This window comes from Eleutherodactylus coqui, chromosome 3 (genome assembly GCF_035609145.1).
Source record: "Eleutherodactylus coqui strain aEleCoq1 chromosome 3, aEleCoq1.hap1, whole genome shotgun sequence".
Lineage (NCBI taxonomy): Eukaryota > Metazoa > Chordata > Amphibia > Anura > Eleutherodactylidae > Eleutherodactylus > Eleutherodactylus coqui.
In genome coordinates, this window is record NC_089839.1 from 250,854,343 (window position 1) to 250,926,431 (window position 72,089).

General features: G+C 43.7%; 1 protein-coding gene across 2 annotated transcripts; it reads left to right on the plus strand.

The window, feature by feature from the left end:
* Nucleotides 1-2,890: 2,890 nt before the first annotated feature.
* On the plus strand, nucleotides 2,891-42,554 carry LOC136621638 (flavin-containing monooxygenase 5-like). 2 transcript variants are annotated; one of them, XM_066597275.1, is made up of 9 exons: nucleotides 2,891-2,937; nucleotides 14,549-14,689; nucleotides 14,787-14,975; nucleotides 20,376-20,538; nucleotides 24,542-24,684; nucleotides 26,190-26,389; nucleotides 31,565-31,914; nucleotides 38,084-38,156; nucleotides 41,191-42,554. In XM_066597275.1, the coding sequence occupies exons 2-9, from the start codon at nucleotides 14,558-14,560 to the stop codon at nucleotides 41,522-41,524; spliced, it is 1,584 nt and encodes a 527-aa protein (XP_066453372.1). In that variant the 5' UTR covers nucleotides 2,891-2,937; nucleotides 14,549-14,557; the 3' UTR covers nucleotides 41,525-42,554. The 2 variants fall into 2 exon arrangements, with proteins under 2 accessions (XP_066453372.1, XP_066453370.1); XM_066597273.1 differs by lacking the exon at nucleotides 2,891-2,937 and adding an exon at nucleotides 2,996-3,065.
* The last annotated feature ends 29,535 nt before the right edge of the window (nucleotides 42,555-72,089 follow it).

Sequence of the window (72,089 nt, forward strand, 5' to 3'; positions counted from 1 at the left end):
CTGTCTTTGTAGGAGACTGCCATATACATATCGGGACTTAGCCCCACCCCTGTCCCACCTCCTTTCATTGCAAATAGTGCAGAGGGGTGGAGAGGAGGCAGAGAGGGGGCGGGAGCTCAGTTCCTACTCCTAGCTCTTTCATCCCCCCCCCCTGCAGACGAGGACAACATATATCGACTCGGCGTGAAAACCGAGCCGATATACGTTCGTGGGAATGCAGCCTTAGCCGATATACGTCATCCTCATCTGCAGGGGGGGGGGGATGGAAAAGCCAGGAGCAGGAAGTGAGCTCCCGCCCCCTCTCTGATCCTCTGCACTTTATGCAACGAAAGGAGCCGGGATGGGGGCGGGGCTAAGTTCAGTGAATTAGCCCCGCCCTGTCCCGCCTCTCCCCATTGCAAATAGTGCAGAGGGGCGGAGAGGAGGCAGAGAGGGGGCGGGAGCTCAATTCCTGCTCCTGGCTTTTCCATCCTCCCCCCCTGCAGAGGAGAACGACGTATATTCGCTCGGCGTGAAAACCGAGCCGATATACTTTCGTGGGAATGCAGCCCACAAGGTAGACCTTGTCTGACTAGATCTTATCACTCTATAGGAACTGGTCAATTCCAGAGTTTGATAACATCATTGATGCAAAGCTTGGAGCATATGGCATATGACTTAAGGCCCATTTAGACACAACAATTATCGCTCAAAAATTGATCAAAGCCAACTTGTGAGCGATAATCGTTGGGTCTAACTGCATTGACATTGTGCAGTTTTCGTTAATCCATCGCTCATCGTTGTCTTTCAGTGTTCTGAAAGACAATGATGAGTCTTATCAGGGATTCACAGCGGGATACAGCTGATACTATTGTTTCAGCTGTATCCCACTCCCTGATGGCAGGCAGGGTATGAAGAACGCTGCTGTATGGGCTATCTTTTCCGGCTGACCAATTTTACACGCCGGAAAATTGCCCATTTGAATGGATGCATTGAAATCCAATGTTTCAGATGGTCACGATATTTGGACGGCGTTTTATCGTGGCAAAATAGCTCATGTGAATGAGGCCTCACTGTCCCCTACACAGTAATAATACCCTCTTCATGCTCCTTTATGACTAAGGCCCCCTTCACACAATCTTATGCATATTTGCACTTATCTGAGCACTGTGTATTTGCGGATTGAACAATGCTTTTTTACACATACGTTGGCATGCTTTACTGTACTTTTTCCATGCGAAAGGCATGTTCACACGCACCGATTTAAATGGCATTAGTCTAATTAGTTCCAGATGTGTTCTTTTTCAGTTAAATTACATAGCATATGAAGCATCTCCTTGCAAATCGAGCGCCTGTTTGCAGAGATGAGCGAGCATACTCGTCCGAGCTTGATGCTCATTCGAGTATTAGGGTGCTCAAGATGCTCGTTACTCGAGACGAGCACCACGTGGTACTCGTCTCGATTAAACAAGCACTGACCATTGAATTCAATGGAGCCGGCAATACAGCCCGCTCCATTGAAAGCAATGGGCTGCCGGCGATCTCAGGATGAATTTTCGGGAAGGGCTTAAAAATATAAGCCCTTACCTGAAAATCATCTTAAAATGTGTAAAAATTAAAAAGAAAAATGTCAGCATAAAGATCGCTCTCCTCTGCCACAGCTGTAACAGCTGTGGCAGAGAAGAACGATGTTAGCCCATTGAATTCAATGGAGCCGGCAATACATTTTTTTTTTATTTTTACACATTTTAGGATGATTTTCAGGTAAGGGCTTATATTTTTAAGCCCTTCCCGAAAATTCATCCCGCGCTCACCGGCAGCCCATTGCTTTCAATGGAGCCGGCTGTATTGCTGGCTCCATTGAATTCAATGGGCTAACATCGTTCTTCTCTGCCACAGCTGTTACAGCTGTGGCAGAGGAGAACGATCTTTATGCTGACAGTGTGGGGGGGGGGGGGGGGAGGCACTCTTGCCGCTATTGTGGCTTAATAGTGGGACCTGGGAACTTGAGATGCAGCCCAACATGTAGCCCCTCGCCTGCCCTATTCGTTTCTGTATCGTTCCCATCACTTTCGTGAATTTCCTAGATTTTCACAAATGAAAACCTTAGCGAGCATCGGCGATATACAAAAATGCTCGGGTCGCCCATTGACTTTAATGGGGCTCGTTACTCGAAACGAACCCTCGAGCATTGCGGGAAGTTCGACTCGAGTAACGAGCACTCGAGCATTTTGGTGCTCGCTCATCTCTACACACCACCCATTGACTTCCATGACTCATGCTGTATTTTTTTTTTTTTTTGCGCAACCGAAATATATAGTAAAAATACACGCACATGATCAAACCCATTGAAATCAATGTTTTCCATTCTCTACGTATTGCGCACGTAAATTTTGAGTGCACAAATATGTCTGCGTGAATCTAACCTAAGGGCTCAAGTAGCCTTAAATATACATCAAACAATGTGACCCTGTCTTTCATTTGGATTTGAATTGTATCTGGATTCCTAATAAAACCTTTTGTTTTCTGGTCGCTAGACCGTCCTGTTTGTATTTGGGTTATTTTTTGCAAATATGTAAAGTATAATGTGACCTTCTGTAATCAGGTCCTATTCAATTTAATGGGATCCAAGTTGACAATTTAGGCATCTGAACCATGTTTAGCATAATGTTAATCCTGGGCCTCTAATAGTATTATTGACCTTTATTAACTGCCCATTGGATTCAAAGAGTCCAGATTTTCCTTTGCAAAGAAGCAAAGTCTGCTTTATCTGCAGTCAGCCCTTCCCTGTTATTATGTTTGCGTGATTTCTCTGTATGTGAAAAGTTGTAATTGTTCAGCAGTCAGCGCCTTCTACAGAAAAGGAAAAGAAGGAGGTCCCCTCCGCAGGGCCGCTGCTTGTGATTCGCTAATACTCCTTACATCATGGCTTTCTCGTAACAGCTTCATGGCTGGAGAGTAAGCGGACGCTTTATATAGCTACTCATTGCAAATCAGATAGTATAGGGTTAAATAAGGAAAGTCAAAGGGCCTCCATGTAGAAGCAGGAAGTGCTTGTGTGCTGCTGCTAAGACTACTGAATTCAGGCAAGTAGTAGGCATGCAGTGAATTAGCTGCTCCTTCTTCTACATGTAGTGGCTCACAGTTCATGCTCTATAGTCCGCCGGCATATTTGATACATAGTCCATATTGTACAGCAACATATTGTAGTACTGTTCATGTGTGGTGCATATATAACAAATGTAGCAGAGTGAATTTAGCTGTATACAGTATTGAATGTTACTGTGTTATTTATGTAGCGTGAAGCCTAAATATATAGTGTCTGTGTGTCAAGGTGTGACATAAACTAAAGGGACACAATTTGTTACATTGTTGCAGGCTTATATGTAAATTTCTTGGCAGTGCTACATTTGTGGATCATGTGCAATGAAGTCTAGGGTGTCACACAGATGAACTATGTGCACTATAAGAAATGAGAACTGAGCAGTGAAGCTAAAGCTGTTTTTCATTTAGATAATTTCATAAATCTCCTAATTTTTATAGCATACTAGAGGTGGGGCAGATTCTCCTCGGTATATTCACAGAGAGGGGAGTTTCATTCTCCTCCAGTATATGTGCATACAGAGGTGAGGTAGATTCTCCTCATTATGTACATACAGAGGTGAGGTAGATTCTCCTCATTATGTACATACAGAGGTGAGGTGGATTCTCCTCAGTATGTACATACAGGGGTGAGGTGGATTCTCCTCAGTATGTACATACAGGGGTGAGGTGGATTCTCCTCAGTATGTACATACAGAGGTGAGGTGGATTCTCCTCAGTATGTACATACAGGAGTGAGGTGGATTCTCCTCAGTATGTACATACAGAGGTGAGGTGGATTCTCCTCAGTATGTACATACAGAGGTGAGGTGGATTCTCCTCAGTATGTACATACAGGGGTGAGGTGGATTCTCCTCAGTATGTACATACAGGGGTGAGGTGGATTCTCCTCAGTATGTACATACAGAGGTGAGGTGGATTCTCCTCAGTATGTACATACAGGGGTGAGGTGGATTCTCCTCAGTATGTACATACAAAAGTGAGGTGGATTCTCCTCAGTATGTACATACAAAAGTGAGGTGGATTCTCCTCAGTATGTACATACAAAAGTGAGGTGGATTCTCCTCAGTATGTACATACAAAAGTGAGGTGGATTCTCCTCAGTATGTACATACAAAAGTGAGGTGGATTCTTCTCAGTATGTACATACAAAAGTGAGGTGGATTCTCCTCGGAGTATGTACCTACAAAAGTGAGGTGGATTCTCCTCGGAGTATGTACCTACAAAAGTGAGGTGGATTCTCCTCGGAGTATGTACCTACAAAAGTGAGGTGGATTCTCCTCGGAGTATGTACCTACAAAAGTGAGGTGGATTCTCCTCGGTGTATATACACAGAGAGGTGAGGTGGATTCTCCTCGGTGTATATACACAGAGAGGTGAGGTGGATTCTCCTCGGTGTATATACACAGAGAGGTGAGGTGGATTCTCCTCGGTGTATATACACATTTCTTTGTGTGTGCTAAAAAACATGGAAGCATGCTCCTATTGATTTTAATGTGCAATTAAGCCTAATCTATAAGGGTCGTAATCGTACGCGGGAAGTGGTCATTTTCTTTTCACGTGTGGCAATGCAAAGTTAAGCAAAACCATATCGCTGCTCAGTGAAAATCGCACGTTTGCAAGCGCAATATAAGGCCAAAGCTTCTTGGCCCAATATCGTGCTCATTTTTCCTTCCATTCTGCATACATTTTTTTTCACCTGGCCAAAAAAAAAAGCATAAATGTGCAGGATCTACACTTAATTTTTTTTTTGTTTTGCTTTTCAACCAAAATTAAATACCGCATTTAAAAAAATGCATGTAGTTTTTAACAATCCATGCTTTTTTTCTAAACAGCATACACTTTTGGAAAATCCACATACTCTTTTTGAGCAATTTTTAATTGCAGTTAAAAACCACAACAAAATATGCCATGTGACTCAAAATATGACAATTGACTGATGCACATTATGCCAGAAAAGTGTTTTACATGCAAGTCCGCATTTATCATGTGTTTTAAGAGACTTTTGGACAGTTTTCCAACTTTCCAGAAAAGCGTGTGTGGCCTGAATTATGCCAAATTTAGCTGCAATTTTTGGCATAAACTAAGCCAATTAATAGGTGGTCTAAACTTGGACTAGACCGTCTTAAAATTTGACAGATTTACTATACTTTGATAAACTAGCGCATTTTAAGACTGTCTAGTCTGAGTTTGCCCTGTCTAATTTACAGAGAGGATTAGTAAATAAGCCTCCATTTGTGAACGCAAGCTAAACTGACCTGCAGTACGGATTTTAAATCTGCAGTGTGTTAATTTATGTTTCAGTCTTGATTTCACCTATTTAATGGGAGACCTCACATTGCGTGCACCTAGCCGCCGGTCCTATTGAAAACAATGGGTGCTGCAATATGAGCGCACGCAGCAAGATAGAGCACACTGCGATTTGTTTCCCACATAGCATCGCGGTGCCATGCAGGAAAACATCACTCATGTATATGACCCCAATTCAAAAGAATTGGGTCCATATTTGTGCCTCTCGCAACGCAGAAATCTTGCACAATTTTCTCATCCATGTGAAGCTGGCCTAACGTATTTGTACAGAATTTTGATCATGCAGATTTTATGTGCCCATTGCGCAAATGCAGGCATCTTTTCGTTTACATCTGTGTGAGACCGGGCTGAAAAAACACATCAAAGTCTGCATCAAAATTTACATTACAAGATGATTTTGGTACAAACCCGCTGCAGAAATATACTACACATGAATGTAGTGTAAGGATGTCTTTGAAAATGAGAAACATCTTCAGGTTCTGAAGGTCAAAGCTGGTTGAATCTTATATTCCTATCTCAGCAGTAACTTGCTGGGATGTTTCCTTATGCCACAACCACCGGGTCTGGATAATGGAAAGAGACGAGGAGGCTGTTCTACACTGGTTTAGTAACTCCCATAGAAGTGAACGGGAGTTAAGGAAACTGGAGCTGCGGAAATAACGTAGATTGTTGTTCTATGCAGAGTTATGGAAACATTGTAGTTTGTTGTCTTAGGCCTTTTTCGTAAAACCTTGTCTTCTATGGGAATTATGAAGTATCATGGAACATCCAATTTGTCTGTTTCTATACTCCTGATCACCCTGGCCACTACATATAAGTGGGATGATGGTCGGAGAGGGACATTCTAGAAATAGAAGCACGTCCCGTCCCTGAGACCCACACTTATCAAACTATTTTGGTATAGCCTGTGGTTATACAGTATAGATGGGCAGGTCACTAATAAACTTTTGAACATGCTGTTTTTGTATAATGTTCAAAAAGCATTAGGGCGCTTTCACAATGGCGATAAAATCGTGCGATTATCATGCGATGTGAGAGTGAGTGAAAGTGCAGAATTATGAAAACAATTATTTTCAATGTTTTCCTTTCTATGTGATGATGTGAGAGGAAAAAATCTCAGCGTGTCCTTTCTTTCTGCATTTTATGTTTGTTTTTTTTTTTTTGTTTTTTTATCTCCCAAGTTTCCCTATGAAGCCTCCCTTTTATTGTATGGAAAAGCCACGATTTTTGTGCGATGCAAAATCACGGTAGTGATGTTTTTGTGAGAAAAAGCAGTGCTGACGCTCAAATATCGCGCGGAATAAAGCTGCAATTTTCTCACTGCGACATCGCGATCGCCAGTGTGAAGGTCCCTTAACCCCTTGAGTGGCAGGTTTCCTACCACCCAGTCGTGCCCACCAGGGCAGGTTTTTTAAAATGGTCTAATCATTGAATTTCAACTAATTTTGCAGTTGCGTCTCAAGAGCCATAACTTTTTCATTTTTCCATTGACATGGCCATATAAGGGCTTGTTTTTTGCGGGACAAGTTGTGATTTTTTAAACAGGGGGGAGGAAAAAAAGAAATGGGGAAAAAAGAAAAAAAGGGGCCATGTCATTAAGGGGTTAAATAATGTATTAACTTCCTTCTCTGAGTCATTACGACGCATGGATACCACATGTGTGATTATATTTTTGATTTTTTACAAAGTAAAGGGAGACAAGTGTTTTTATAATTTTTTTTACTTTTTTTTTTCTTTTTTTTTTTTCTTTTTCTTTTTTTCTTTTGTCCCTTTAGGGGACTTCCACAGGGACCCATCAGGACCCCTGATCACATTCCGGGGGTCCGATGGTGACAGCCCTTTACATGCTGCAGTCACATAGACTGCAGCATGTAAAGGGTTAACACAGCAGAGAGCGGAGGTTTTCTCTGATCTCTGCTGTAAGAGCTAGTACCTAGCTGTCCTCTGACAGCTAACAACCAGCTCTCCCTGCCACAGAGACCATCGGCTTGCTTCTGACAAGCCGATGGTCTCTATGGCAACCTGTAAACAAACCAGTGCAGGAGATTGCCGACATGTCGGCAATATCCTCTGCTGGTTTTTCAAAGCCCTTGCTTTGTTCTCTGTGGGACTGTGCAGGCAGAGCACACTGTCACAGCTTGTGGCATTGTGCTCTGCAGCTCCCATAGTGATACATAGCCCGGAAATCTTCCGGGCTATGTCACTATGAGCAGTGGAGCTCGTCCCGGAAAATTTCCGGGCGTGCCACTCAAGGGGTTAAAAGGTTTTTCTATAAACACCACATTGTGAAGGAGGTTTCCATGGATCCCGTGAGTCCATAATCGATCCATCATTAGAAAGATATAGTCACGTGGAGTATGGAGGCCGGAGGGATCCTGAGTGTGACCAAATACCAGCTATGTTTCGGGGGACCGCTCACTTTCTGAAGCATGTGCAGATATATAAAAAGGGCATATTCCAAAGTTTAATGGTGTCCTACCAATCTTCACTGTATGGATGTCATTAGCAATGCGAGATCCTATTTGTCACGTTTTCTGTAGATGTGGAGGTGTCGTCCCATACGCCTTTTATTGGCTGCTGTGGATATGCTATAAACGTTTTAGCGCCTGTTCACACTGGTATCTGCTAGAGATGAGCGAACGTACTTGTTCGAGCTTGATGCTCGTTCGAGTATTAGCGTGTTCGAGATGCTCGTTATTCGAAAGGAGCACCACGCGATGTTCGAGTTACTTTCACTTTCATCTCTGAGACGTTAGCGCGCTTTTCTGGCCAATAGAAAGACAGGGAAGGCATTACAACTTCCCCCTGTGACGTTCAAGCCCTATACCACCCCCCTGCAGTGAGTGGCTGGCGAGATCAGGTGTCACCCGAGTATATAAATCGGCCCCTCCCGCGGCTCGCCACAGATGCATTCAGACATAGCTCAGGGAAAGTGCTGCTGATGCTGGAGCTGCTATAGGGAGAGTGTTAGGAGTTATTGTAGGCTTCAAGAACCCCAACGGTCCTTCTTAGGGCCACATCTGACCGTGTGCAGTACTGTTGAGGCTGCTTTTTGCAGTGTTGCACTTTTTTTTTTTTCTTTTTTGTATATCTGCCGTGCAGCGCATTGCGTCCACAGCATTGCGTCCTGCAGTAATTTTACATAGTCCAGGGCCAGTAGTGGTGAGGCAGGGACAGAAGACATATACAGTGTATATAGGCAGTGGGCTTTTCCAAAAACATTTGGGGAAAAAAAATCTATTTGGGCTGCCTGTGACCGTCCTCAGTGTACTGGGTCTCTGCTGGGGGTAGTTGTGCTAATTCATACGCAGCCAGCTAAGTGTTACAGCAGGCTTGCGCAAAATTCTTTCCTGGCTCTGTGTTGCCTGTTACATCACCGCTGTATTCCTGTCCACAGTGAAACAGTCTGCAGTAATTTTACATAGTCCAGGGCCAGTAGTGGTGAGGCAGGGACAGAAGACATATACAGTGTATATAGGCAGTGGGCTTTTCCAAAAACATTTGGGGAAAAAAATCTATTTGGGCTGCCTGTGACCGTCCTCAGTGTACTGGGTCTCTGCTGGGGGTAGTTGTCTTAATTCATACGCAGCCAGCTAAGTGTTACAGCAGGCTTGCGCAAAATTCTTTCCTGGCTCTGCTGTGCGTTCCGTAAGCGAAGTCAGCCTCCAACCACGAGCCAATAAGCGGCACATTTAATTACAGCGTTCTGTTTCTGCACTGCTGGTAATACAGCATGCTGAGGGGTAGGGGTAGGCCTAGAGGACATGGACGCGGGCGAGGACGCGGAGGCCCAAGTCAGGGTGTGGGCACAGGCCGAGCCAGTGCGGTAGCCAGGGGTAGAGGCAGGGCCAGACCGCGCTACCAGGTTCCCAGTCGCCACTACTTTTCCCGATGTGCCATCCCAGCCCTGCACGACCACGTCTCCCGCAACATTGTACGCACCCTCACCAACGCGGTTACTGCCAAGGTCCACTTAACAACGGACACGTGGACAAGCACAGGCGGGCAGGGCCACTATATCTCCCTGACGGCACATTGGGTGAATTTAGTGGAGGCTGGGACCGAGTCAGAGCCTGGGACCGCTCACGTCCTACCCACCCCCAGAATTGCGGGCCCCAGCTCGGTGCTGGTATCTGCGGCGGTGTATGCTTCCTCCACTAAACCACCCTCCTCCTCCTCCTCCTCCAACGCAACCTCTGTCTCGCAATCAAGATATGTCAGCAGCAGCAGCACGTCGCCAGCAGTCGCTGTCGCGCGGCGTGGCAGCACAGCGGTGGGCAAGCGTCAGCAGGCCGTGCTGAAACTACTCAGCTTAGGAGAGAAGAGGCACACGGCCCACGAACTGCTGCAGGGTCTGACAGAGCAGACCGACCGCTGGCTTTCGCCGCTGAGCCTCCAACCGGGCATGGTCGTGTGTGACAACGGCCGTAACCTGGTGGCGGCTCTGCAGCTCGGCAGCCTCACGCACGTGCCATGCCTGGCCCATGTCTTTAATTTGGTGGTTCAGCGCTTTCTGAAAAGCTACCCCCACTTGTCAGACCTGCTCGGAAAGGTGCGCCGGGTCAGCGCATATTTCCGCAAGTCCAAGACGGACGCTGCCACCCTGCAACATCGGTTTAATCTGCCAGTGCACCAACTGCTGTGCGACGTGCCCACACGGTGGAACTCTACGCTCCACATGTTGACCAGACTCTATGAGCAGCGTAGAGCTATAGTGGAATACCAACTCCAACATGGGCGGCGTAGTGGGAGTCAGCCTCCTCAATTCTTTACAGAAGAGTGGGCCTGGTTGGCAGCCATCTGCCAGGTCCTTGGAAACTTTGAGGAGTCTACCCAGATGGTGAGCGGGGATGCTGCAATCATTAGCGTCACCATTCCTCTGCTATGCCTCTTGAGAAGTTCCCTGCAAAGCATAAAGCAGACGCTTTGCGCTCGGAAACGGAGGCGGGGGAAGACAGTATGTCGCTGGATAGTCAGAGCACCCTCATGTCTATATCTCAGCGCGTTGAGGAGGAGGAGGAGGAGCATGAGGAGGATGAGGAGGAGGGGGAAGAGACAGCTTGGCTCAATGCTGAGGGTACCCATGCTGCTTGCCTCAGCGCGTTGAGGAGGAGTAGAGGGAGGAGCAGGAGGATCCTGAAAGTGATCTTCCTAGTGAGGACAGCCATGTGTTGCGTACAGGTACCCTGGCACACATGGCTGACTTCATGTTAGGATGCCTTTCTCGAGACCCTCGCGTTACACGCATTCTGGCCACTACGGATTACAGGATGTACACACTGCTCGACCCACGGTATAAGGAAAACCTTTCCACTCTCATACCCGAAGAGGAAAGGGGTTCGAGAGTGATGCTATACCACAGGACCCTGGCGGACAAACTGATGGTAACATTCCCATCCGACAGCGCTAGTGGCAGAAGGCGCAGTTCTGAGGGCCAGGTAGCAGGGGAGGCGCGGAGATCAGGCAGCATGTACAGCACAGGCAGGGGAACATTCTCCAAGGCCTTTGACAGCTTTATGGCTCCCCAGCAAGACTGTGTCACTGCTCCCCAGTCAAGGCTGAGTCGGCGGGAGCACTGTAAAAGGATGGTGAGGGAGGAAGTAGCCGATCACACGACCGTCCTCCATGACGCCTCTGCCCCCTACAACTACTGGGTGTTGAAGCTGGACACGTGGCCTAAACTCGCGCTGTATGCCCTGGAGGTGCTTGCTTGTCCTGCGGCTAGCGTCTTGTCAGAGAGGGTGTTTAGTGCGGCTGGGGAATCATCACGGATAAGCGTACCCGCCTGTCAACCGACAGTGCCGACAGGCTTACACTCATCAAGATGAACAAAGCGTGGATTTCCCCAGACTTCTCTTCTCCACCAGCGGACAGCAGCGATACCTAAGCAATACGTAGGCTGCACCCGCGGATGGAAGCATCGTTGTCTATCACCATCAAAAACGTGGACCTTTTTGCTTCATCAATCTGTGTGTTCTATTCATCCTCCTCCTCCTGCTCCTCCTCCTGAAACCTCACGTAATGACGCCGAACGGGCAATTTTTCTTAGGCCCACAAGGCTCAGTCATATAATTTTTGTAAACAATTTTTATATGTTTCAATGCTCATTAAAGCGTTGCAACTTGCACCTGAACCAATTTTTATTTTAACTGGGCTGCCTCCAGGCCTAGTTACCAATTAAGCCACATTAACCAAAGCGATTAATGGGTTTCACCTGCCCTCTTGGTTGGGCATGGGCAATTTTTCTGAGGTACATTAGTACTGTCGGTACACCAATTTTTTTGGGCCCTCGCCTACAGTGTAATCCAATTAATGTTTTGCCCACCTGCATTAAAGCTGACGTTACATCAGCTGTGCTGGGCACTGCAATGGGATATATTCATGTACCGCCGGTGGCTTCCTGGCACCCACCCATGCTGTCGGTCCACACGGAGTTGTAACTGCATGTGTCCACTTCTAAAGAACCCCAGTCTGACTGGGGCATGCAGTGTGGGCCGAAGCCCACCTGCATTAAACATGACATTACCTCAGCTATGCTGGGCACTGCAATGGGATATATTTATGTATCGCCGGTGGCTTCCTGGCACCCACCCATGCTGTCGGTCCACACGGACTTCACAATAGGGAGTTGTACCTGCCTATGTCTACTTATAAAAAACCCCAGTCTGACTGGGGCATGCAGTGTGGGCCGAAGCCCACCCGCATTAAACATGACATTATTACCTCAGCTGTGCTGGGTACTGCAATGGGATATATTTATGTACCGCCGGTGGCTTCCTGGCACCCACCCATGCTGTCGGTCCACACGGAGTTGTAACTGCATGTGTCCACTTCTAAAGAACCCCAGTCTGACTGGGGCATGCAGTGTGGGCCGAAGCCCACCTGCATTAAACATGACATTACCTCAGCTATGCTGGGCACTGCAATGGGATATATTTATGTATCGCCGGTGGCTTCCTGGCACCCACCCATGCTGTCGGTCCACACGGACTTCACAATAGGGAGTTGTACCTGCCTGTGTCTACTTATAAAAAACCCCAGTCTGACTGGGGCATGCAGTGTGGGCCGAAGCCCACCTGCATTTAATCTGACGTTGGCTCTGCTGTCCAGGGCACTGCAATAGGATACATTTATGTACAGCGGGTGGGTTCCAGGGAGCCACCCATGTTGTGGGTGCACACGGAATTCCCATTGGGAGTTGTACCAGCCTGTGACTAGTGTGTGGCACATAGGTTCCCCATTGCTATGCCCACGTGTGCAGCTCCTGATGGCGGTGGCACAGGATTATATTTCTCATTGCTTCTGTACAGCATTGTGGGCTATCGCCCCGCCCCTTTTAAAGAGGGTCGCTGCCTAGCCGTGCCAACCCTCTGCAGTGTGTGCCTGCGGTTCCTCCTCATGGCAGACGCACTTATAAATAGACATTAGGGTGGCGTGGCATGAGGGCAGCTGAAGGCTGCGCAGGGACACTTTGGTGTGCGCTGTGGACACTGGGTCGTGCGGGGGGGGGGGGGGTTGGGCAGCATGTAACCCAGGAGAAGTGGCAGCGGAGTGTCATGCAGGCAGTGATTGTGCTTTGTTGGTGGTAGTGTGGTGCTTAGCTAAGGTATGCATTGCTTTCCAAAGAGGGCTTTTCAGAAGTAAAAATTGTTGGGGGGGGGGGGGGGTTGCCCTCTCTTGCTGCTATTGTGGCTTAATAGTGGGACCTGGGAACTTGAGATGCAGCCTAACATGTAGCCCCTCGCCTGCCCTATCTGTTGCTGTGTCGTTCCCATCACTTTCTTGAATTGCCCAGATTTTCACAAATGGAAACCTTAGTGAGCATCGGCGATATACAAAAATGCTCGGGTCGCCCATTGACTTCAATGGGGTTCGTTACGCGAAACGAACCCTCGAGCATCGCGAAATTTTCGTCCCGAGTAACGAACACCCGAGCATTTAGGTGCTCGCTCATCTCTAGTATCTGCACATGCGTTTCTTATATGTGAGGAAAGTACATAAAAAAAACTACTAAAATGCATTTAATTTAAGCCTATGCTTATGTGCAGTATACGTTTTGATATGCTTTGATCCATTGTGATCCATTTTTTGATGTGAAAAATGTAAATAAAGTATAAGGTCTGTTTCACACGGGCTACAAAATGGCGTGATTTTGTAGCAATATGATATCCCTACAAAACGCATGCGTTTTGTATTGATGTCGCAGCGCTACAAAATCTCGCCATTTTGTAGCCCGTGTGAAAGGGGCCTTAAAGTTGAACACTTTTTTCCCATTGATTGCAATGCTAAAAAAAAATATACGTTTCCATTCTTTCTTTGTGGAACAGAAAAGTGTAGTAGGCTTCAATCCCACATAAAATAACTAAACACAGAAATGTATGTCTTGCGAAATTTAATCAAACATATGCATTTTTTGACTGTTTAACCCACTAGAGCCTATCGGTCGATTATACGATACGTTTCCATCCAATTATTTGGGTAAAAACAGGTTTGTTCCACAGATGACAATGTGGGAGGATCTTTAGATGCTAATAGCCCCTCAGGCTGGCCCCAAACAGGCGATCGTGATTTTGCCGTGAGAAAATCACGGCAAAATCACATTTATTCACTGTGATTTGTGAGCGTCAGCGATGCTTTTTTTGGGGGAATAATCTCACATCTCATCGCTGCCGCCCACGATATAATCGCGCAATTTTTTAAACCTCATAAGCAAATGGAAATTTGGAATGTTAAAATCACATCACATCACAATGCGATAAAAAGAAGCCTCCATAGGAAGACATGGGAGATTTTTAAAAATCGCACATCGCAGAAAGATGGAGCAACCCACGATTTTTTTATCCTCTCAACATCGCATCAGTGAAAACCTCACAGATGAGAATGAAACCATTGTAAATCATTGGTTTCATATTATTCTTTTTTACTGACTATCGCACAATTATCTTGCCCATGTGGAGCCATCCTTGAGAATGGGTTGTTTTTTGTGAGTTTCTTCTGATATGCTGATTTTCCCGAATATATCTTTAATGGTCTACCTCTGATACATATCTGCACCTTCTGGACCTTCTACTCCATGCTAAATGTACTGGTATGGACTACTCAATCTAGAAAAGACTTAAAATGTTCCTCATCGTTGTTGTCCTCATTTATTTTGTAGGCCACCACTATGGGAAAGAAGGTTGCTGTGATAGGAGCTGGAGCCAGCGGTCTCGTGGCTATTAAGAGTTGTTTGGAGGAAGGTTTAGAACCCACCTGCTTTGAGAGAACTGAGGACATCGGTGGACTATGGAGATTCAATGTTAGTTATTAATGTTATTTTAGTTATTTCTAAGAGTCCTTTTCTAAAAAGAGAACATACTGTATATACATAACATCTTGATTTTTGTTTGCTTCAGGAAAGCGCTGAGGCGGGCAGAGCGAGTATTTACAAAACTGTTATTATTAACACTTCCAAGGAGATGATGTGTTACAGTGATTTCCATATTCCAGATGACTACCCGAATTATATGCACAATTCTAAGATTTTGCAGTATTTCAGACTTTACGCTGAACATTTCCAGCTAACTAAATATATACACTTTAAGGTAAGCTATGGTGCTGGTTTGAACTAATAACCTGTAGCTTTGCCACTTTATAAAGTTTTTTTGTCTCTCACAAGATTTTAACCCATTTATGACCGCCGACGGTAAGTTTTGTTTGCAACTGCCAGGGTTCTGTGCAGCAGTGATATAAATTTATGTCAGCACCCCACCAGTGACTGTGACTTCCCTCCTCAGTGGGTCAAACACCCAAAACATGGCTATCATGTAGACATGATTGGTTCAGGTCCACATGATGTCATTAGAATGATGGTCACTCGAGCCATTGATAGAACTGTCAGTGTGAGATAAGAGGAGAGCTGGGTTGAGCCTATTGTGAGACAGCACACATTAACCTTGTATTGCCATCACCTATACTATTTAGTTATTATAGGTAAGTGGAGGCAAACCTGTGGCACACAAGCCAGAAGTGGCATGCAGAGCCCTCCTTTCTAGCACGAGCGACGGCAGCTGCTCACCATGGTAGTGGATACCAACCGGGGTGCCCCGGCTCCCCTGATGGTATTCACTCAGCGGCGCTGATCCCGGTGCATACTGTGACGTCATTGTGCACCCGGGACCCTTCTCCTCTGACGTCTCCTTGGTTCCACGAAAGCAGAGGGGAGGAGGTATCTGGAAGCACGTGCGGACGTCTGCAGCAGCGCTGAGCAGAGGAGCAGTGGTGCTTCCACGAGGAGGAGGGGTTAAGTATATGGGTCTCAGGGAGCACTATTACTACTGGAGCGAATATAGGGGATACTATTAGTAATAGTGTCCCCTATATCAGCCCCAGTAGTAATAGCATTACCACTGGGGCCGCTGTGGGTGTTACTATTACTATTGGGGCCACTGTGGGGGTTCACTATTATTGCTTGGGCCACTCTGGGGGTCACTATTATTGCTAGGGGCACTGTGAGAATCACTATTACTACTGGAGCTACTGTGTGGGGTAACTATTACTACTGTGGCGGATCACTATTACTACTAGGGCCACTATGGGGCTCACTATTATTTCTGGGGCCGCTGTGGTGGTCACTATTACTGCTGGGGCTGCTGTGGGGGTCACTATTTCTGCTGAGGATACTGTGGGGGGTTACAATTACTACTGGGGCCGCTGTGGGGGACACTTACTACTGGGCCTACTGTGGGGGGGGGGGGCACTATTATTGCTGGGGCCACTGTGGGGGTCACTATTACTACTGAGACCACTGTGGGAAACACTGTTAATACTGAGGCAGCTGTAGGGGTCACTATTACTACTCGGGCTACCGTGGGAGGTCACTATTACTGCTGAGCCTGCTGTAGGGGTCACTAGTACTACTGGGGCCACTGTGGGGGACACTATTACTACTAAAACTACTGTGGGGGTCACTAATACTACTGGGGTCACTGTGGGGGACACTATTGCTACTAAGACCACTATGGGGGTCACTATTAATACTAGGGCTATTCTCGAGGTCACTATTACTACTGTGGAGATCACTATTACTACTGAGGCCACTGTGGAGGACACTATTACTACTGAAGCCATTGTGGGGGTCACTATTACTGCTGAGGCCACTGTGGGGGGCACTATTACTATTGGGCTATGTTTACTCGTGGCGGAAATGCTGCAGAATGTCCTCAGCGGAAATTTCCGTAGCATTTCCGCTTCCAAAAAGCAGTCAAAATCTGTCCTTTTTATAACAGGGAAGGGGAAATCATACGTCGAGATAAGCCCCACCCCTTGACGTGTTGGCACTTTGCGATAAGTGGGTTTTGGTTTGCAGTTTAAGGAACTCAGTCTCTAAAAGGTTCACCATCACTGCTATAGGGAATAGTATAGTGCAAGGTTCATTTTTAATATTTATCTAGATAGAAATTTCTAAGGGTATACTAACGCAGTGGGTTATACGGCAGACCTGTCGCAAAATCTGCAGCATATTTAAGTTTCAGATCCACACACAAATCCACTTTAAACCTTTGTTGCGGATTTTGACATGGTTTTTGACGGGGTTCTGTAGCTGATTTCACCATTTCAACTGAAGGGGGGACATCTGCTGAAAATCTGCATCAAAATCCACACAAATGGTGTAATACGGAATTTGGCAAGGATTTTAGTGCAGATTTTTTGCTGTCAAATCTCTGCACCAATTCTGCTACATATGAATGCACCCTTACATTAATTTATTACAACTAATCTAATCCTGAATACCTTGTTTGTAAATTTAAAATTTTAAATGAAATATAAATAAATGAAAATTAAAAACCATATACACCACAATTTTTAAGATTAATGTTAAATAGGTAAGTCTCCTAAATTGCTCAGAAATCTGAAAATTTTCAAATGTGCTATCAAAATAAATACGTGAAAATATATATCTGGTAATAGGACAATATATATGTACATATTTGACATGCTGCAGTTGAAAAAGGGTTAGTTGGTGCCGTGTTAGCTAGTAGAGCAACGTTTAATTGTTCTCATTGAGAAAAACCAAGTAATCTTGTAGATATAATACCTTTTAATGGCTAGTAAAAAAAAACATGATGTTACAGCAAGCTTTCAGGTCTTCTATCGATCCTTCCTCAGGCTAAAATGAAACTTGTTTGGATGGGGCACATACAGACACTTGATCAGTCCACTGAGTTCAGAGATATGACTGTCACATTCCTGAGCTCAGTGGACTGAATAAGTATTTATGTCTCCGCTTATCTGTTGCTGTAAGTTTTGAGTGCAAAACAGTCTCAAATTTCTGCATTTGAACATTTGTGTCCTCTCTGCATTTGTATATTATATATGTGCCCCATCAAAAGCAGTTTCATTTTAGCCTAAGGAAGGATCGATAGAAGATCTGAAAGGTTGCTGTAAGATCATGTATTTTTGTTAGCCATTAAAAGGTATCAGATCTATAAGATTCCTTGGTTTCTTTAACTGAGAACAATCGCAGTTAAAAAAAAAATATGATTTTTAAAAATTTCCCTCAACTTTGGTACTTTTAATAAATATACACAAGTCATATTGGTCTACTTTCACCACCTAAATAAAGTACAATATGTGATGAAAAACAGCTCCTCTGTTGAAGAGTCAGTGTGTTCAATGTACAAGAAGGTTTCTACTGTTCCATGTCCATTGGCACCCCACCTTGTCCATGTGCTGGTACCCCGGCTAACAGCACACATACATCCTTTTTAATTTCTGCAATGCAAGAGGTAAAATTCCCAACAGTGTCAGGATTAATTAGATGTGTAAAACCTTTAGGCTAGTTTCACATGGGCGATCACGATTTTGCTGAGAAAATCGCTGCAAAATTGCTATATATTTTTTTTTTTTTTGAGCATCAGCATTGCTTTTTTCTTTTTAGAATAATCTTGCATCACATCGCTGCCGCCCAGGAAAAGATTGTGCGATTTTAGGGCGCCCACCCACTGGCGATTTTTTTTTTTTCTTTGCGTTTTGCGTTTTTTCTCAAGAGCAATTAGAATTGAATGTACTCCTGTCCACTGGCGTTTTTTTTTGCGGTGCGTTGCGATTTTTAACATAGGAACTGTCAGTTGCATATGTGTCCTTATTTTTCTCCTAATGCACCCATGAATGTCAATGGAAATTAATGGAAAAGGCGCAAAAACGCCGCAAAAAACGCCGCGAAAAACGCTGCGTTTTTCACACACGAAAATCGCAAACGCCAGTGGGTGGGCGCCCTTATATTGCAAAAATCAATAGGGCTTTCTAATGTCAAAATTGCATCGCAAAGAGCGCTTGTTGCGATGAAATAAAAAGAAGCCTCCATAGGGAAACATGGAAAATAAAAAAAATTGCAAAAAGATAGAGCAAGTCGCGATTTTTTTTTTTTTGTTCTCTCAACATCGCATCAGTGAAAACATCACAGATGGGAAGGAAACCATTGTAAATCATTGGTTTTATAATTTGCTTTTTTTACTGACTATTGCATCAGGCAGAAAATTGCACGATTTTTCTTGCCCGTGTCAAACCACCCACAGAGTTATTCTCTGTTACGGTGACACACACCAGATTTCCAAAATTTGGACTGTTCATTAAGGCACAAACAAGCTTGGACTTGAAGGAATTTAAAAAATTCCCTGTTAGGGCGCCCACCCACTGGCGTTTTTTTACCTGCGTTTTGCGTTTTGCATTTTTCCTGCACAGGCATAGAGATAAAGTGTGCTCATGTCCACTGGCGTTTTTAAAATCGCCCCGCAAAATCGCATCGCAGCTGTCCTTACACTCTGGCTCCTTTTTTTAATCTAACTTCTCCCATGGTTTTCAATGCTCCCGGAAAAAACGCAACGCAACGCAATTCGCACGCGCCGCGTGGCGTTTTTGCAGACAACATTACTGAAGACTGTGGAAGGGCGGGCATTCTTCACAGGTGCTGTAGGGTGTGTTGGTATAGAAACGCTATGCAACGTTTTAGGATGAGACATTCTCCGCGTTTTGCGTTAAAAAAAAACGCAGCGAAAAACGTGCGAAAAACGCAAACGCGTAGATGCGAAATCGCTGCGTTTTTCACGCACTAACAACGCAAACGCCAGTGAGTGGGCACCCTTAGGGTAAAGCGGCGCATAGGAGAATTTTTCTTCTACATACTTCACATGTAAATGAACGTGTCCTGCGGACGGAAAAAATACAGTGAAATATGCCGATAACAGTGTATAAAAGCCTCGTTCAGTGCTTCTTCACATGTGGGTAGGGTGGGGTGTTAATAGACAAAGTACAGCAGAAACCTTCCTGTGCACTGAACACACTGACTCATCCACAGAGGAGCTCTTATCTGCCAAATATGGTCAGATAAGGCCAGATAAGGGATGTAAGCATGCTTTACACGTGTGTCTAAGCCAACATCCTTTTACACACTTGGCTGGACATAATGCCTGGCCCTCGGATTGGGTCAAGGGTTATAGTGTAGCTGGGATTTACATAATGTAGCAGACTACTGATAGATATTTCTAGATTACATTGTAAGATCTCTTTGGAGATAGGTACTTATACAGTCTGCAGAGACGGCTATTATGAATGCATGGGTGACTTCACACCTGCGGCAGGACTTCCGCTTTCCTACTCCGTTCGGGAGCAAGAAAGGGGAATCCCTGCGGCCAAGTGGCTCCATCTCAGGACAGAACCAAGCAGGAGGTTGCAATGCAGAAGTGAAATCGGCCTATGACATACAACATATTCTTGTAAAGATGCACGAACCATGAAAAAATGTATTTCCCCAAAATTCCAGCAGAAATTTCTTAAGGGTTGTATATAGGGTGACAGGACTGAAGAAATATGCTCTCTGAGTGCAAGGGGGTACCAGTAAGTTATTCTACCTTACAGGTTTAGACAAAGGGCCCGCAAACTGAACGTTTGTCCCAGGGAAAAGAAAAACTAAGTGCATTATTTGAAATAATCACTTTTCATTTCAGACCACTGTATGTAGCGTTAAGAAGCAACCAGACTTTGCTACAAGTGGACAATGGGAGGTTATCACTGAAAAGGATGGTAAACAGGAGTCGGCCATTTTTGATGCTGTGCTTGTTTGCAGCGGTCATCACACAGAAGCGCATCTCCCTCTGCATACATTTCCAGGTACTTCCATTATTTATTGTCATGACTATATTATATTATACATTTTATATGCTGTGTGTGGTTTGAAGGACATATCTTATACTTGTACTGTTTTTGAGTTATTTGATGATCTCATCTCCAGTCCCAGTTTGGTTTCTTTGTTTCCTTTCCTGGACTATCGTTGTGCCGTTGTGGCATGTTCCCCCTGCAGTCAAATACTGTCCTCAATGGTCTTATGCCATACATGCTAGCATCACCACTGAGCCAGTGATTGACTGCAGTGACCATGCGGCAATAGTGTACATCATCATGCTAGGAAAGTAAACAAAAGTTTATGGGGATGAGCATTCAGACTATTATTGAAGCCCTTGAAGGGCCAGCTCCAGGTCCCACTCTCTGCTGACTCATGGGGCTCCAGACAGTAGTCAAGCAGGACAATAGGATCGGGAGTACTTAGGAAGTGTTAATGTGTCAGGTGGGTGGTCGCCACTGCTCACTGTCATTGGGTGATGTCAGACTTGATTGACACTGAGCAGTGGGAACCACCCAGCTGAGACATTCACATTGAAGCAAGAACTCGTATGGGGAAACAGAGAGTAGAGGGAAAAGAGAAATATTGTTGGAGTCAACATGGCTGTGGCTAGGTGAGTATTGCTTTTTTTTTTTCAACTTCCTTGGCTGCATATTCAGCTGTGCTACATCCCGAGTGAGTGAGTTATGCATCCCCTACAAACCCCCGCGGCCTCAGTTGCTATAAAATAGGACCTGTGATGATGTCACCATCATGTGATTAGGGGTCAAGCACGTAACTCACTGACTCGAATGATGGACATTTGATGATGTCACTGTCATGCGATCAGGGGTGGGACATGTAACTCACTCAAGGACAAGTGGTCATTAGTACTTTGACTAGTATTTATTAGGAAATTACAGTATCTGTGTTTCTAGTGGCGCAATGTGCCACTTACTAATATAATATAGTGAAGGGGAATGGAGTTGTAAGCGCACGGCTGCTGTTTTAGGACCTGTGATGACGTCACTGTCATTGCACCTCGAAGGTGTTTGGCAGATAATAGATAGCCCTGCTACGCGCACGTCACGCACGCGGCCCTGCTACGCGCACGTCACGCACGCGGCCCTGCTACGAGCACGTCACGCACGCGGCCCTGCTACGAGCACGTCACGCACGCGGCCCTGCTACGAGCACGTCACGCACGCGGCCCTGCTACGAGCACGTCACGCACGCGGCCCTGCTACGAGCACGTCACGCACGCTGCCCTCCTACGCTCACGTCACACGGTGCGGTGAGGTGAGTGTGTATGTATGTGTATATGTATATATACCGGTAACAGCCGCAGCCGCATTGAAAGCAGTGCTGCATAAACCTGCATTCACGCGTGTTTATGGACGTATGTGGGTACGCTGGTTTTGTGCACACCTATGTATGCACCAGCACAAGCTTGTGTGAATGGTATAAAGGTATTTTTCCTTTGACATACTTAGCACATGACTAGCAGGTTGGTGTGACTGCTGTGCTAATAATCTTTGACCTACTTAATACGGAACGAAATCTGACCCCAGGATTTATGTGATGTTGCAACATCCAAGGAATCTACGCCAGAGATAGTGGGGACATTAGGCCTCTGAACAGACCTCAACTTGGAGATGATAAGAATTTGTGAAATAGTAATTAACTAGAGGCCCATTTACAGGAGCTCATGATCATGAACCAATGTCGGTCCAGACGTTTATTCATCTGATCATAATATACATAGTGTGTATTTCTTCCCTTTTGTACCATGTTTAATAAAGAGACCTAAGGTTTTGTTCACATTGGGGTTCGGCCTTGATTCTGAGCCTCTGTCGCTGAATTTTGTTTAAATTCCAGACAAAATAGTGCTGCAAGCAGTATTGTTTACCCCCAGAGAATGCTGGACAGCCGGATAGAAATCCGACAGATCCCATTACAGTCAGCGGGTGGTGTTTGGCGCTGGATTCCATTTTCTAGCTCCCATATTGAAGCAAGAAAATTGAACCCACTAATGTGAACAAAGCCTGAACTGTCATGAAAGCTTGCTGTGTAAGATCACCTATTTTGCTTTTGCTAGCTATTGCCTGTGGCTGCCATGAAGCACACATGTATAGAGAATGCGTGGTGTCCATACATGGCTGGTTTTGGCTGTCTTTGACAGCTGATACCCGGCAGTATCAGACAGGATCAGAAATTACCCTGATCCTGGCTGCTTAACTATTTAGATGCCACTGGCAGTAGTACAATAGCCCAACTGTGGGAGAGGGTTGTGATTTTTTGTGCTGTTCGGTTGCCATAGCAGTCTGAGGCCTTCAGTCATAGATTTTTGCCTATAAGGGCTAGGCTGTTAAAGGTAATTTATACTGTCATACTGAAGTATTGCAGTATATTGTTCATGCATTTTGATGATTGGCAGTTCAAATTCCCCAAGGGGACTAGCAAGAAAAAAAAGGAAAAATAAGTTAGTTTTTTTTAATAATTAGTAAATAAAAAAATATATTTAAAGTTTAACATCCTCCTTTTCCCAGACTTCACATCTTAAAATAAAAAAAGTTGGTAAGTCCAATTTATTAAAATATGGGCTCCTATCCACTTGTGTTTTTTTAACCCAAATGTGAATGAGACTTTCTAATGTTAAAAACGCATAGCAAGTTTGTGCTTTCCGATTTTTGTGCGATGAGTTTTTTTTTAACATTAGAAAGTCCCAATAACATTCACGTTAAAAAAGTGGGTAGGAGCCCAAACTCATTCTTTATCTTGCACGATGAACGTAATTTGAAAAAATAAATAAATAAATAACCGCAATACCAGAATTGCACATTTTTGGTCACCCCCTTCCTCTCCAAGAAAAAAATTTGAACAAAAAACAATCAAAATGTAATCCAAAATGGTACCAATAGAAGCTACAGGTCCATCAACAGAAAGTAAAAAAAAAGTATGGAAGTCAGTAGAAAGCGAGAGAAAGGCTGTTTTATTTTTTTAAAGTAGTGCACATAAATTAACTCTTTTCAATCCAATTTGTATTCTGGTTTTCCTAGGGGGCTTACTATTTTTCTGTTATACTGCGGCGCTATGTGCTGGCTAAAGCCAGTACTGCATGAGGTGACCCATTGGATAGGCTCCGATAGCAGAGCGGCTGTCAATATACAGAGAGAACCCCGATGGTTGTCTTCCAACATCGGAGCTGTACAGCCCTAAATCACAATGTCTTTAGACGTCACAGTGGATTGGAAAGGGTTAAAGGGAACCCGTCATGAACTATAAGCAGCAAAACTAAGTTACAGTGCATATAGTTTCAGGTAACGCAGATTCTGCAAAGCTGTGTCTCATACTTAGACCGTCCCCCTTTCCTGCTGTGTCCACTGACAAAGTTAGTGTGCACACCTCCCATTTATCTCAATGGTAGGTGCACACACATAGCCTTCTGAAAAGCGTCAAGCTTCTATGTGTGCACTGACTTTGGCAAGGGAAACTTGGAACAGGGTGAGTATTATATACAACTCTCCGGACTTCTTGTCATCTAAACCAGTGTTTCTCAGCTCCAGTCCTCAGGGACCCCCAACAGGTCATGTTTTCAGGATTTCCTCAGTGTTGCACAGGTGATGTAATTATTGGCGGTACCTCAGACATTGCCACAGGTGTTCTTAGTATAGGATATCCTGAAAACATGACCTGTTGGGGGTCCCTAAGGACCGGAGTTGAGAAACACTGATCTAAACTATAAGCACCATGACTTAATTTATGCTGCTTGTAGTTGATGCTTGGTTCCCTTTAAAGTCATTTCCCTTTAAAAATCTTTTTACCACAGACAAATTCTACTCATCCCGTGATAACCAAGCCCTGAGGTGTCTGTTATCAGGAAAATAAAGTCACGATGTCCTGAAAGTGGGCCAAAAAAATGAAAATGAATAAACAAAAAAGGGCTGCCGCTGGAAAGGGGTTTCATATGATAGCTACAAGACTATTAATGTGACTGAAATATCATATTTACAGGTATTGAAAAGTTTAAAGGACGTTACCTTCACAGTCGAGATTATAAAAGCCCAGTGGAATTTGAGGGGAAGAGAGTCATTGTCATTGGGATCGGAAACTCTGGTGGTGACATTGCTGTGGAACTGAGCAGGACAGCATCACAGGTTTGTCAAAGTAAAGTGCTACATGGATAATCTAGATATATTCAGTAAGGTTATTAAAATGTATACTACAATATGTCAATAAGCAGTTGTGCCTATTGCATGTTCAGTCACTCACACTATAAAGTAGCTGGAGATGAAACTGAAGATCTAGTTCTGGAGGCACCTTTAATAATAATTTCATTCAAGCGGTTTTCCAGGAATTCTAACAAGTTAAAAGGGTTTAATAAAAAAAGAATATCCACCTATCGCTACGGCTCCTCGTCTAGTGCTACAGCCCTGGTGCCGCCGCACTGAACCTGGAAGTAGCAGAAGGCGGTCATATGCCATTCATTGTGCACATGACCACTCAGCCACTCACAGGTTTCAGTGGTGAGCCTTCTATGGCCCAAGAATCTTGACTTTAAAATCACATCAAAAGCATATTGGTAGCTCTAATAAAACAGGAGCTACAGCTGTTTGAAGTAACACGAGCTCTATGTATGGAAAACTGTAATGTCCTTTTTCTGCAGAACAAAGGCCTCATATCCATGGGCGGATGGGATTCCACATGTGGGAACCCACAGCAGAATCTGCCCATGGCCGATGACTCTCCTTACCTGTGTGGGTCTACTTTTTTCAGTACTGCGGATGTGTTTGGAAGCGCCAGCGCACATGTGCAGTACAGTTTTTTTTTTGTTTTGTTTTCAAACTCCTGGTTTCCCACGGATCGAACGGCTTCCATTGACTTCATCTCTCTGCTGCTGGGAAATCCCCCCAAACCTTACAGAGATGAAGGAATCCCCAGCAATGAAGGGCGTTCCCCGGAGACTCCCTTCATCTCACTTTCTCTCCCCACTGGGGGGATATCCCTCCAGCCCCACGGAGATGAAGGGAAGCCCCGGGGAGTCCTGTCTTTCCCACAGGGACTAACAAGAGCGCACAGCTGGACATATAAAACGCACTTCTGGGTTTAGTGTCGTGACCGCAATCCCGCCCCTCTCCCTTTTTGTCCAGCTCCCATAGGAGTCTATGGAAACTCCTGCGCATCATGCACCAAAGATAGGTCAGGTCCTAGCTTTTCACGCAGCAGGGAATTTCATCTTTCTTTCTTTTTAGCTGTGAGTTTTTGGCACGACTAAAATTCGTTCATCTGAACGTTTCCATAGGATTTTTTAGGCATGTTAGTGAGCTGCACGAATTTCCCCGTGTGGAAGAGCCCCTAGTGTACAGCTCGTTACAGTCATGCTGACTTATTCATGTAAGATTTTACTGCACATTTCGAAGTAGAAATCTGATAAAACATCTTGTCAGGCCCAAGTCTACATTTGTTTAAGACAACAGCAAAGTAGTCATTGGGGATCACACGCTCTTGATGAATCTATTACACACTGCACTGGAGGATAAACCGTTGCTCCAATCTCATGATGTACTGTTGTTAATACATCTCTATAGTTGCATAGCTTTCCATAGCTACATAAAACCAGAAGACCTCTTCAGATATACATCAACTTTATTTTTGCTTGCAGGTGTTTCTCAGTACCAGGAGAGGATCATGGATTTTAAATCGAGTGTCGGACTATGGTTATCCTGTGGACATGTTACATCTTACCCGTTTTCTTAATACAGTGAAACATTCTATGCCCAACTTCCTCTTGAATCACGTTGCTGAGTCCAAATTAAATCAGCGCTTTGACCATGCAAATTATGGCATAAAACCAAAACACAAGTAAGCTATAGTGCACGATTCTTTATGTGAAAGTTAATTCAACTTTTTATGATTTCCACTGATATTTTCTCAACTCACTTGCTACTCAAATCCCAGCTGGGAGAAAGCTCCTAATTGGCTGCTGCTGCATGCATAATTGCACCATTGGAAATTGAAGTGGATCTGTTATCAGACTGGGCTGTCCTATTTAAAGGGGTTGTACCACAATTGTAAGTTATATGGAATAACTTGCTGATCAGTGGTGATCTCACTGCTGGGTCCTCTGTTGATCTTGAGAACTGGACTCCCTTGTTCCGCTCCGCCTGTCACTTCTTACCCCGCAGTGATATTACTGTAAATGTAGTGTTGGCCGAATATGCGCAGTCAGCACTACATTCATTTCAATGGGACTGATAGAAATAACCAAGCAGCATCAAATCATATAAGCGTAAATACAGTTGCAAGGAAAAGTAAGTGAGCCCTTTTGGAATCACTTGGATTTCTGAACTGATTAAGAATAATGTGGTCCGGTTGTTATCTAAGCCACAATTCTAGAAACCACAATCTAACTAAACTAATAACACACATACAAATGTGTGCCGTTCATGTCTTTTAGGCAATGCGACAGAGTTACAAATCGCATGTGTATAGAGGCCATGCTTCTGTGGGTTCTTCCACACAAGCAATGTTTTGTAGCCTGTGACCCTGTGAGACTACAAAATCGTGGCATTGCGATTTGCCTTTTTTTTTTTTTTTTTTTGTAGCCCATGTTTACCTATGGAGCCTTCCTATGTGTTGCATTGCACAAAAACGCGGTTTTTCGTGCAATCCGATGCAACTTTTACAGTAGGAATTCCTACAGTAAAAGCCGTAAACTAAGCACTAGCTGCTTCAAAAAATTTTTTAAAAAGGAATACATCACCCCTCCGGAGCTGTCATCTCCCCGCGTGTCTCCCCTGAAGCTCTCTGGCACTTGCTTGAAATTCTCCTACAGAGCTTTCTGGTCGAGACCTTGAAAATTCCTGCCTCCAGAAAGCTCTGCCTCGGATTGGCTGAGCATCGCGCTCGGTAACGAATCAGAGCTGGCGCTCGAAGAACCAATCATAGCCATTCAATGAATGGCTCTGATTGGTTCATCAAGCGCCAGCTCTTATTGGCTTAGCCATGGTGTTCATGAACCAATCACAGCCAGCCTTTCCTGAAGGTGAGGATTTTGATTCTCCAATCCAGGAAGGGCTGGCAGAAAATTGAAAACGAGTGCTGGGGAGCTTCAGTGGGGAAGACACACCAGAGATGACAGCGCCTCTTACAGGATGTATTTTTTGCTTTGTTTTTTTACTGCAGCAAGTCTTATTTTCAGGATAGGGCTTATGTTTCAAGCCCCCCTTCCTGAAAATCCTCGCACATGGTGCTACAAGGTCACGTGGCTTTGTAGCATATAGTGTTACGTTGCATTGACACAAAATCATGTTTTAGCCGCGAGAAACTCAGCGATATTGCACGGACCACTAATGTAATATTGCTGCAATTTTTCTTGCGTCCATATCATGTCGCCCATGTGGAATGTGACCAAAGGCCGCTTTCAAAAGGGCTGCAGAATTGAGAGACTTTGTAGCGATGCGACATTACTACAAATCGCATTTATGTGAAGCCCATGGTTTCCAATGGGTTCTTTCACATGAGAGGTTTTGTAGCCTGAAAGAACTCCTAGGAAACCATGAGCATCACATACATGCGATTTGTCGCAATGATTTTGTAGCCCGTGTGAAAAAGGCCTTTTATAGCACATTGAGTAAATGTCCACAGTGCAGAGAGAAAATGACCCTTGAATGTAATAACCTGTAGATCACCCTTTAGTAGCAATCACTTTCACTAAGCATTTCTGCAGCTATGTATAAGATTTGCATAGGATTGAGGAGGAATCTTGGACCATTTCTCCCTGCAAACGTGTTTATCAATATTCCTAAGATGTCTTGTATGCACAGCCCTTATTAAGGTCTCATGCCTACGAGCTTTGCGGGATACGCCCACGGATTTACGCAGGAGTACACTGATATAAACAACAAAATGCCTGCTGGTGATCTCGGAATTCCGTGCGGTCTAATACTATATTAATGGAGACCTCCCACTGCGAAAATCCTTGGTAGAATTCCGCAGGTGAGCATTTACTGGCAGAAAGCTATTAGATTCAATAGAACCTAATAGTTGTGGAATTCACACACGTTTTTCTGCAGCGGGAATCGCGCAGCAATTCCGTCCGTGGGCATTCCCCCAAAGTGAGAAGTATGACTTGGCCATTCAAAAACATAGAGCTGTCATATAGCATGTTGTTTGCATTGAGACATGGGTCTTACTAACTGATCTTTCTTAAGAACAGATTTGTTAGTAACTAGGCTTTTTGTGGCTTTATTTAAGGCCTGTTTCACACGGGCGATAGCGATATCGCTATGTACATGCAATTTTGTAGCATCAGTGAATCTTTTTTTAGGGAAAGATATAGCATCGCATTGGTGCTACCCGTGATTTTCTTGCGCAATAAAATCGCGCAATTTTATAGCAAGATAGTTAATAGAGCTTTCTAATGTTTAAAAATTGCATTGCACGAAAATTGCAAGTTCGTGATAAGAGATGTGATAAACAAGGAGGCTCCATAGGTAAACATGGGCTACAAAACATCGCAAGGCGCGGGCACATCTAGCAACCCACAATTTTTTATCTCGCAATGTCGCAGGCTAAAAAACATTGCTAATGTGAAGGAACTCATAGGAAAGCATGGGCTTCACATACATGCGATTAGTTGCATTGCAAGAAAATTGCGCAATTCTGTCGTCCATGTGAAACAGGCCTAATGAGCAAGGCACCTGTGAAACCCACGCTTCCAATTTCCTCTCCTTAACTGAAACACATTTGCCAATTAACTCTTAGAAAACTCATTAACACAGGGGTTCACTTACTTTTTTCTCCCTCCACTGTGGGTATTGACTCAATGTTCTCAATAGAAGACCTAAATGGCACAACTACTTGTGTGTTATTAGTTTATGTTAGATTGTGTTTGTCTATAAGTGTGGCTTAGATAAAGTTCAGACAATGTTTTATTAGTAATCCATGCAGAAATCTAGATAATTTCATAGAGATCACTTACTTTTTAGCAACTGTATCACAGAACTCAGGTTCTCTCCTCACTTTGTCATATCCTGTCATAAAACAGATACGTTCAGCCAGAGGATTCCCCTTTCCTGCCCCCATATAAAGGCCCATTTACATGACAGATAATCGCTCAAAGATCACTCAAACAACAGTTTGAGGGACAGCTTTGAGCGATTATTTTGCATAAAAAATAATTAGTATTTAAGTAGCTACTCAGCTACTTAAATACCAATTATGTATGCAAATTAAGCCTTCACTGAGCTCAGGCTAATTGCCAGAGGCTATTATCTGCAATCAGATCCCTTGTTCTCCACCGGGAAACAATGCTGTCAACACACCCACCTGGAGATCGATTGATAAAAGTGAGCTATGATTTTTAGGTTAGCTTGATTTTAACGATCAGCAAAAAGTACCCAAAATGCGGGTGCCCCCGTCCATTCACACACACCGATTATCGCTAAAACGATCGCCGATTAGTGAATTTTTAGCGATAATCGTCCAGTGTAAATGGGCCTTTAGCATAGGAACTGGACCCCAGAATGCAAATGTGAAAGCAGCCCAAGCAGCTATCCCATTCACATTCCATGGACAAGACTGATGCTATTTCTAAAATAGTTCATTTTTTAGGATAGGATTGTCACTTCTTCTGGACCCTGCTGTAAATCTTTCAAGTACCTAAGAAAGAACCAAACAAAAATCTGTGCTTGCTCTATAATACGCATGTCCAACTCATTTATGCCAAGGGCCACATTAGCCTTATGGATGCCTTCAAAGGGTTGATTGCAATTGTAAGACCCCCATAGTGGCCCTAGTAGTAGTAGTGACACTCATAGTGACCCCAATAGTAAGTCTACCTCAATTGTGGCTCAGTAGTAATAGCTTCCCCCGTAGTGGACCTAGTAGTAATGGCGTCTCCCGTAGTGGCCCTAGTAGCAATAGTGACTCCTATAATAGCCCCAGTAATAATGAGGTCCCACATTGTGTCCCTAATTGTAATGGTGACCTCTATAATGGCCTTAGTAGTAATTGTAAGCCCCACCCCCACACACACATCCTCTGTGGTCGTTATAGTAATATTAACCCCCCATAATGTCCCTAGTAGTAATGGTGACCCATAATAACCCCAGTAGTAATAGGCTCTCACATAGTGGCTGCAGTAGAAATCGTGACCACCATTGTGTTCCCTATTGACACCTATAATTGAATCTCCATTGTTGCCTCACTAGTAGTAACCTCAATAATAGTCTCAGTAGTAATAGTAACACCCATAGTAGCCCCAATAGTAATAGGGTCCCTTATAGTAGCATTCTGTCCCTGCTAGTAATAGTGACCCCCCCATATAATGTCCACCGTAGTAATAGTCCCCTCACAGTAACTGCAGTAGGAATGGTGCCCCCCAAAGTAGTCCCAGTAGTAATAACAACACCCTATTTGCCTCTGCGCCCCAGATAGCATCCCTACAGGCAATCCACTTGCCCAGGCTGCAGCTCTGTTTCAGCGATGGCAACTGCTGCTGAGGCTGTGCCAGCTGACCTCTCCACTCAGCATCTGCACTGTATACAGGATGGAGCATGCAGACGCCGAGGCAAGAGGTTAGTGGTAACAGACTCAGCACTGCTGCCAGTGGACTGCAGCTGCAGGCTGGTTGAGTGGAATGCCTGTTAGGTTGCTGCATGGCCTGTGTGCCATATAAAATGAGGTGGCAGGCTGGATTCGGCCCGCATGCCTTATATTTGATGTGTTCTCTATAATTTGTTACAAGATGTCCTTTACACAATTCTCCTTGTACCAAAATGTTATATAATAGTAATTTACGACAAATTTAACAAATTCTAGCAGGTGTGGATTTGCACCAAAATTTACGTCATTTTAAGTCTTAACTCTTTATAATTGTAACTAGTAATATGTGCCCTTTAGAAGTTGCAAATTTCACATAGTTTACACCAAAAACAGAGGGAAACTGCCTAGTAGATGTGTTGTTTTTTTTTCATTGCATGTTTTATTTTTTTATATTACACATTAATGCATTAACATTTTTATTTCCATCAGGGTATTCAGCCAACATCCAATGGTGAATGATGACCTTCCAAACCGCATTATTGCTGGCACTGTACTCGTGAAGACTAATGTGGCGAAATTTACTGAGACAGATGCTATTTTTGATGATGAGACCGTGGAAAAAAATATTGATGCTGTCATATTTGCCACGGGTTATTCCTTCAGCTTTCCTTTTTGTGAGGAGCTTAAAGTAAAGGATAACAAGATCCCTTTATATAAATTCACCTTTCTACCAGAGCTCGAGAAGCAAACATTGGCCGTCATTGGCTTGATACAACCACTTGGGGCCATCATGCCTATTTCAGAACTACAATGCCGACTTGCCACAAGAATCTTCACTGGTAGGGAAACTTTTATGAGTTCAGTTACTACCAATAACCTGTATGACTTTCTGTTGACAGAGAATGTAGTTAATTAACACGATTGAGCTCAGACTTGTTTGTGATCTTGAATATATTATCCGAATGTGAAAAAAAACTGAGCGTTTCCTAGGATAATAATTCAAGATGAATATGGTCATCTTGAATTACTATCTTATTATCATGAAACTGATCCGAAATAGCCACCCCTGTAAAGATTGCATGAGGCACAACAACTCAATAGGACTTCAAACACTCAGATCTCAGGTGTGCCGCATATCCTGGATAATCCTCCAGTAACCCACAGGAGTGGACATCAGATAGTATGGAAAAAAACAAGCAGGTGTGCACTCCCTGAACACCAATACTCAGCTAGGCGAACAAGCTCCTAAACGTTAATATCTTTATCTCTCGGTGGAGGAGCCGTTACAGTAAAGGCCAGTATGTGACGGCAGTACAGTATATACAGCCCTGTCTGCTCCCTGCTGTGCTCTGGTCTGGCCCAGAGGTTAGACAGGGGCTTCCTGGGCACCCCATACACTGGGTGCGGGTGCGTATGTGTCTGGGTATTTCTCGCCTTTTTATTGTTCAATTGTTTTTATTGAAAATTAGCAAGGGATAAATTGTACATACATGTAGTGAAGATCATTTCTGCCATCATATATTCCAATTCGTTCTTGCAAAATCGCATGAGGTTTACATATTTTTGCATATTTCCACAACAGTCATTGTAAATTTTACAACTTGGGGGGGGGGGGGGGGGTTTCGAAGGGAAAAGGGGAGGGGAAAGTAATAGGATCCATTCCTCTGCAAACATTGACATCAATCGACCGTCTAATTTGATTAATTATTCCTGTGCATGCACAATAAAGATTCGTTCTGCTTCTTTCTCGCTTTTTTAATAGCAGTGCTTCTCTGTCAGCTGTGCTTCTCTCATAGCAGCGCTTCAGCCAGCAGGGACCTTTATAGTCTTGCAATAGAAAGGGAGAGAGTCAGCGTGAGATTATAAATGTTAGTTAGCAACTCTTAAATCTACCTAACAGAGTTCGACGCTATACTTAACATGGGAGCTTTGACATGGCCCAACAAGTCACTGAATGTACCCACCTCAAATTTTACGTTTTTACAGCAGTGCTGAGGATCTAAGGAATCCAATGACACCAAAATCAGCCTACTGAGATGTGGCAAAGTGCTTAAAGCGGGGTGCAAGAAAAAGACTGTAGGCTTTTTAGAGTAGATTGCAGCGAGAATATCCCCTCCTGTCTGATCAATTAATCAATCAATGGGTCGATGTTTAAGACGCAGCTAGAACACTAGCAGTTTTTGTTTTGTTTTGTTTTGCTTGCAACCTCAATTATAAATCTGACTGTGTTAGCTGAAACCTGCTGCTTGGTGTTGTGTTGAATGTAGGAGATTCATGTTCTTTGTAGAGATGAGCGAGCACCAAAATGCTCGAGTGCTCGTTACTCGAGTCGAACTTTCAGTGATGCTCGAGAGTTCGTTTCGAGTAACGAACCCCATTGAAGTCAATGGACGCCTCGAGCATTTTTGTATATAACTGGTGCTCCGCAAAGGTTTTCATTTGTGAAAATCTTAGCAAATCACCAAAGTCATGTAAAAAACACAGAAATGGATAGGGCAGGCGAGGAGCAACATGCAGGGCTGCATTTCGGGCTCCGAGGTCTCACTATTAAGCCACAATAGTGGCAAGAGTGATACCCCCCCCCGCACTGTCAGCATAAAGATCGTTCTCCTCTGCAACAGCTGTAACAGCTGTGGCAGAGAAGAACGATGTTAGCCCATTGAATTCAATGGAGCTAGCAATACAGCCGGCTCCATTGAAAGCAATGGGCTGCCGGCGAGCGCCGGATGAATTTTCGGGAAGGGCTTAAAAATATAAGCCCTTCCCTGAAAAAGAAACATTTTAGTGCAAAACAAAAAAAAATTTTAAAAAAACGTACCTCTCCGCCGCTGCTGTGACCCCCGCGGGCATGAAGAACACATCTGCCGCATGCGGCAGATGTATCCTTCACCCCCGCTAGTTAAAAGAATTCCCTGCTGCTACATCTGCCACATCTGTGGCAGATGCAGCAAAAGGAATTCTTCAGTTCTCAACCGCAGCTGTCACACATGACAGCTGTGGTAGAGAATCCTGCTGCCAGCATCTTGTCAATGGCTTTTCAGGGAAGGGCTTCATAGCCCTTCCCTGAAAAGCCATTTAAATTAGTGCAAAAAATTAAAAAAAACAATTCTCACCTCCCTTCAGTTGCCGGGGCTCAGCCGCGACTTCTAGCGCTGTCCAGGCTCTGTAGTTCTGAGCTATCAGCAGCCGGGGATTTAAAATCCCCAGCTGCTGATAGCTCAGCAGCGCTGCAGAAGTCCCCGCTGAGCCCCGGCAGCTGTTAGTGGCTTTGCAGGGAAGGGCTTCATAAGCCCTTCCCTGAAAAGCCTTTTAAAATAGTAAAAAAAAATTTTAAAAATAGGTACTCACCTCCCTTCAGCTGCTGGGGCACAGCCGCGTCTTCTCCTGCTGTCCCCTGCACTGTGCTGCTGAACTGCTGATCTATCACCAGCCGAGGATTTAAAATCTCCGCCTGCTGAAAGAGCTGAATGTAATTGGCTGAGGTCCTCCGCCAATCATAGCAGCTCTCACCTGTCATTCATTCGGGGAGAGCTGCCTGTGATTGGCTGAGCACCTCAGCCAATCACATTCAGCTCTTTCAGCAGGCGGGGATTTTAAATCCCCGGCTGGTGATAGATCAGCAGTTTAGCACCACAGTGCAGGGGACAGCAGGAGAAGACGTGGCTGTGCCCCGGCAGCTGAAGGGAGGTGAGTATCTATTTTTTGTTTGTTTTTTAAATCACTTTTAATTCATTTCCAGGGAATGGCTTATATGTAAAGCCCTTCCCTGAAAATGAATTCAGGTGTGCCAGCAGACCATTGTCTTCAATGGAGTCGCCGGCAGCAGCAGCGGCTCCATTGAAGAGAATGCCTGCATTTTTATTCTTTTTTACACTAAAATCTTTCTTTTTCAGGGAAGGGCTTATATGTAAAGTCCTTCCCTGAAAAGGAATGCAGGGAGCCAGCAGGCCATTGTTTTCAATGGAGCCACCGGCAGCAGCCGCGGCTCCATTGAAAACAATGCGTGCATTCCCTATGGTGCACGCATGCCTTATCTTTGCAGGCACGCACCTGCAAAGTACGGACATGTGCACACACCATAGGAAATGCAGTGTTGTAAATACAAGCGTGTTTTTGTGCGGCTGTATTGCCGGCTCCATTGAATTCAATCGGCTAACATCGTTCTTCTCTGCCACAGCTGTTACAGCTGTGGCAGAGAAGAACGATCTTTATGCTGACATAATTTTTAATTTTTTATTTTTACACATTTTAGGATGATTTTCAGCTAAGGGCTTATATTTTTAAGCCCTTCCCGATAATTCATCCCGCGCTCGCCGGCAGCCAATTGCTTTCAATGGAGCCGGCTGTATTGCCGGCTCCATTGAATTCAATGGTCAGTGCTCGTTTAATCGAGATGAGTACCGTGTGGTGCTCGTCTCGAGTAACGAGCATCTCGAGCACCCTAATACTCGAACGAGCATCAAGCTCGGACGAGTATGTTCGCTCATCTCTAGTCCTTTGACCACAGCTGGGGCGTAACTATAGAGGATGCAGGGGATGCATTTGCACCTGGACCCAGGAGCCTCAGGGGGCCCATAAGGCCTCCCTTCTCAATATAGGGAACCCAGTACTATGAATAAAGTATTATAGTTGGGGGCCCTGGTACAGGTTTTGCATTGGAGCCCGAAAGCTTCAAGTTACGCCTCTGGACCCCAGCAAAGGTGATTCTGAGCTCTAGTCTTACAATAGTTAATGTTAAAATCTTGAGCTTTGGTTCCATGTACATGGCAGACATGTGCCACCATATCGAGTAAACAAAACAAATGGCAGGCATGCGAGGTATAGTAAGGCCATTTAGACTGCTGTCAGTATATCATACAAACATATGTTGTCCTGATAAGATACAATCTTCATACATATAAGCGTTTTCTGGGGTGTTTACACAAGGCAATGATCAGGACTGAACATTTAATCAGCTGATAGCACTGCAACAAATTTTTGCAAAATTTTGCACAACAAAGTAATTGATACATTTCTGTAAAATTAAAACCTGCTGATTCCATTGGTATAATTGAATACTAGCAGCACGTCTCAGTTTCAAGTTACGAACAATTTCCTTTATTTAAAGATAACAATAGTTTGGACATGCCGTAATGAGCGATATGTACTAAAAAGTGAAAGTGGAAGTATTTCTTTCACTACAGGAGCCCGGGGAGCATATATCCCTTTTCAACACCACCTCTACTCAAGCCAACCAAAAACAACCAATCACCGTGAATCAGCCAAACCAAATAACCAATCACCGTGAATCAGCCAACTCAAATAACCAATCATCACGAATAAGTAAATCCAAACAACCAATCAGGTTGCGAAAATGGTGTGGAGATTGGGTGTAAAAGGCTAATATGCGCCCGGGGATCATATGACCGCCGGGATTCCCTGCTATAGCAGAGCTGCAGGGTCACAGCAGACCCTAATTAGCTCTGCCAGTGACTTTTGTCACTACAGGGGATGCCCCAGCTACAGTGGAAAAAATGTCAAATAAAAGGAGGTCTTATATGGCATCATGGGGGACATAGGTAATGAAAAACATAAATACATACCAAAGAAAACAAAAATTACAGAATAAAACAACAATATATACATAAGAAAGAAAATAACCCAAAACCGATGCCAACCAAAACTGTCGCTATTTGCTCCCTGTAATCCAAAACCATACATAGCATATATCAAAATGTCCGAAACAAAATGATCAACCCGTTCCCATACTTTATTTTAGCCCTATTTGTCACAGGAAAAAAAATGCAGCAAAAATAATTTTGGTAGGTAAAGGGAAAAAAATAGGGCAGTAAAACCACCACATGGGTAAAATCTTTAAAAAGTGTCTGGTCCTATAGATACAAAACAGCCTGGTCCTTAAGGGGTTAAACAAGGTTAATGGCGAGCCTACTGGATTAATTTTCTAGGCATATTTCCAAAAAATAAAGTACAACGGCAATTTGATTACTTTATTCCCCATAAATAGAATACATATGTGGCAGAAAAATGGCTATTTATATTTGAATTCAGCGCACTATAGTTACTATAAGCCACCTATTCCGACGTGCGTATACTGGCCGGGTTTTCATGCCCATCCGATATACACTGTCTCTCTCTGCAGGGGTAGAAGGCGGGTCAAGCTGAGAGCCGTGCACTGAGCTCCCGCCCCCTCTCTGCCCCTTGCCACTATTTGCAATGGGAGGGTGCAGGATGGGACTTAGTTTAGCGAGGGAGTGGGAGCTCAGTGCACTGCTCCCTGCCCGGTCCGCCTCCTCCCTCTGCAGAGAGGGACAGCATATATCCGGTGGGCGTGAAAACCTAGCCGATATATGCATGTCGGAATAAGCCCTAAGAGTGATTTCACATGAGCACCAAAATCGCAGGCTTTTCGCGTGATGCGAGAGTCAGTAAAAAACAGATTTATGAAACCAATAATTTTCAATGGTTTCCTTCCCTTTAGCAATGTTTTCACTGATGCGATGTTGAGAGAACAAAAAAAATCGCAATGTGCAATTTTTAAATTATCTCCCATGTTTCCCTATGGAACCTCCTTTTTATTGCAACGGAACAAACTAGCGCTGTGATGGAATGCGATTTTAACATTAGAAAAGCCTGTTGACCTTCACTAAAAAAATAGTGGCAAAATTGTGCGATTAAAAACGCATGAGAAAATGGTGAGTGGCAGTGATGATTTTGCGAGGAAAAGCAGCGCTGATGCTCAAACATCGTGGGGAAAAACTTTATTTTGCCGCGATTTTTTTCGCGGCAAAATCACAATTGCCTGTATGGAACTAGCCTGAGTGTCATTAAAAGCACCAAACTCTATCTGCGCGGTCTTCTAGCAAACTTTTAACAAACACTTTGTAAATGAAAAAAAAAGTATCTATATTCAGGGCACAGAAATATCTCATCCGCTGTACATCTTGTCAAAATCCATCATGTTAATGAAAATTTTACTGCCATATACAATTATTGTTTTGTGCTTTTTAGGAAAAAAATTACTACCCTCCATTAGTGGCATGAAAGAAGATATCAGAAAAAAGAAAGAAGAGATGGAACAACGGTAATTTTAGCTTATTCTTTAAATATCTACTGTGCATTCTCTACATTTGAAGTGGAACTTTCTGCAATGGAATCCCTGAGTGGGAAAAAGTGCTCTACAACAGCCTTTTCTGGCTCAATTGGCCACTCCTAAGGGTCACAAAAAATGTAAAGGGGTATTCTCATCTAAGATGTTTATGGCATATCATCAGTATGTCGGTTCAACTTTTTGGAACTCCCATCTATTAGTGGACACTGAAACAGCTGGGCACTTCCTAGCCCTCCCTCCCTGTTGAACACTTATGGTGTGCATGTACTTCAATTTGCAGGAAAGGGGTTCATAAATTTGTGCCTTCGAAGACCAGGGGTGCACAATATTTTCTGGTTTCTGGTCACATTATTAAATTGCACAACTCCCAAGCGCAGAACTTGAAAATAGTATTTTTCACCTGAGATATTTATGCCATAGTGGCAGTATGCGACACACATGAATAACAGGTGGGGGCTCCATTTTTGGAACTCCTACCTATTGAGAAAATGTGGGTCCCCTCCTCCTGACGCACTATAGAGAAGAATAAACAAGATGGCCGCACATACACATAGCTATCTGTAGTGTAGTTTCTGGAAGTTACTATTAAAACAAATAAGTGTTTCTCAAGTCCCATAAACTACACTAGATATAGAGACATTTATGGCATATGTATCTGCCATAGATGTCTCCTATGGAAAGACCCCTTTAAATGAGCTATCTGAATAAAACTGATACACTGTTATTCCTAAAGTTGCTTTTACACAGGACGACTGTTGGGCGATTAAGCTTCCGACAGCTGCCCTATTGACCTGCTCATGTGCTTTTACAGTGAATGGAGGTGGAGCATAGCGGAGATCAACACCCACCCGCCTCCATTCACAGAGAACAGGCAGTCGCTTAACCCCTTCCCGCCCCATGACGTAAGGGTACGTCATGGGAGAGGGGTACTTCCCGAAAAATGACGTACCCTTACGTCATGGGGATAGCGCAAGATCTGCTATGATCTCGCGCTATCCTGGAGCCTGGAGTCCCACTGCGACAGCGGGGGGCATCGGAGATGCGCCCCCCGCTGTTAACTCCTTCCCTGCCGCGATCTAAGTAGATCGCTGCAGGGAAAGGGTTCACAGAGGGTGCGCGCTCCCTCTGACTTCAGACGGCTCTTGCGATAACATCAGCCAGTTACCGGCGTCCTGTATTGCCATAGCCTGTGATTGCTATAGTAAGCGATAAGGCATGGCAGGAGAGAAGTCCTGCCATGCCTTATCGTAGCGATCTGCAGTGCTATGGTGAAAGTCCCTCAGAGGGACACAGATTGTGTGTAAAAATAAATAAATAAATGGGAAAAAGTAAAAAAAAATAAAAATGTTAAAAAAGTTAAACCCTTTTTTTTATGCTTTTTCTCATATTAGCATAAAATTTTTTTTAAAAAGCCACATATTTGGTATCAACGTGTCCGTAATGAGGCGTACAATACATTGAACGCGCTTATTATCCTGCACAGCAAAAAGCGTTAATAAAAGTTAAAAAACTTAGGCAAAATGCTAGTTTTTAGCATCTTGCCCCCCAAAAAATGCAATAAAAGTGATAAAAAAGTGTATACCCCAAAATGGTACCAATAACAACTACAGCTCATCTTGCAAAAAATAAGCCCTCAGAGAGCTCCATCCATGGAAAAATAAAAAAGTTATAGCACTTTGAATGCCGTGAGTTTAGAAAAAATTATTTCCAAAAAAGGGTTTTTATTGTGGAAAAGTGGAAAAATCTAAAAAAACCAAGAATTTTGGTATCGTTGTAACCGTATCGACCCGCAGAAAGAAATGTATTGTATCATTTATGCTGCATAATTAACGCTAAAAAAAAAATAAATTGTTTTACAATGTAGTCTATATAACCAAAAATGGTACCATTAAAAACTACAGTTCGCCACACAAAAAACAAGCCCTTATACGGCTGTGTAAACAGAAAAATAAAAAAGTTATGGCTTTTGAAAAATGGAGATGAAAAAATACCAAAAATTGTTTGGTCTTCAACGCCAAAATAGACCATGTCATTAAGGGGTTAAAGATGAACGTCTTCCTGTTTATACTGCACAAGAAGTTGTTCAGTAGTTGCTTTGCTTTAGTGTGCTGAAACAAAGTAACTAGTGAATAATGAGTGATTTCTTGCTCAGTACCCTGTCAGGTCCTGCTCTTACAAGGGATAAGTGTCAGTCAAAATCGCTCATTTAATCAATAGTCAGCCTATGTAAAAGTACCCTTAGGGCTCATGTCCACGGGGAAAATAAGAATTAAAATCCGCAGCGGATTTTAACTCTTCTCCCGCCCGCGGATCCGCACCCCATAGGGATGCATTGACCACCCGCGGGTAGATAAATACCCGCGGATCGTCAATAAAAGTGATTTTTAAAAAAATGGAGCATGAAAAAATCTGGACCATGCTCCATTTTCATGCGGGTCTCCCGCGGGGACGGCTCCCGCGGGCTTCTATTGAAGCCTATGGAAGCCGTCCGGATCCGCGGGAGACCTAAAATAGGAATTTAAAGCATTTACTCACCCGCAGCGGGCCGGGAAGCTCTTCTCTTCCTCACGGCCACATCTCCCTTGCTTCGGCTCGGCGGATGTGCCCGGCGCATGCGCGTGGCACGTCAACGACGTGCCGGCGACGTGCCGCCGGCGTCAGGAATTCATCCGCCGGCCGAAAAAGAAGATCCGGCCGTGAGGAAGAGCAGAGCTTCGCCGCCCGCTACGGATAGGTAAATTCTTATTTATTCGTATTTTCAGCGCTCACGTCCGCGGGGCAGGAGGGACCCGCTGCAGATTCTACATGTAGAATCCGTAGCGGGCCCGATTTTCCCCGTGGACATGAGGCCTAAGGCAGACCCTGGGCAGGCAAAGAGAGAATACCAGTCATAGTCAGCACCTATGTGACTTTTTTGGCAAATTCCATAGATATTGCCATAACATTCCCAGATCAGGATGACCCTTTAATATCTACATAATTTCTATATCTATTCTCTCATCCTCAGCTATGTTTGCAGTCAGCGACACACCATACAAGTGGACTACCTGGAATATATGGATGAACTGGCAGAACTGTTGGGTGTGAAACCAAATTTCTTGAATCTTTTTTTAACTGATCCCAAGCTTGCCTGGGCGGTGTATTTTGGGCCTTGTACACCCTATCAGTATCGCATATCTGGACCCGGGAAATGGGTTAACGCTAGAAGAACCATTTTAACTCAATGGGACAGAGTTATGAAACCAATGAGGACACGACATGTAGAACCTAGCTCACGCTTTTCTCTCCTACATGTCATCTTAGGGGTAGTGGTACTTTTGGCTGCCGTATTTTTTTATTAATGATTGGTAATGCTAAAGAAAGTTCAGAAAAGACCATCAGATCCTTCTGTGGTTACGAGAAATTAACTACTGTCTTTTTCCAAAAGAGAGGTTTAAAAAAAAAATAATGATTTAAAGATTGTGCTCAAAGTAGAATTATGAATTAGAATCAGACGTGTCAGAGTCAATTGTAATTCGGTGTACTGGCAAGTAAAGCATTATCAGCTCCATGAGCTTTGAAATTGGTGTCAACCTTAAAGCAAAGTCATCTACATCTCAAGGCATATATCTGCCATCATTGCTCACATTCTCACATGTAAAATACTTACAAGAAAACATTTAATAAGTTTTCACAAATTACTCAAATTTTTTCCTCAAATATCAGATCCAGGTTTTACTTGATAAATTGAGGGCTCATTCACACGGGCACATGCAGTTTTCGATCAGTGAATACACAGTTTTCGGTATCCGAAACACTGCATATGCTCTACGCATCTTGCCCTGCTTGCGTTTTTTTTTCTTTTGCGTGTAATAACTGTTTTTTATGTGCATATAAAAAAAACACAAGCCGGTCCATTTATTTCATGTGTAAATTCTGTCCCATTGACTTTAATTGTTTCAGTCCATAGTACGGACCAAAAAAAGACAACTTTTTCACATACGTGCATGGAAAACACATGTGTGAATACCCCAATGCTAATCAATGGGAATTCAGTATTCCACATTACACGCCTTATATGGAGTATATATACGCCCATGTGAATGATCCCTCAGGCATATATTCTGCAGTATCTTTATATTACTTTAAAGTATATTGCAGTGGCACCTGAGTTGACATTATATGTGTATATCTATTGACAGAAGGACCCTGTAGGTAAGGGGACTCATTGCCTGACGCAACATAAAGCTCATAAATGTAAAAAATTTTGGTGCATTTCATAGCCTGGTCCAAGCACGATTATGTTAACAAAACTGTCACATTGGGTTTTTATTGTAATTGATAAATCATGTAAATCTTTGTTTTTATGAATTTAGTAAGTATTTTAATAGACTGACTAATGAACTATATGAAATAAAAAGTTTTTAATTTAAATAAAATGTTTCTTTCTGTTTTATTTGAATGTACATAACAAAGCATACTGCCTATTAACCTTTTCCAATCCAATTTTGGATTTCGGGTTTCCTAGAAGGCTTTCTCTTTTTGCTGTTATACAACAGTGCCATCTGCTGGCTAAAGACAGTGTGTCAGAGAGGCTCCGACAGCGAAGTGGCTGTTAATAAATGGTAAGAATACCCTGTTGGACGTCTTCTGACACTGGAGCTCTACAAGCTTCAATCAGCATGTAGGAGGACGTCAGACAGTGGATTGGAAAGGGTTTAGTCTGAACTTACTGCAGGCTATAGGAGTGATAATGGATTCTTACAGTGTATAACACAGTATATTTCCAGTAGAACTAACTCTTTTAACAGTTTTGACAGAAAATTTATAAAAAAAAAAAATTAAAAAAAAATTAACACAAAGCTGTGGGAGGATTTTGGCATATTACAGATTATACAGACTCTTATTGTAGCAACCAGACTGCTTTGGGCCAATACTGTGTCCAATTTTATATAGTGGTCCACAAAGCTTGCAACATCACTCCATTATTTACTGTACTGCTCAGGGTCAGTATTGTCACTTAGAAACCCTACTTTTCAGGAGAAAATACCACATGATGCATGAGAATTTAGTGGGAACATATGGCTGGACATGGAGTATTCATTTCTAATTGCACAGAAGGCATTGAAAGCCAAAACATGTGCAGAAGACAGATGTTGGATACCGCTCTTCCTCTCTCTCCCAACTCTCATTTAGACTAATGGAGTCATATCAGATTGTATCTCTAACCATTCTGGATGAGGAATAATATTTGGCATGTAAACAGTGTTTATTAGGGTAGTGTAAATACTAAACAGCATTCAGTCTTTTATATATATATATATATATATATATATATATATATATATATATATATATATATATACAGTGTATATATATACGCGAAAGCCCTCACTGATTCATTGACTGACTCATCACTAATTCTCCAACTTCCCGATTTCGTACAAACTTGACATTTTCCACGAACATTCTTTTTTGTCCTAACTACAAAAAGTAAAGGGGTCGCAACATGATTATTTAATTTGAAGCACAAAATGCCACAAAAAAACCTGATATACATGAGAAAGGGAAATTATTTTTTACACACATACTACCTTCAGATGGTGAAGGCATACTAAGCAGACCTTTTTGAGAAATTCATTGTCCAACCACGATAATTCACAATCAAAATGCGAATCTCTGAGTCCCTATTCTCTCACTTACTGACTCATCACTAATTCTTTAACTTCATTGTGTCGTACAAACTTGAAATTTGCCACAAACATTTGCCCTATCCCACAGAGAGTAGTATATACACACACCCCTACGTGTATATACTGAGGATAATCCACTTCACAGTTCTATGTGTATCTACTGAGGAGAATCCATGTCACCTCTGTGTATATACTGAGTAGAATCCACTACACCTCCTATGTGTTTATACTGAGGAGAATCCACTTCATGTAGTGGCGAGCGTTGTTGCACGTACATCCATGTGTTTTTGCCCTAAGTGTGGTAACACCTCCTAAAACACAAAAAAAATATTTAAACTTGAGAACAATGCATGGTCACCTCCACGTGGTGCTTGGTGGGTAACATGAAGAACTATGCAAAATGGTGAACATATTTTATTCCTCGGTTTCTCTGAAGTAACCACAACTTCATATAATTTACTGTGCATACAATGGGTAAACACCGATACCAAATTAACACGGGCGGAACTGGGTATATCAGCTAGTGTATATAATATAACCCATTTCCTGGTCATAGTGTGTGTATACAGAAATATTGATTGGCCATAGTGGCATGTATACAGTACACAGAGTATAGATTTCCTAGTCATAGTGGTGCAATGTATATGCCATATCTATTCTCTAACTAATGAGCAAACTTGACCACGCTGCATGGGTATAGGTGTAGGAGAAAAGCTGAAAAGGACTGGACTCGCTTGGTGTGAAGGGTTAAGTGTTAGACAGACTCTCACACCCTAGGTTGAAGTATGGCCTTAGAATGATGTTTAGTCACCGCATCCTCAACTGTAGTCCACAAGTATAGGGAGATCGTCCAAGAGAAACCCAGGGTAAGATATACCTTGGTCGAGATACTTCAAACAAGTGTAAAAATTCCCTGTGCTCCTAGGGACTGAACATAAAATTAAATTTGAATACTAACCTACTTGAAGGAGTAGATCTCCTCTAGATCCAGGATTTTTTTTTTTTTTTGGGGGGGGGGGGGGTACTGAAGCCCCCTTTATCAAGCAAAAAACAATCTGCTTGATAAAGCGGGCTTTGGTACCCCTGAATCGCAGAGCACTGCAGTCTTTCCAGTCCTACGTTGATTTAAAGATGTTCTGAAGATCCTGTATGTATTAAGAGTCCTTTCCCTAAGTTCACTTGGATCTAGAAGACTTTTACTGATCCCAGCGAATCGCCTCCCTCAAGTCAATATTCAAATTTAATTTTATGCTCACTCACTGGAAGCACAGGGAGTCTTTTACTCCTTTATCATTAGAAATATCCATTACCTAGTCATAGCCGTATTAACAATATATAGTGTCCATTTTCTGCTCATAGTAGCATGTACAAAAGTAAACCTTCCATGGCTTGAATCTTTTAGCAGTACAATGTATCACTAGAGATGAGCGAGCATACTCGATAAGGCAAACTACTCGAGCGAGTAGTGCCTTATTCGAGTACCTGTCCGCTCGTCTCTAAAGATTCGGGTGCCGGCGGGGGAGAGGCGGGAGGATCGGAGGGGAGATCTCTCCCCCCCCCCGCTCCCCCCTGCTCACCGCCGCAACTCACCTGTCACCCGTGCCGGCAGCCGAGTCTTTAGAGACGAGCAGGCAGGTACTCTAATAATGCACTACTTGCTCGAGTAGTTTGCCTTATCGAATATGCTCGCTCATCTCTATGTATCACCCTTCCTACAATAGTCACTACTTTAGCCTATGACATGTTTTACATTTTGTAAGAAATGCATTTGCCATAGAAGAAGGAATGTATTTCTTATGTCTGGCAGGACTCAGTAGCTTATCCGACAATTATGTAGTTGTTATAACATTACATGAATGCTATTCTTTACATGCATTAGAGAGGTTGCAGTTGTTTGAAGCTTTGAATAACAATTGAATGCTCATTTTAACCTCTAATGACTAAATAAATAGAGGATAGGTACTGCATTTTGTTATATGGTCTGAAAAGTCTTTGTTCTCATGTCCTCTCTCATGACCCTTTTGAGTCATCTTGTACTAATTGAAAACATCTGGTTCTGAATGTAGACGTATTTGCCAAAATAAATTCTTGAAAGTAATTGTACTATATAAAATTAGAATTGGCACGACTAGTAGGACATGTATTTTATTGTCTACTACTGGGCATAGTCATGTGTCTACATCAGATAAGAGTCTTCATTCAGTCACATGCTTCATACAATATGAATATCGCCTTATTCATGTCCATAGCACTAAGTAATTAGGCTATTTAGCATATCCTAAAATACATGATGTCCTAGTGATAAAGGAAGCCTAATCTTAAACTTACAATACAGAGGTGAAGTTGTCATAGACCGTATCTACTGCTATTGTTAAAGTGCAGCTAACTTCTCAAATTAATTCTCAGAGCAAGCTGCTGTGTGTAGAGGAGGAATAACATTATATTTAGTCATTATTAGAGATGAGCGAGCACCAAAATGCTCGAGTGCTCGTTACTCGAGTCGAACTTCCCGCGATGCTCGAGGGTTCGTTTCGAGTAACGAACCCCATTGAAGTCAAAGGGCGACTCGAGCATTTTTGTATATCGCCGATGCTCGCTAAGGTTTTCGTTTGTGAAAATCTGGGAAATTCACGAAAGTGATGGGAACGACACAGAAACTGATAGGGCAGGCGAGGGGCTACATGTTGGGCTGCATCTCAAGTTCTCAGGTCCCACTATTAAGCCACAATAGCGGCAAGAGTGCCCCCCCCGCACTGTCAGCATAAAGATCGTTCTCCTCTGCCACAGCTGTAACAGCTGTGGCAGAGAAGAACGATGTTAGCCCATTGAATTCAATGGAGCTGGCAATATAGCCGGCTCCATTGAAAGCAATGGGCTGCCGGCGAGCGCGGGATGAATTTTCGGGAAGGGTTTAAAAATATAAGCCCTTACCTGAAAATCATCCTAAAATGTGTAAAAATAAAAAAAAATGTATACTCACCTTTCCGCTGAAGCCGGAGTTCAGCCGCGTCTGGCCGGCAGTTCTCCTGAACTGCTCTCTGTAGTATTCAGCAGCCGGGGATTTAAAATCCCTGCCTGCTGAATGAGCTGCCTCTGATTGGTCACAGCCTGACCAATCAGAGGCAGCTCTCACTCACACCCATTCATGAATTCATGAATGGGTGAGTGAGTGCTGCCTCTGATTGACAGCTGAGAGCTGCCCCTGATTGGTCCCTGCGATGAGCCAATCAGGCAGCACTCACCCATTCATGAATGGGTGTGAGTGAGAGCTGCCTCTGATTGGTGAGGCTGTGACCAATCAGAGGCAGCTCATTCAGCAGGCGGGGATTTTAAATCCCCACCTGCTGAATACTACAGAAAGCAGTTCAGGAGAACTGCCGGTCAGGCGCGGCTTAACTCCGGCTGCAGCGGAAAGGTGAGTATACATTTTTTTTTATTTTTACACATTTTAGGATGATTTTCAGGGAAGGGCTTATATTTTTAAGCCCTTCCCGAAAATTCATCCCGTGCTCGCCGGCAGCCCATTGCTTTCAATGGAGCCGGCTGTATTGCCGGCTCCATTGAATTCAATGGTCAGTGCTCGTTTAATCGAGACGAGTACCGCGTGGTGCTCGTCTCGAGTAACGAGCATCTCGAGCACCCTAATACTCGAACGAGCATCAAGCTCGAACGAGTACGCTCGCTCATCTCTAGTCATTATATGATTTGTAGATGGCATTTTTCACCAGTTTTCCTTCTGCAGGCTGTATATTTAATCTTTAGTTCTCTCAGAGCTGCAAGAAGGAGCCCGTTGTTATGCTATTGCTTATAACAAAGAAAACAGCAGATTCTGCTCTGTACCCTGTTTCCCTAAAAATAAGACATCCCCTGAAAATAAGACATCACATGATTTTCCAGAATTTTTGAGGATGCAAAATGATTTTTCAGGCTTTTTGAGGATGCTTGAAATATAAGCCCCACTCCAAAATTAAGCCCTGCTAACATTTAATTAAAAAAGTCAATTTAAATAGTGTCCAGGCAGCTATACATGTAAAAAGGTTAAACCTTTTTGAACAAAAATTAATATAAGACACTGTCTTATTTTTGGGGAAACACGGTAGTACACTCACACAAAACTGCATCAGGGAAGACACTGCAGTACCTGAGTAGTGTAGAAGTCATTCCAGTAGCTGTGAGACAGTAAATCTCTCAAAATTATAACCACTAGCAGCTCTCTGAGTCTGCTCTTGGCTTCCTGCTCATACCTCTCCATCACCCTCTTCCACTTCCTGTGTTCCGTTTTGTTATCTGTTCCTATAGATGGATTTATCAAGATTTTCAAAACTGAAGTTTACCAAATTGTTAAAGGAAGTAGAGAAATAGAGAGCATGGGTCTCTAAACACCGAAGCAAGACCTGGTAGACCACCACAACTGTTTTAAGAGGGTTGCCTCGTCATGGCAACTTCTTTCTATTCTGAAGCCAACCTTACAATCAGCTGATTGCTGCAGATTTGCAATCAGATGTTATCAGGTGAAGCTGAGGTTGGTCATATATTTTCTTTGCAAAGGTCATCTGAATTATGTGGTGGCCATTAAAAACAATGTCGATTCATGTAATTCTGTAAACTCTGGCTAATAGAGGGAGTCCCAAGCGAGGGATCACTTCTCTATGATTTGTATAATCTATCTGTAACATTGTCTGATTTATGCCACAATCTCTAGGCATAAAGTTTATCAAATCACCATCACAGTTTCAAAGGGGAATGGTCTCTATATAGTCATTTATAGAGTTGTTTTCTGACACTAAACTATTGATGACCCATCATCAGGATGGGTCATCATCAATAGTTGGTTGGTGGGCGTCCATTGCCCGTGATCCCCGCCAATCAGATGGTGGAAGTGACAGCAGCACTTCAGTGAGCCTGGTATCAGAGCTCCGTCCCATTCACTTAAATGTGACGGAGCTACTTTCAGGCCACTTGATGAATGAACGTGACGTCACTGGCCTGAGAAGAGGCCACAGCACCTACAAGAGCACTGCGGCCTGTTCAGTCAGCTGATCAGCGGGGATCACGAGTGTCTAACTCCTACAGATCAACTATTGATGACCCATGCAGAGGATGGGTCATCAATAGTCTAGTCCCGGAGAACATTTTTAATTATAAAATTCACAAGTAGATCAAGATATCAAACTTCACCAATGTGATCTTCATAAATGCATTGATCATTTTGGATAAATATATGTCAATTAATGCATAATGCTGCATTTTGTAGTGTCCATTTAATGTATTTGCTGTGAAAATTTCAGAAACAGACAGAAGCCGAAGAATGTTCCTTTAGTCTCTGTCGAGCTGGTATACATATTTCTGCTGCATAGAATAGTGCAGTCTGCTGAGTTATTCCATATAGAGCCATCCCTCAAAAAAAAAGTTATATCAGGTGGTATAGGTTGTATACAGATTGGAGTCTATACAATATTTTCCACTGTATGACTATGTACTGACATTACATCATATGTCTGAGGTCTGCATTGGAAATTCCTTCTCACGTACCAATACGTTCACTCATGCCTTTTCTTTAAAGGGGTTCTGACACGAATAATGTTTTTATGCTTTAACAGCCATTGTTCCCTGGTCTGCCTAATGGACACAGAGAACCCACGATTAATGGCTATTAAAACATAAAAACATGATACTTACCTAATATTTACCTTGTGTTCTGTTGTTGTTGTCATCAGGGGGGGGGGGTCATCTCCCGGCAGGCAGTCTTCCTCCTCTTCTAACTCTGACAAGCCGGATTGCGTGCATGTGCAGTGGAGAGGTGTCCTCTGACAGGAGTCAGGATGGGCCACGTCTCCACTGTGCATGTGCAGAACTCCGACTTCAGCCAGGACGGACGGGCCTCCCACAGCAAGCACTGCTTGTGACGTGCTTGCTGTGGGCGGCCTATCCGTTCAGCTCAGAAGTGGCTGACGGACAGAGCAGAGTAGGAAGTCATCATTTAGACTGCTCCTGCTCGGCTTCTACAAGCCACAGATGAAAAAGCCGGACGGAGGGGACATGCCTGGTGATCGGTCCTGGCCAGGCAAGGTGAGTAAAATTTTTTTTTTTTGTCAGAACCCCTTTCACGTCATTAAAGTTTTAAATTTTCGTTGTAAAAATCCAATACATTTTTGCAACATACTTGCAAAACCTTGGCAGGCTGCAGCTCACTTCACAAGCACTGGGTAGCCAGATATACCATGTATATGGCCAGACCAAGTATTGCAAAATTATGTTTTTTTTTAAAGGCTGTCATCTTGCAGGAATCATCTTAGGATATGTCAAGTCAAAGGGAAAGGTTCGGAAAGACACATCTATATATCTCTCACATGCAGGGTGAATTGACGCATATAGTAATAGTGATTTCTGTACTGTTTACTAGCTTTCTGTATTTTCTAACTTTATCAGAACAGATCCAAAATGTATCCAAGCAACAATTGCTGTTACTTGTTTGTTGTGGGAGAGATGTGTATTTTTTAGCCAACAGTGTTTTGTGTTGCAATTGTTTTAAAAAAAAGGAAAAAAAGAAATCAAAGACCTTTTATTAATTTGACATTTATATGTGGATTCGTGTAATTCAAAATTGTTACAAAGCAAAACCATATGTTCTGTCTCTGTTCTATGCTATTAGTTATATCATATGACGACTAGAAGAGAACAAAGGGATTTTTGTGCATCAGAGGTCTGTGTCCTGGATCCATTAAAGGGGTTGTCCCGCGCCGAAACTGGTTTTTGTTTTTTTTAAACCCCCCCCCCCCGTTCGGCGCGAGACAACCCCGATGCAGGGGTTAAAAAAACCACCCGCACAGCGCTTACCTGAATCCCGGCGGTCCGGCGTCTTCATACTCACCTGCTGAAGATGGCCGCCGGGATCCTCTGTCTTCATGGACCGCAGGGCTTCTGTGCGGTCCATTGCCGATTCCAGCCTCCTGATTGGCTGGAATCGGCACGTGACGGGGCGGAGCTACACGGAGCTACACGGAGCCCCATAGAGAAGAGGAGAAGACCCGGACTGCGCAAGCGCGGCTAATTTGGCCATCGGAGGGCGAAAATTAGTCGGCACCATGGAGACGAGGACGCCAGCAACGGAGCAGGTAAGTATAAAACTTTTTATAACTTCTGTATGGCTCATAATTAATGCACAATGTACATTACAAAGTGCATTATTATGGCCATGCAGAAGTGTATAGACCCACTTGCTGCCTCGGGACAACCCCTTTAACTTTTGACTTTAATCCATTACTTGCATTTTGACTCTGTGTGGCCCCTATTGAGCTATACTGGACAGCAACTACTAGAAGCAGCTTCTAACCCCTTAAGGATGCGAGCCTTTTTTTTTTTTTTCATTTTCATTTTTCCTCCCCAATTTAAAAGCTCCTCATCCATCAATGCATCTGTCTGAGGGCTTGTTTTTTGTGGGACAAGTTTGTATTTTCAATGGTACTATTTAATGTACTGAAAAACTTTAAAAAATATCTAAGTGGAGTGAAACCTATTACTTTTTGTCAAGACAAGACCCCGTGAGGGTCTTGTTTCTACGGTGTACACAGTGCGCAAAAAATTACATGATCATTTTATTCTATGGGTCAGTATGATTACTACGATGCCAACTTTAGAGGTTTTGTTGCTGTACTAATTTTAAAGTAAAAAAATCTTTGAAAAAAAATAAACTTTTCTTCCACATCTGACGGCCACAAAATTTGTTATTTTTCCCTCAACATAGTGTCGTGGAACCTTCTTTTTGGAACCACGGCTTACCCAATTTGGAATGTTTACAGCCCTCCATATTAATTCTGAATTGATAATGCGCATAAGAAGTTTTTCACACTGACACGGGGTTCAGCATGCCTAGCTTCCTCAATTCTAACCTTAATGATCGGCGTGTAGCCTATTTTAAGAGTTTAACAAATCCGCCCATCTGGGCAGGTCAAAAATTACATGCATACAACGTATTGTTTAATTATTGGATAAGCATCTTGCAATTCTTCCATCCTCCGGTCATCTGTGATTGGCCATCAGGTGGTGGATGAAATGAGTGGGTTGTCTTGGAGCCACGTGGGGTTCCTTCGATATGATTGGATGTTACATCATGAACTATAAATTGCACAAACCTCCCATGTTATTTGCATACGTTTCCAGTAAAGTCGCTGGGGAAATTTCTGCGGTTGTCCATGTCTGATTCCTAGTTCCGTATTAGTGCATGCAGCTGGACAGTCAAATATATTTATACATGTTGGTTACGGGCTAAATTGCTAAATTCCATCTTTGTCAGCAGAGTTTATAAAACAGATATTTCATATAAGCGGAAGTACCTATTGCATAACTTGTAGCAAGACATTATATTTGTAGCAAGACAGAAATATGTATACAGAATGTTCAATTGACAACTGTCTACTGCCAAGGCCCAAAATATAGGAATACTGGACTTCCACCACAGACCCCCCTTGAAACTATCTGTTTCACTAAACTCGCCCTGCTCCGTCCCACCCCAATCCCCCACCGCTGACCCTAGACTCGCATTGTTTTGTAGACGACTGGGCCTACTACTGCCAGGGGGGTATAGGATGGTTCGACATCATCACATTCTGGATCCATGATGACGACGGTTGCGCTGACAGTGGGCTTTTTGTTGGACGTCGTAGTGGGACAGGTGGACCAGGCAGTCATCAGGGTCGGAATACACTGTATGCAACGACAAACAGAAATTAGAATGACTATAAAGGTGACAAATATAATCAGGTTAGGAGAGGTGCGACTTTCACCATTTCAGGTAAACTCTGCATAACTTGTATAGAACCCCGCCTTCTTGACGTTACCTCGATTCATCAACAAGAGTGCAAAGTCAGGACTATCTAATGACTGATCAACATGACTGAACCCCTGTCTTATTAGTAAGTGTATTATCATATATATTAGTCTCGAAGGAAAGAGCTACAAGCTGATTATTCCCACTTCCCTTTTCCAGAGGCGGCAAGGTAACAGGACCAGGGGCGTTGTAACACCGGCATGTTGCGTGAATAAGCAGAGTGCACTGCAGATAAAATAAAGCAAAATCTTAGCGAAAACCTATCACAGTGTTCTAAATACACAATGTTTCAAAGCTTATTTTTCTATATTTTTCCCTTCTCCTGTTAGGTACCTAACTGAGGAAAACAGACTAAGGTTAGCTCTTTTTAGTTAGTGCGGTCAGCTTCTTAATGGCAACTGCGTTTTTACCTGCGGGTCACGTTTTGTCTGGAATGTAGGTACAAGTCTCCCCTATCATCTTACAGACACTCCCTTTTTTGGCTAAAATCGTACCTAGTGCCATTCTATTTTGGAAAGTCATAGACGAGGTAGGTCCTATTGGTCGACTAGTCCCTATAAGGCGTCTCTAGTATAATTTATAAACCGCTGTTAATTATAATAAACATAATTAATCCAGTCAACATTTATTTACCCTAATGATCGGAAAAATGGACTCGAATCTAGTTTTAACTTGGTCTCTAATTTTTAAAACTTGTCAGGTACCCCCCTTGGCTATCCTATGATGTCAATGTATACGTGTAGATCAAAACTATCACCAGGAGCCTCTCTTCTCGCTCTAGCATAATGTTACAATACTAATAGCGTGCACAGGTACGCACGGCGTGGGACTCCTTAATCTTCACCCACACCAATGTCCCTCCTGGAGATAGTCCTAATGGTGAACACGTCCAGTTCCCCTCACCCTTGCGTCAGGGTTTTCCCACTGCCCGTAAGTCCCTACTCCTAAAAGGGGAGGGATCCCTACCTCACCTCAGAAGGAGGCCATGGATTCCCTGGGCTTATTTCCGGGCATCCATACCCTCTATCTGTACGAGTTACCACCCCACAGGGTGTGCCCTCGCCGGAACCTAAGGTCTTCTGCACTTTCCCTAGGCAAATGGGAAGTCCACTGACAGTCCATCTTATGAGACTGAGGCAGGTGCAGTACTGGTACATTTCTCCATTCTTCTGGTAACGTACCTGGTTGGCATTATCGGAACTGGCTCTTCATCTTTTTCAAACAAGGGAAACATTGGTCACATTAAAGGGAGAATACACGTACAGGAAATTACATACCCCACCTCTTTCTGCGAAAATCATATCCACGGCCACTCTATTTTGGAACGCCATGGATGCAGTGGGCCCTAACTGGTTAGCTAACCCTTGCAAAGCATCTCTGGTGTAGTTTACAAACCTCTGCTGATTGTAAGAGATATAATTCATCCAATCTACATTATTATTAACAGTGACAAAAGCAAATGAGGAATCAAAACCTGCTTTAACCTGATCTCTAGAATTAAATTAATCTCGCTCCCCCCTTGGCACTCCTATTACATCTATGTGTACATGTGGATCAAAGTTACCACCTGGAGCGTCAACGTCTCTCTTAGCACGATGCAGTGTTAGATTCTCACCCTCAGTGTAGGCTTATTGCACATTTGATTGTATTAATTTGTTCTGAAACAGGGAGCTAGTGTACAGTAGTCAAAGGTGTGTGTTAGAGGAATTGTACCACATTATAGCATGTAAGGATCATTAGTTTTTTCAGTGCGAAGTGTGGATCCAAGTGGGTTTTCCTTTGAGCTTGACTGCAGTTGGGGTGGTGAACAACATCTGGTAGGGACATTCAAACAGGGTTTCTCTCTTAAACTTTTCCACATAGACCCTGTCACCTGGTTTTAGATTGTGACACTCATCTGTAGGACCTGGGGAAAAGCAGAGACTGCAGAATGCATTACTAACAATTCCTTGGAGAGGCCTATGACAAAATTAACAAGAAAATCATTCCCCAAATTCAGCTTCTGTGGCATGCTTCCTCCTAAGAAAAAGAAAAACTAATGAAAGACACTCAATTCAAAATTTACCCATTTTCTCTATTGCCTTTCGTATCTACTTTCCCCCTACTCCGTGGATGGTAGGGTGTGTGAAAAGCCTGGAATATACCCCAAAACAGACATGATGTGTTGCATTATTTCACCTGTGAAGTGTGTACCTTTGTTCGACTCAATTACTTCTGGTACCCCATATCTGCAGATTACCTCATTCATGAATTTCTGTGTGGTTATCTGCTCATTTACCTTAGTATCCGGGTGGGCCTCCAACCTGAGAAAGACTCGAGCAACAACAAGCACATGTTCATACTCCCCAACAGGTGTGAGCTGAATGTGGTCAAATTGGCAATCTCTGAAATGGGTAGAGTGGTCAAGGCAAGTGTTATATGGCCACCTTACTTCTGTCCGGACTCGCATATGGCAAAGATCATGCTAACTGGACAAATGATGCAGCAGCTACAGAGAACCCAGGTGTCACCCATTCTTGTTCAGTGTCGCCGTCATCGCTGCTTTCGATTCTGTATACCAGCTGGGCCATCATGGGGAACAGGGACCTCTGTAGGCAAGTTCTGTTGATTGTTCGCCATACGCCGTCCTGTGCTGTCGCTCCCGTATTTTAGCCCATCTGCTTTCTTTCCTCGTTGACTTGTAACTGTAAAGTCCTTGACATATCAAAGTCCAAAGTTTTTATCAAAGTTCAAAGTTTTTATCAAAGTCCAAAGGTTTTATCAAAGTCCAAAGGTTTTATCAAAGTCCAAAGTCTTATCACTGACTCATGCTGTCAGTATCTATTCTTTTTTCTTCCACGGCTTGAGGGCCGCTGCCTTTGCTGTGTTGTCGGCGAGGGTGTCATCTCTCGCTTCTCCGTTGTAGAAATCGGTGTGGATTCTCCATTGCCAGGTAGTAGTAGTAGGGTTTCCATGAGACTCTGCACCGCTGCACCATTCTTAATTGGCTGTCCTACTGAGATAACAAGCTGTCTGGCCTTCCATATTGGGCCATAATCATGAGCTATGCCAAATGCATTCCAGGAGTCAGTGTAAAAAGTTGCCGACTTACCTTCTACCACTCCACACGCCCCAGTGAGGGCCTCCGGTTCCGCTTCTTGCCCTGAGACATGCGGAGGCAGAGCTTCTGCGTTTAGGACATCTTGTTGTGTGACCTCTGCATATCTGGTTCGGAATCATCAATCCTCACCCTGATACCATCTACAAAAGAAAACTCAAAATATGCATCATTAACAGTGTGTACATCACTACAATAATGCTATTTAAAAAATAGCTGATCCGCCATACTCAAATCACCTATGCCTCCCCTCCCCCCCAGGAATACCTGATTAAAAGAAGAGTAGCCGGATTCAAGGTATTACAACATTGGGAAGCCCAGAGCAATATTGGGGGAGGCATGGAAAGAGCACATTGTAGTCGGATCTAATAGGCCAGAGATAAGTGCTTGGGTTGCACTTGCATGAGTATGTTCTGGGTGTCATTTGGGGTGTGGACCACTAGGGGGTAGTCCAATACCATCTTAGAAGATTTGTCAACCATTGCCTGTACTGCTGCCACCGCAAAAGCAGATGAGGGAGCTCCTCAAGTCACTGGATCTACCCTCATGGCTGTGGTTGTCCTCCGTGCTTTTGTGTCAATACTGTCGTATAGCCAGCAGTATGAAACAAGGCCCAGAAAGGTGCGGAATTTGGCAACGGGTGTATGTACAGGTATGGCCTGCAGAACTTGGTTAGTCCTTGGAGGCCTCCAGGCCCTACAGCCTTCTGCAAGAGAAATTAACAGTGAAATTGTGGCCGGTTGGCAGTTTTTTCCAAAGCATCAGCACACAGCACCTAACATGTGTGGCTGACCCTTCACCCTTTTTTTTTTTTTTTTTTTTTCCATCTAGGGGGATACTGCTTGACCCAGGGGTGTGTATCTGGGTCTCGTGTATATCATCATGGTCGATACATTCAATTTCCCTATGCCTGTCTTGTGGTGTCCCATAATTTGTCAGGAACCGTGGAAAGCTGAGTTTGAGACAGGAGGGAAAACAAAAAAAACTTTTTCTTCTGGCTATCTATGATTCTTACCCCCTCCTTGGACAAGAGACGTGTTCTTGCATCATCTAGCTCCACCCCTCCGAGTGTGGCCAATCACTTACTTCCTTATTCCCTCATTCAATGTTTGGCAGTCCTTGGGTACACATCACAACTCAATAAAGATAAAGTCTTATGCACCACACAATTTACATTTTACAAATTACGGGTCAATCTGCCCCGTTCCTCCTGTGGATACCTGGCCTTATCGTTACCTGCTTGTTTCCTATTCCTTGGCTTCTCTACCGTCTCTCTTTCTCCCTGTAGTTTATTTATTCTATATTGTCTGTGAATATACGTTACTTGTGCTGGGACTACAGGGCAAGTAACTTCCTCTTTTTAGGTCTCTTACTCATGTGACAGCCCAGCGACAGGATTATAAGGGAGATAACGGGAGTACGTGGCTAATTTTTATCTTCTACAACAGTAGACAGTTGTTGTCCCAGACTTCCGGCGACCGGGCAGATGCAGTCTTAGATGCCGGGCATCTCCATCTGATTGGTAATGTACTGCAATTCTCTCTATTCACTAAGCTGGTGTCTTTGTATATTAATACAGACGCCATTGCAGCCCACCTTCACTTCCTCTTTTCTGACACTTAGAGAAATTCTAACGTCTAATGCATAAATCACATAGATTATGTTGTAACTTCTGTCACAGCGGTGGTTACAATTGAATTGGGGACTAAACACCTATTGGGGACTTGGCAAACATAGACGTATTTTCTTGTGGGCACGGTGTATTGGGATTTGGTGGGCTACGCAGTCTGTATTCTTAAGAGCCCCCTCAGGATGTGAGTGGCATACAACTTTTTACATTTGTATGACGGATGTATTTGTCTGAAGGATTAGGTTACATAACAAGCCATCCGCAGTAGTTTTAACATCCAACAGTAGTTATTTATTACAGCACAGGAATTGCTCCGCTTCTATTAAGAGTTCCACTTCCTCTTTTTAAATGTAGTTAGCAGCTTTTTTTTTTTTTTTTTTTTTTTCCTTTCTCCAAACACACTTACGGGCATAAGCCTATACTTCTATGCTATTATTAACGTTTAACAATTCAAAGACAACACAGTTTAGTAGTCTGTCTTTTACTAGAAGGGATCCAATAATGCAACCTAACCTATAAAGTCCAAACCCACAGCGCGCCGCTGTGTACGGTGCATTATCTTGGCTATAACCCAGCCAATGCATTCTCATTGCTAACACTCCCTTCTTACAGTTTCTGATACTGATTCTATATGACAGACAAACCAACAGACTATTTCTATACAACAACTCAGCAGGATTAGCTCTACACAACAGACAAGCACACTAACTTTATATAGGTAGGACACACAGAAAGATTGCTTGATTAATCAATGATAACTTGACTCTCCACCCCTTCCACACTTTTCTGGAGGGTGTAAGAATTAACCTTGGCTCATTGTTTGCTGCCTTGCAATTTCAATCATGGCTGCCAAATTCATGATTATAGAAGTCTCCTCAGACGCCAGGCACAATATAAATATGCCCCGCCCTAGAGTCTCTAGCATTTCTGTCGCTATACAGTTTATCAATCTACCCTCAGACGGAGGGATCTACTCGTGGACATTCAAACGATAAACAAATATTTGTGGACACACACAAATAGACAGAGCACCAGTACGGCTGGCTTAGTCTCACTGCCCCTCGGGATACTGTCTGATAGCTCCCTTCTCCCGGACCCTACAAGCAGGCCTAGCAGGAGCGGAAATCCCATATCAGACTTATCTCTGGCAGTCTCCCACTGATGGGTCTCTGCAACAGGCCACCTGAACGGCTCCCTCCTCCCTCAGGAGTGGAAACACCCCGTACAGGCCCTCCCGGGGGCAGCTATTGATGTCACCAATTAACTAGTACTCTCAAGACAACAGGCATGGCACGACAGACAAATAGACGGAGCACCAGTACGGCTGGTTTAGTCTCACTGCCCCTCGGGATACTGTCTGATAGCTCCCTTCTCCCGGACCCTACAAGCAGGCCTAGCAGGAGCGGAAATCCCATATCAGACTTATCTCTGGCAGTCTCCCACTGATGGGTCTCTGCAACAGGCCACCTGAACGGCTCCCTCCTCCCTCAGGAGTGGAAACACCCCGTACAGGCCCTCCCTCGAGGCAGCTATTGATGTCACCAATTAACTAGTACTCTCAAGACAACAGGCATGTAATCATTCCTTTATATTTTATGACAGGTTCTTATCACGTGATCGAGACTTAAAGAAGTACCTGTCGTATGGCTCCAAAGTGTCCGGCCTAGGCACAACACAGGCAAACCTGAACCTAGCCACACAGGTATAGATAATTGATTTATCTTACCGTGTTCTGTGGTGGGCCCACTAAATCCAAGGTTGTCTGTCCGGTGCCTTGTGTCCGGGCTCTTTGGAACCTATCGATCACGGTGCCCGCATTCTCCACCAGCTGTCGTGGAACCTTCTTTTTGGAACCACGGCTTACCCAATTTGGAATGTTTACAGCCCTCCATATTAATTCTGAATTGATAATGCGCATAAGAAGTTTTTCACACTGACACGGGGTTCAGCATGCCTAGCTTCCTCAATTCTAACCTTAATGATCGGCGTGTAGCCTATTTTAAGAGTTTAACAAATCCGCCCATCTGGGCAGGTCAAAAATTACATGCATACAACGTATTGTTTAATTATTGGATAAGCATCTTGCAATTCTTCCATCCTCCGGTCATCTGTGATTGGCCATCAGGTGGTGGATGAAATGAGTGGGTTGTCTTGGAGCCACGTGGGGTTCCTTCGATATGATTGGATGTTACATCATGAACTATAAATTGCACAAACCTCCCATGTTATTTGCATACGTTTCCAGTAAAGTCGCTGGGGAAATTTCTGCGGTTGTCCATGTCTGATTCCTAGTTCCGTATTAGTGCATGCAGCTGGACAGTCAAATATATTTATACATGTTGGTTACGGGCTAAATTGCTAAATTCCATCTTTGTCAGCAGAGTTTATAAAACAGATATTTCATATAAGCGGAAGTACCTATTGCATAACTTGTAGCAAGACATTATATTTGTAGCAAGACAGAAATATGTATACAGAATGTTCAATTGACAACTGTCTACTGCCAAGGCCCAAAATATAGGAATACTGGACTTCCACCACAATAGTTGTGCGAGGGTTCATTACCTACAGGACATCCTGTAGTTTCTATTGTTACCATTTTGGAGAACATACAACTTTTTGATCACTTTTTATTACATTTTTTCTTAAAGATGGGTATGACAAAAAATTGTAAGTCTGGCGTTGCGTACATATTTTTTCTGACAACATTCACCGAACGGGGTAAATAATGTGTACCCTTGATAGGTATATTTATATACCTAATATGTTTCAGTTTTAAATATAGTAAGAGTTTTCTTAAACTTTTATTACCTTTTATATTTTTAATAATTAAATTTTTTAAATGATTTTTATATTTTCTTTTTTTAGTCCCCATGGGGGACAAGAACTTGTGATGTTTTGATCACTCTTGCAGTATGATGTAATACCATAATATTACATTGTACCACAATCTGACAGGCAATCTATCAAGCTATGCTACAATCTCCGCTATCTCATCGTGGAGGGCCGTTTAGGACCCCCCAGAACTCCAGAAGGAAATCTCTGGATATCCTCTATCGTTTATACTAGTAGGGTAAAAAAGCACAAAAACTTGCTTGGGACTTGCACCATAGCACATATGATCGCTATTATAAAGCATTGCAGGACTTCTGTCCTGCAATGCCTTATCGCTTCTTCTAGCGATCATAGGCACTGGCAATGCAGGACGCCTGTATCTGGCATCCTGTTGCCATGGCAACCTATTGTGCTCTCTGCGATTACATCGCAATAGTCCAATGACGTCACAGAGGGAGGTCACTATTACTACTGTTGTTTGTTAAATGGTAACTAGAATTTCTATTATGATGAATGTTAACACACTGTAAGATCTGCACATGAGTGTACGTGTGTAGGCCGCAGTTTCTCAGGTCTCTTTAAAGGGGTTGTCCAGACAAATGCATATAAGCACTTCTATATGGCCATTACAAAGCACTTTCTAATATAGTGTGTGCTTTGTAAATGAGCCATATAGAAGATATACACTTACCTGAATGGGTGTCGCCCCCCCCCCCCCTCCCTTCCCTGAGCTTACCATTCCATCGTCCTTGGATATGACAAATTCTGTCTTCTTTGGTCACTCTTGCGCAGTGTCGGGTTTTCGCTTCTTCACTCTCTTCCTGCTGCGAATGCTGAGGAGCAAGAAGAGCCACAGAAGCGTCCACCAGCGACTGTCCAAAGCTGAAGGGTAAGTGGCGGCTCACTATTACTACTGGGGGCAGTATTGGCAGTGACTATTACTAGTGTTGCCACCATGGACGGATAAACAGGTGGGTCACTATTACTACTTGGGCAACTTTTGGTGGTCACTATTACTACTGGGGCAACTATTGGAGGTCACTATTACTACTGGGGCTGCTAATAAGGGTCACTATTACTGCTGGGGCTGCTAATGAGGGTCACTATGACTGCTGGGGCTGCTAATGGGAGTCACTATTACTGCTTGGGCAACTATTGGGGTCACTGTTACTACTGGGGCTAATATTGGAGGTCACTATTACTACTGGGGCAACTATTGGGGCTCACTATTTCTGCAGGGCAACTGTTAGGGGTCATTATTTCAGCTGGGGCAACTGTTGGGGTCACTATTTTTGCTGTGGCAACTACAGGGAGTTACTATTACTGCTAGGGCAACTATTGGGGGTCGCTATTTCTGCTGGAGCAAGTATTGGGGCTCACTATTACTGCTAGAGCAACTATTGGGGCTCACTATTACTGCTGAGGCAACTATTGGGAGGTCACTATTTCTGCTGGGGCAACTATTGTGGGTCAAAACCTCTGCTGGGGCAATTGTTGGGGTCAGTATTACTGCTGGAGCAACTGTTGGGGGTCAGTATTACTGCTGTGGCAACTATCAGGAGTCACTATTTCAGCTGGGGCAACTATTGAGGGTCAGTATTACTACTGGGGCAACTATTGGGGGTCACTATTTTTTTGCTGGGGCAACTATTGGGGATCAGTACTACTGCTGGGGCAACTATTGGGCGCCACTATTTCTGCTGGGGCAACTGTGGAGTTCAGTTAAGGAGCGACCAAATAACTATGTGTAAATCCTTTAGGGGACAATACAAGGATCTCTCCCTTGATCTGCTTATACCCAGGACTGCAACGGTAATGAGGGCATCTGCTACATCTAGAAGGAAGCAGGTTTCATTACCAACACAGAAGGGGGTTCTTTACCATAAGAGCAGTGAGACTGTGGAACTCTCTGCCTGAGGACGTGGTGATGGCAAAATCCATAGAGGAGTTTAAGAGGGGACTAGATATCTTTCTAGAGCGCTATGGTATTACAGGATATAGACATAAGGTGACCAGCGGGTTGTTGATCCGGGTCTTACACTTAGTTAGACACTATCAAAGGTTGATCCAGGGATTATTCTGATTGCCATTATGGAGTCGGGAAGGAATTTTTTTCCCTGAACGGGCTAATTGGCTTCTGCCACTTGGGTTTTTTTTGCCTTCCTCTGGATCAACAAGGGTGTTGAAACAGGCTGAACTAGATGGGCATTGTCTTCATTCAGCCTAACATACTATGTTACTATGTTAGTATTACTGCTGGTGCAACTGTGGGTGGGTCAGTATTACTGCTGGGGCAACATGATGTGCGATACTGTCTGCCGAGCTGATGAATCTAAGCCGATCCTATGCGATTCACCTGCTAAGCGGACATACCACACAGGATCTGCTTAGATACAGCAGCTCAGTAGATGTATCACCCATGATCCGCATTAATGCGTCTGCTCAGCTGACATATAACACAGGATAAGCTTAGATACATTTTGGCAGATGTATTCCAAAGGATTGGCTTAGATACAGCAGCTCTGTATCTGCTGATCATTTGTGATATGTCTGCGGTGTTGCTGTATCACACATGATCCAACGCCATTGAACTAATAGACAGTCTCTCCTGGCCCCGCCCAGGCCCTGCCCCCTCTAAGTTCACTCTACAGCAGGAGAACTTTCCATACAGTAGAGTGAACTGAGAGGGGGTGGGGCCGGGTCTGGGCAAGAGCTAGGCGCGGCCAGGAGAGACTGATTATCAGTGCAATGGAGGTGGGCGTGGCCTTGGCAGGAGGTGGTCATGTCCAGGGGAGACTGCTTTTCATGTCAATGCATCCTGCTGTCATCGGGAGCTCGCACACAGAGGAGGGAGGCCAGGGTATTGTGGGATTGCAGCACAACGGCGCCATCTTTGAATACTGCTTTCAACATCAGTTCAGAAAGGAAGAAAAAGACAGAGCAGGTAATATGCCTGGCATTTGAACCCACGTATGCTGTGTTTTAGAATGGTTAATTAAAGGAAAGCATTATTATTAAAAAATGTCACCCTCCATGGCCGGACAATTCCTTTAAGTTAATAAATTTGAAAAAATTTAATAAAAAGATTTTAAATAAAAAATAGGTTGGTTTGGTCCAAATTAATTTGAACCAAGCCACAAGTTCAGAAAAATCCCTATACTTAGTATCAAACACTGTCCTAGAGCCCTGAACAGTGGTGGTGATCCTTTAATAGATGTGGATCAGTGTTCAGTACTGTTGCTGTGCAGTGCTGGGGTCCTAGGTTCAAATCTGATTAAAGACAACATCTGCACGGACTTTTTGAAATTCTATACAGATGTCGTTTTTGGTCAGAATTGAACTTAATTTTACACATTATTATTCGGATTCCCATGATCCAGCAAAAATCTGAACGATTATCATTCAGTGTAAATGCATGCACCAAGTAAACCACAAATGAGAAGTCTTTCACTTCTGGTTTGTCGTTCAGTTTCTGCATGCAGAAAACTGAAAGGCATGTTGTTCAGTGTAAACAGGCAGTCGATCACTTTTAACAATGGCCTGCTTACTGTGCATGGAGGAATACCAGAACGATCCCGGACCCACTCTGCCTCCATTCATTAGCAATGCTTGTTCCTGTTTAAGACCCTAGGAACAATAACAAAATTCATGTGCTGGATGCTTGCAACCTGTTGCAGCCATATCTGCATTGAAACAATTGGAAAGTTGTGGGAAAACTAAACTGGACGATTATGTATTTATTAGAGATGAGCGAACCTACTCGTTTCTAGTAATTACTCGATCGAGCAACGCGATTTTTGAGTACTTCAGTACTCGGGTGAAAAGATTTGAGGGGCACCGGGGGGCGGGGGGAGGCGTGGCGGCGCGGGGGGTAGCAGCGGGGAACGGGGGGGGCCCTCTCTCTCTCCCTCTCCCCCCGCTCCCCGCTGCAACCCCCCCACTCACCCACGTGGGCCCCCGGAATCTTTTCGCCCGAGTACGGAAGTACTCGAAAATCGCGGTACTTGGACGAAAAAGGGGCGTGGCCGAGTAGGCTCGCTCATCTCTAGTACTTATTAGAGATGAGTGAGCATACTCGCTAAGGACAAATACTCGAGCGAGTATTGTCTTTTTCAAGCAACTGCCCGCTCGTGAGAAAAGACTCCCGGTGCCGGCGGGGAAGAGCGGGGGGGGGGAGATCTCTCTTTCTCTTTTTCCTCCCCCCCTCTCCCTCCTGCTCACTCCTGCGACACACCGCTCACCCCCGCCGACGCCCGAATCTTTTCTCACAAGTGGGCAGGTACTCAAAAAGGACAATACTCGCTCGAGTATTTGTCCTAAGCGAGTATGCTCGCTCATCTCTAGTGCTGATGTGTTTATATACATTCAAACGAGTAGCCGTGAATTCAGGGATGTTCGGAATCTGGAGGTACTCAACACCTTATTGGAAATAGGAAAAATATTAATTATTATTTATCGAACTAATGAAACAGACAGAAACTTGTTTTCATTTACTATTGGGCATTTAATGTACATGAACAAAAAAATTTGAATATAGTGGGTAAATATTAGAATATGTAAATATAATATTATTGAGGTAGCCACAAAAACAAAGTTTCTGTAGTAAAACAACTACTTTCAAAGTAAGTACTGCACAATTAAACAGGAAATAACACTTTCAAACCAGGAACAGAAAATTTTGCAAATTTTGTTACATAGTGTTCCATTTTTGGAGAATTTAATTAAGCAATACACCATTACATCATCCATTAAAGGGTGTGAAGCATACTAGGCATTCTTTGGGATGCCTGTTGGAGACCAGGACAAATCATGGGCTCCACATTTCACAAACTCTGGAAGGATGGTACAGAGGAGAAAAGAGGGCTATGAAGTTTGGTGTTCCACAGGTTTGGCGAGAACCCACTGATCATTCCATGGACTGCTATATTTGCATGGTGGACCCTTCTAAACGACATGCTGGCAAGAACGCACCTGCAGTCATTTATCCAAACAGTCCATCATCTATTGCTCCAGTGCTACATGGCTTAGAACTTCCTATTCCTACTCCTCCGCAGAGCGATGGGCCTGGTGATGAAAGTAGTAACTATGCGAGTCCTGAAGATGCTGCTGATCCAAATTACAGCACTAACTATGAAACCAGTGAAAGGAAAACATAATATCGGAATTTTATTACACTGCTCAACAGCATTTTTGCATCTGGTGTGTGATATATCAATTCTTATGGATTTTTGGGTGTAGAATCCAAATTTACCTTTAGAAATTACGTATCACGTAAGGTTTTTATTTAATTTAGAATTTTTTTTAATTTTTTAAAAAAGGTTTTTGTGTTTGTGCTCATTTTCTAGGGATTCATATAAAATTAAATCGGTGACTAGAGATGAGCGAGTATACTTGCTAAGGCACATTACTCGAGTGAGTAGTGCCTTAGCTGAGTATCTCCCGGCTCGTCTCGAAAGATTCGGGGGCCGGCGCGGGTGACAGGTGAGTTGCGGCGGGGAGCAGGGGGAGAGAGGGAGAGAGATCTCCCCTCTGTTCCTCCCCGCTCTCCCCCACCGCTCCCCGCCCCCCGCCGGCTCCAGAATCTTTAGAGACGAGCGGGGATATACTCGGCTAAGGCACTACTCCCTCGAGTAATGTGCCTTAGCGAGTATACTCGCTCATCTCTATCGGTGACTAAGCTAAACTCTTTATTTGAATGTAATACACAGTGGATGAAGTGCTAAAAATGGTCACTAGATGGCAGAACACTGTAGTTGAACAGGGAGGTTACTGATATGAGCATATCTGTACTGCTGTTTAGTGTTTGCTGTAATCTGCATGAAGCATATTGGTATTTTTTGTTTCATTAACAAATATATTACCAGAAAAACATTGAGTTCTGAGTGTTATTTTTTGTATTTAAAACCAGACAATATTTGGCAATGCTGTATTATTGTCTATGTAATAATGCTATGTATCTCAGAAATGTGACATGATAGAATCTGAGTCTTCCACTGAATTCAGCACCCTAAAATTAGCTAAATCAACCCATTTCCAAACCAGATACAGATTTTTTTTTTTATTTGTTGACCAGTGTTATTTTTGTGTCCATAGAAATTTAATTAAGCAGCTACTTTGTCTTGCAATTGTCTACTACAGTGTCATCAGTGTATGAAAGAGTTGTACTTTACACAGTTGTAGCAGTAGTTTATTTATATGTTCCCTCCATTCTGAACTTTGTAAGATGATAGAATGCCTTCAATGGGACTCATTAGATTTAAAGATTTCCTATTTTTCTCTTGTTTTTTTTTTTTTTTTCAGTTTTGATGGGAATGATCCTATAGTTTCTAGCCAGTAACCTCTGATTTAGTTTACCTTTTTCCTGTTTACTCAGTGTATTTGCCAGTATGGAGGACTGTTTGATCAAAGATGTTTATGTTGCACCCTCCTCCAATTGATCTTCATGCCAGTTATTGCAAATGTACTGTCATAGTGCCAAGTCTAATATGAATTACTGCCAATGATTAGTACTGTTCTCATACTTGTGCAATGTGTTATCAGATATTTAGGCCCGCACACATATCTTTGATTAATATATATATATCAGCAAATCATGTATTGCAGAAAAGCAAAACAGAATGAGGACATTTTTAAGGAGAATATACTAAGATTGGCATTTCATTTGTCAGTCTTAGATGGTAACTAAACTTTCTACCAACTTCTGACATGTTATAAGTGTTGATCAGAAGGTAGGGTTAGACCCCCACAAATTAACAGGCAGAAGCGCTCAGCTGTTTCCATTACTGCTCAAAACGGTGTATAAGCTACATAAACACTCTATGAAGTCTGTACACTGCTTGCAGTGGCATTCCAATTGGCACAGTGCTCAGCTGGACTCTTTTGCTTGTTTGTTTTAGCCATCAGTGGGGGTCTCAGCATTTAGATTCCTACTGATCAAAATTTATGACATATCACTATGACATATCAGAAGTTTGTATACCGTTTAGTTACCCTTTAATCTGAGGCCTGCTGGAGGAAGATGCACAAAATGTATTATGAGGTGCAGGCTGAGCTGCAGCTAGCATAAATTGTTCACTCTAGTTTATGACAATTTCTGGCATATTTTATTCTAAATCTGTTGGGCCATGTCCAGCCTTTCACTTCATTCTGCTAAACCTAGCCTATTTTTAAAAGTGTCAAGAGGCACAAAAGCGCTAAAAAGTTAGAACGTGAAAAGTTACCCTATAGTTTTGTAGGCTCCCATCTATGATGTCATCAGAGCCCCAGGTGATGATGTAAAAGTGTCAGCTTAGAATGTATATTGGTTAAATTAAATCTAGGCTTTGTTGATTACATAATATGTTATCAGAATTGCAAAATTGCATAAAAAATACCACCAAATTGCCCTGCATACCTGTGGTCTTAGTATAGTAGTCTAAGTCAATGTCCTATACCCATTATTCCCTGGGGTCCTCTTAGACGAGTCAACTGTAGGGCACTTCAGCACCTGACAGTCTTCCCAGCAATTGTCACTCTTGTGTTTTCCAGCCGCCCGCCTCCATTCTCAGTAAACAGGCAGTCGTTCATATATAAACGATGGCCTGTTGACACAGGCGAATTGTCGTTTGACAATTAAGCGATAATCTGAACAATGATCGGCCTGTGTAAAAAAAACCCCTTATGTAGGTCAATTTAGACATATACATGTCGAAGTGCTGAACATACAAATACCTATTTGCTTGATTTTCAGCTGTGTCCTGTGCGTTAACGTTGTGACAACCTCCATGATGATCACAGTGCACTGCGCACCAATTGTAGGAGTTTACTTGTATCTGTAAAAATAACTGGCCACCATTAGAAATTTCTGAACTTCATATTGCAAGGGTGGTCAAAGTGGTCACGATAAGGTTATGAGATTCCTAGTTCACAAACATTGAGAATAACCAAAAATAGTTCAGTACAGACCCACTAAAAGTACTAAAAACCCTACAAAAGTAGGTAAATTATAGTATAAACAATGTTGAATATACATGATATCAGCTTTTCAGTAACTACCCACAAGGACAAACATTTTAAGAGTCGAGGTAGTCCTGATGGAGAACATGCAGAAGCAGGACAAGAAGGTTAGGCACCGAAGACAGAAAGGGCAATTAGCACCTTGCAGTCTGGATTCCTCATTAGTAGTTCAGCAAAAGTAATCATCAGGCATGATTTGTAGCTCATGTTACTACATTTATAATGAATACATATGTTTAGAGTTGGGCCAAGGTATTTTGGTACCCTAGGCAGGTAGAGCAAATTGCACCCATTCCTGTCTGCACATGCATACAAATGTGGACGCGCTAATCGAGGAACATTGCTTTTGCACTGTGTTTGGCAGTGTATGCTTGAACCATGCCCACATGTACATCAAAAGCATTACAGGCCCCCGGCAAAGGCCAAAAGTCTTTCCTACATATTACAGGCAACGTATTTATAAGACACCTTTTATCACATGGTGAGTTTTATACAGATAGATAGTGATTATAGTACAATTAACTCCAGTGATCATGGGGGATTGTTCCTCTGAATGGAGTTATTCTCTTTCCCTTTTCTTCTCTATCTGGGCCCAAACCGCCATGAAGACTTCTTCCATACACAGCTCATCTTAGCACTAGAGATGAGTGAGCATACTCGTTAAGGACAAATACTCGAGTGAGTATCGTCCTTTTCAAGTATCTGCCCGCTCGTCCGCAAAGATTCGTGTGCCGGCGGGGGAGAGCGGAGGGGAACGCTCACTCCCACAACCCACCGCTCACCCCCGCCGGCACCCAAATCTTTGTGGACAAGCAGGCAGATATTCGAAAAGGACAATACTCGCTCGAGTATTTTTCCTTAACGGGTATGCTCGCTCATCCCCACTTAGCACTCTCTCTGCATCCTGCTGCTACCTTTAGTGCAAAAAAGAAACTTGCCACTGCCTCAAATAACCTTTTATTTCCCAGAATGAGGATTTCCCTCTGACCGAATATCATCACCCTCATTCTCAGGATTGGGGGTGGTCTCAGCGTTATGAACGGCTGATAAAAGTCTATTCTGATACAACCTTTTAACAGCCCTAGAAGAAGAGCATGTAGGGGACAATTATGTAACTGTATGTTTATTAATCCAGAATGAGCCCATTTTATGTAATGATGCATTCTGCCTGGAGTATTACTTTTCAAAGAATACTTGGATATGAATTTTCCAGGATGATAATATCTTTTAATTGTTGGACTCAATAACCTTTCTGTACTGAATAAGGGTGATTGATTGAAGACTTCAGTCAAGGAAACCGCATAATTCCCTATAAACCATTTGTATTCTTCCAAACATCTATCATCACTTCATTAACATCATTCCACTGATTGTGAAATCTTTAATTTATTTTTGTACCATGTAACAAGTTTAACTAAGGCTGTCTAGGGAGTCTGGCAAGCTAAAAGAATTCTCATGCCTCTTAGCATTTGACATAAAGGTTTAACCTATTCTCAAGCAATCATTTTGGATGTATTTCATGCTTTATATCTATACAGTAAATTATATGAATTTGTTTAGATGAAAACTAAAGTTGATAACTTACCAGAAGTAAAGCTTTTCACGAGTCATGATAAGAATTAGCCTGTGCCTGCAGTTTTTCCCAAAAAGCCAACAATATTAAAGGGGTTGTCTCGCGAAAGCAAGTGGGGTTATATACTTCTGTGTGGCCATATTAATGCACTTTTTAATATACATCGTGCATTAAATATGAGCCATACAGAAGTTATTCACTTATCTTCCCTGCGCTGGCGTCCCCGTCGCCATGGCTCCGTCGCCATGGCTCCGTCTAACTTCAGCGTCTAATTGCCCGATTAGACGCGCTTGCGCAGAAGGGTCTTCTGCCTTCGGCTCGGTTCGGCAGCAGCGGCGTTCTGGCTCCGCCCCTTCTATGCGTCATCGCGTAGCTCCGCCCCGTCACGTGTGCCGATTCCAGCCAATCAGGAGGCTGGAATGGGCACACATTATGGGGCGGAGCTACGTGATGACGCATAGAAGGGGGCAGAGCCAGAACGCCGCTGCTGCCGGGCAGACCCGAAGGCAGAAGACCCTTCTGCGCAAGCGCGTCTAATCGGGCGATTAGACGCTGAAGTTAGACGGAGCCATGGAAACGGGGACGCCAGCACAGGGAAGGTAAGTGAATAACTTCTGTATGGCTCATATTTAATGCACGATGTATATTACAAAGTGCATTAATATGGCCATACAGAAGTGCTGAACCCCACTTGCTTTCGCGAGACAACCCCTTTAATATGGAGAGTGGAGACCGAAACGTCGCCAGTCTGACTTTTATGGAGGAATAAAAGTTTTTCTATCTTTATAAAAAATCATCAGCTGCTGCCTGGTTACTTTACAAATTCACCTGTGCCCCAACCTGCCACTGAGATCCAACCCCCCTCTGGGGACACAGGCACTACCGTCTCCTGGCCTGCACCCACACCCTCACCTCCGCTGTCCTCGGCCCCATCCAGCAATGTCTCTCAGCGCAGCATCCAGACGTCGCTAGCGCCACTGTTTGAGCGCGAGCGCAAGTACGCCGCCGCGCACCCGCACGCTCAAGCGCTAAACGTGCACATTGTCATATTGGTCAGCCTGGAGATGCTGCCGTATAGGCTTGTGGAAACGGAGGCTTTCAAAAGCATGATGGCGGCGGTGGCCCCGCGCTACTCGGTTCCCAGTCGCCACTACTTTTCCCGATGTGCCATCCCAGGCCTGCACGACCACGTCTCCCGCAACATTGTACGCGCCCTCACCAACGCGGTTACTGCCAAGGTCCACTTAACAACAGACACGTGGACAAGCACAGCGGGCAGGGCCACTATATCTCCCTGACGGCACATTGGGTGAATTTAGTGGAGGCTGGGACAGAGTCAGAGCCTGGGACCGCTCACGTCCTACCCACCCCCAGAATTGCGTGCCCCAGCTCGGTGGTGGTATCTGCGGCGGTGTATGCTTCCTCCACTAAACCACCCTCCTCCTCCTCCTACGCAACCTCTGTCTCGCAATCAAGATGTGTCAGCAGCAGCACGTCGCCAGCAGTCGGTATCGCGCGGCGTGGCAGCACAGCGCTGGCCAAGCGTCAGCAGGCCGTGCTGAAACTACTCAGCTTAGGAGAGAAGAGTCAGACGGCCCACGAACTGCTGCGGGGTCTGACAGAGCAGACCGACCGCTGGCCTGCGCCGCTGAGCGTCCAACCGGGCATGGTCGTGTGTGACAACGGCCGTAACCTGGTGGCGGCTCTGCAGCTCGGCAGCCTCACGCATGTGCCATGCCTGGCCCATGTCTTTAATTTGGTGGTTCAGCGCTTTCTGAAAAGCTATCCACGCTTGTCATACCTGCTCGGAAAGGTGCGCCGGGTCAGCGCACATTTCCGCAACTCCAAGACGGACGCTGCCACCCTGCGGACCCTGCAACATCGGTTTCATCTGCCAGTGCACCGATTGCTGTGCGACGTGCCCACACAGCGGAACTCTACGCTCCACATGTTGGCCAGGCTCTACGAGCAGCGTAGAGCTATTGCGGAATACCAACTCCAACATGGGTGGCGTAGTGGGAGTCAGCCTCCTCAATTATTTACAGAAGAGTGGGCCTGGTTGGCAGCCATCTGCCAGGTCCTTGGAAACTTTGAGGAGTCTACCCAGATGCTGAGCGGGGATGCTGCAATCATTAGCGTCACCATTCCTCTGCTATGCCTCTTGAGAAGTTCCCTGCAAAGCATAAAGGCAGACGCTTTGCACTCGGAAACGGAGGCAGGGGAAGACAGTATGTCGCTGGATAGTCAGAGCACCCTCATGTCTATATCTCAGCGCGT

Bases quoted from the DNA above. Each gene is read 5' to 3' on its own strand.
- LOC136621638 (XM_066597275.1), top strand. From the start codon at position 14,558: ATGGGAAAGAAGGTTGCTGTGATAGGAGCTGGAGCCAGCGGTCTCGTG. The intron at 14,690-14,786 runs GTTAGTTATTAA...TGTTTGCTTCAG, and splicing joins GTGGACTATGGAGATTCAAT to GAAAGCGCTGAGGCGGGCAG. The intron at 26,390-31,564 runs GTAAGCTATAGT...TATTTCCATCAG, and splicing joins GGCATAAAACCAAAACACAA to GGTATTCAGCCAACATCCAA.